The sequence below is a fragment of the Cornus florida genome, unplaced genomic scaffold (genome assembly GCF_030987335.1).
Source record: "Cornus florida cultivar Cherokee Brave unplaced genomic scaffold, ASM3098733v1 CherokeeBrave_3.0.0_Hap2_Chr11, whole genome shotgun sequence".
Taxonomy (NCBI): Eukaryota; Viridiplantae; Streptophyta; class Magnoliopsida; order Cornales; family Cornaceae; genus Cornus; species Cornus florida.
In genome coordinates, this window is record NW_026775581.1 from 31,161,924 (window position 1) to 31,234,012 (window position 72,089).

Here is a 72,089-nt window from a genome sequence, read left to right on the forward strand (position 1 = left end):
GGCTTAAGTGCTCATTTTTCTTCGTCATGCCGTTTCTCCTTTGTTCGGACTCTTTATCATGCGATTCTTGAGTCCATCTTGATTAGGTTTTTGTTACATTTCCAGCGGTATACTCGGTGGCACTTGAATCCGTAGTTTTGGAAATTATTATTCTGCCCTTGGGGTTATTTTTGTCCAGTTTTTCTTGCTTTCTGCTTCCGCTACTTTCTTTTGAGTTTGGTGACTTCATGGGAAGTCACGGATGTGTTTCGGGAATGATATACATTCTAGGGACGTCATTTCCATGTAAAATGACTATTTTACCCCTGGGGGCTTAATTGTTATTTTTCTAGATCTTTTACTTCTGCGTCAGTTCTCATTGAGTTCCACGACCTCAAGGAAGGTCATTAAAGTGTCTTAGAGATGTGGAATTCCTTGGGAGACCATTGACTTATTTCTTGCTTCAGCATCTGGATTCGCTATCGGGTCAATCTTCGGTTCATCACAAGACGCGCTGGCCTAAAAACCTGGGTCGTCACAGGTGGTATCAGAGCGTCCAGGTTCGAATACCTTGGATGAGGGGTTTTGGGTGCATATCATGCTCACGTTATTTTGCTTTGATATGTTATTTATATCTTAATAACATGTCTTGTTTGATAACATGTCTTGTATGATAACATATTCACATGTTCAGGTGTTTTAAGGCATCTAATAACTGTTAAACATACTTTATGTGTATATATATGCTTCTTGATAACATAGTCTGGGTTGCTATTATGTCCTGGTGTGATATCATGTTTGCGTGCTTATGTTAGCATAACTGTATGCGACGTATGTCGGCATACCTTACATTTTTCATTCACATATGTTGTCATACCATGTACTTACGTGTTTCTTGATAACATGTTTTGATTTGATAACATATATGTTTGCTTATGTGGCAACTTGGTCAAAAGCTTACTTTGACTGTCTTAGCGTACGATAGATGCTTGTTTACCTTAGTACATTGTACCTGCTTGTTATGTTAGCATGTGGTATATGCTTATCTGCCTGAGTACATTGTATATGCCTGTTCATCTTGACATGATTATATGCAGCATATCGTCATGCTTTACATCCTTCTCCTATTTACACTAACATGTCTTACATGATTTTTACTACTTGTGTGAGTAGGTAGTCCATTGCTCTATTGCATGTTAGCTGTTTACTTTCATGACTGGTTTTGACATTGTCTCTTAGGATCTATCGTATCCCTTGGATGCATTCTTATTTTACGAAGTTCTTCCTTGGATAGGAGAAATTCATTCTGTAAGAACCCACGTCGAGAACCTTCTTGTTTGTTCTATTGGTTGGGTGTTTCAAGACCTTAGTCTGATGGTTGATGCTAATAGAGCTCATGTGAGCGTAGAATCACAGTCCTTATCTAGTGGAGTGAGACATGGGCCAGGGAGGCACCGTTTCATTTCCTTTTCCTTCATGGCTTCATGGGTGTTTTGCAATGTAAAAGCTGCTAGCTCTACTTGCACTGAGAATTTAAGGCCTTAAGTGTAGCGGTGCCTATGACATTGTCGTCAGAGTTTTGGGATTAGCTACCCCAACTCTCGCAGATGCCTGGCTCCCGTAGTGCTTTTGGTAATGATCATTTTCGATATTGATATCATTCGTATCGATAGGTTTTTCGAGTTGACCTGGTTGGGGCATGTTATGAACTAGTGCCTTATACTGTCATCCTACCTTGCTGACGAGTAAGTGTGGGCGAGTTATGGTCGCTATTCGTACTGCCTTGTCACTCTCTTCTTTTGTCGTGTTTCAATGTTTCATTGTCTTGGGATTCTCTCGGTGGTTGACATTGAGTTAATGTGCCGATTCGTATGAGGTGTTGTCTCAGTTCGTGGTGTCGCATTCCTTCAGTTGATCTTGAGACTTTTGGAGTTGTCCTTCAATGCTTTGTCAGTTGTCTTTTGGTTTAACCTTGTGTTTGGTCCTTGTTCTGTTCTTTTTCTGGTATGTTCTTAATTTCGGGGATGAAATTCCTTTAAAGAGGGTAGGTTGTAATGACCCGGTCATTTTCTTCCCTTTCTTTTTTCTCAAATTTTACGGATAAATTTTTTTCCGTTTAATTTTCTTTTTCGAGTTCTGTTTCTCGTCACTGGGTGTCATCTCGAGTGCTTGGAAATGGTTTTCTGAGACTCTTTCCTTTGGATTGACAACTTCCCTTATGGACTGAGTCATTTTCACTTTTTCACTTTTTGAACACTATTCACTTTTTGTCCTTTTCTTGTTTTTCATTTTTACTTGGATAACCTCACTTTTTGTGATCGGATTTGATTCTGGCTTTGCTTGCATCCATGATATTAAATTTTCATAATATCTACATTTTTACTTTTGTAGAAAAACATGCTAAGTGTTTACTTTTCTTGTAAAGGGTATGGATACATAACTTTTTGGTAATATTCATGACTTTTGAAGTTTTTGTATGATTATGCAAAGTAATTATTTTTCGTCTTAGGGACAATTTTGTAATTCAATTTGGAAGATATTTTCAAAAAGGACCTTTTTACAATTTTCAAAAAATGTGACAAGTGTCACAATTTCATGGTGCCACTTGTTGACATTGTGGTGGAACCACTTAGAGGCTTAATCTCTTAACACATGGAGGGTGGAGATTCACCCATTTGTTGGCCTAAGATTGGACCACTTATTGGCTTGGATGGTTGACAAGTGTGGGCTTAGGATTAAGCCTACAATGGATGCTTAGATGAGTGACAAATGTAGGCTCCATATGTAGTCTTGCATATATGTGTGTGTTGACCATGGTGTTAGTTCACCTAGTGAGTGGAGGACTTCTAAATCCTCCACTCATATTTCATCTCCCTCACAATTTACATTATCCTTCATTTTAGAACCCTAGCCTCCATGGAAGAAGCTTAAAGCTTTTAGCTTTGACTTTGATTTTTGAGAACCTTCCATTGATTTTCAAGCTTAACCTTGGGAATACTTTTTGTTCCCCATATCCTCCTCTTCATAACCCTCGAAGGGTTTGCCATTTTGAGCTTGCTTACCTTGGATTCAAGAGGAATAATTCTCTTATGAGGTAGGGGGTGTTATAGTTTATTTTTCAAGTGGTTTTAATTGCTTTTGTAGTGAAATACAAGTTGTATGCATGTTTTATATCAATTTGAGAAATTAATGATTAATTATGGCTTGCTTGTAAGTCACTTTAGACTTGGTACATGGCATGGCCTTGAGTTGGTCTTTGTTATATATTTATTTGGAACCATTTAAATGAGTTTTCAAATCTAGAGATTTAATGAATTTAATTTGGTTTAAATTCTACTTAATTGTACCTTGCTTGTATTCCATTTTTAACTTGATATATGGCATGACATAACTTAGTCCTTGTTATATATTAATTTTGGATCATTTGAACAACTTTTGAAATCTAGAGATTTAATGAATTTAAATTAATCAAATTCCACATGATGTTATCTTGCTCACTTTGTGAAATTGATGTGATATTTGCAATCACCATGGAATAAACATTCACTTAGTATTCTAATGATTTGGACAACTTTGATTTCTAGAGAAATTAAGTAATTAGGTTAATTAATTTCTACTAAGTGTTCTAATGATTTGGACATCTATTTCATAGGGATTTTGCTTTTTATCATGTATCATGACTTGTTGCAACTTAGCTCCATTAATATAGTTAATGAACTTGCACCCTTACATTGGAATGATTTGATTGTTCAAGAGTTATTAAACAAATAATTGAATCTTGGATCTTATACTAGTAGTATATTTACAAAAATGAATTTTATATGTGATTAATTTTAGTTTATAGTCTATGTAGATGCATACCATGAATTCTTGACTTTTCACATGCCATTATAGTCGAGGACTTAAGGCATGACTTGTGTGTTCCAAAATCTTGGTTGTGCATTGAATGTGGTTTAATTCATCACTTGTATCTTGATACACTCTTGACTTGCACAACTTGTTGATTTTGGAACTTGGGATATCAATCAAGAATTGACATGGTTAGGACTTGGTTCTATTATGGGAGATAGAGAGCTCCCTACACTATAGTGTGCACTAGGGGAAGGTACCCATGGGTTAGTAGCCCTAAAGTGATCCCAAGAGTACGATTTTAATCCAGGCGATATCCGAGTATCCACATTGGTTGATTTCACTCTTTAAATTTCAAGTTGTTATTCCTTGAGGATTTAAAACTTGTCGTGTTATGTGGAATGCTCCAATCTTGTTAATTGCATAGATTTTATGCTTCATTTTTTGATTTCTCTCCTTAAAATTCAAGTGTTGCATTCTTGAAGATTTAAGACCTTTTCGTATTGTATGAAATATTCCAACCTTATTTAATCATATAGATATTATGCATTATCCTTGATTCCATGCCTCATGTTAGTTGAATTGCTTCAATCTTTTTAATTTTCTTAGTTATCTCGTTTCATGTTACGTTATGCTATCGTGACTTAGGAATGATCCTATACATGTAACTTGACTTGGATTCTAGGTGGCATGGACCACATGTAATGATTTATATCAACATGCAAAATCTTTAAACCCTTAGATTTCAAGTGTTATCTTTTGAAGATCTAAGAACCTTATCGTGTTATATGGAGTGTCTCCTACTTTGTTTAATTACATAGACATTATGCTCATTTCGTGGATTTTGACTTCATTCAGCATACTTGAAAGTGCGCACTTGCTTCTTGTATCTAGATTCCATTTAGCATACTCGTGTCTCGTATACTTGTTTTGTGTGTTTCTGATCTCGTTTAGTATACCCCTATTTTGTATACTTGCCTTGCATGTTTTCATCTTCGTTTAGTGCACTCGTAACCGGTATGCTTATATGTCGTGTATCTCATTTCAATTACATAAGTAGCTTAGGATGATCCCTAAGTCTCACTTTGACATAGACGTTAGGTGGTATGTCCCTTTTGAATTGTTTCATATTAATGTAAAAATCTATAAAAGGTTGAGTCCATGCATGCTCATTCCCTACAAGTAAACTTGTTTACTCACCCCAAAGTTACCGGGTGATTTGTCAGGTACGAAGGCTTAGTTCATGATACTCATCATTCCTGGGATGACTTGTAGCTTTTAAGTTTACATTTCTTGCAAATGTTAGCATGAAATGTCATTTTGTAGCTTTATATGTCAAAACTTGTATCCTTGATCCCATGTATGTAATGTGTATATAAGTGCATATTTTGCAATGTTTTTGACATGTATGAGATGAGGTCGGTAGCCAATGATCATCATTTTGTATCCTATATAACTTTTAACTTCATGAAATATTATGATAATATTGAAAAATGCCAAGTCATTGTCTCACCATGGTTGCACCGGGTGTGGGAGTTCCTTATTTATTCTTTCATAAAGTCTCATTAATTATGTATGAAGTGTGGACAAGGGCCAAACAGTCATTTTTGGATTTCATATTTTCCATTTCAAGTTCATTTTCGCCTTTTCGGCTGTTGGGGGGTCAGATTTTGCATCGGCGGTATTTTTTTAAGCCATGGACCATTGTAGCACGTCCTAATAAGTAAGTTACGTTTGTGTGCATTATCGTTTCAAGCAAACCTCTTCCTTGGTGATTTGAGCCTCCCATAGACCCATTTTGATTTTTTTTTTTGTTTGCATAAACTGAGTATAAGGGCATTATGGGTATTTCACTTGAAAAATAAATATTTCTCTTGAGATGGTCATGTAGAAAATGTGATTTTTGGGGGGGTTTCTTTTTCGTGTTTTTCCAAAAAACGTCGTCTCAGACACGAAAACCCCATTTCAAATTCAATTTTCTGGTTAAAATTTTTTTGCTTGCTATCAACCTCATCTAATCAATTAGATTAGCCATCTAATCGATTAGATGGTCTTCCATGGGATTTCCAGCATTCTGTCTTGGCATCTAATCGATTAGATGGATCATTTAATTGATTAGATGGTCTTGAGTTGCATCTTTTGACCCTTTTTCTTCATTTAATCATAACTTTGTCATCTGGACTCCGAATTAAGTGATTCTTGAGTCTAAATTTATTAATTTTTTGCTGCCTTTTCAACGGCGTTCTCGGTTGCACCCGAATCTTCCTAGATAATTACCAATTTATCCTTTTAGCCTTAAGTGTTCATTTTTCTTCGTCATGCCGTTTCTCCTTCGTTCGGACTCCGAATTATGCGATTCTTGAGTCCATCTTGATTAGTTTTTCGTTGTCTTTCCAGCGGTGTACTCATTGGCACCCGAATCTATAGTTTTAAAAATAACTATTTTGCCTTAGGGGCTATTTTTGTCTAGTTTTTCTTACTTTCTGCTTCCGCTACTTTTTTTTGAGTTTCATGACTTCATGGGAAATCATGGATGTGTTTTGAGAATGATATACATTCTTGGGACGTCATTTCCATGTAAAATGACTATTTTGCCCCTGGAGGCTTAATTGTTATTTTTCTAATCTTTTACTTCCGCATCAGTTCTCATTGAGTTCTACGACCTCATGGAAGGTCATAAAAGGGTCTTAAAGGTGTGTTATGCCTTGGGGGACCATTGACTTGTTTCTTGCTTCCGCATCTGGATTCGCTATAGGGTCAACCTACGGTTCATCACAGGACGCGCTGGCCTAAAAACCAAGGTTGTCACACATATGACTTCGGACGTATGGCTTCGGACATATAACTGCGAACGTATGACTTTGTACGGATGGCTTCAGCCCACGGATGGCCTCAGACCATGGATAGCTTCAGACCACGGATGGCTTTAGACCACGGATAGCTTTAGACCATGGATGGCTTCATACCACGGATGGCTTCAGCCCACGGATGGCTTCAGACCATGGATGTCTTCAAACAATGGAGGGCTTCGTACAATGGATGTTATGGGGTCCAGAACTATTTTGGGTTAATAAAAGGGATTCTGAATAATATTTCCTGATATACTAAAACACCATATTATATAATTTATATCTATATGCTAATGGATTGAACAGTATGAAAGTTTAAACAATTTTGCATACTCTTAACGGATAGAAATGATTTAATTGCTTAGTCTTATTTTAGCAATTTAAATGACTAGAACATGATTTTTAAATCTTGTATTGGATGCATAATATGGTCATATACATATTAGACTTTACTCATGCTTATTTTGGAGTATGGTTGATGAATTGTTTATTTTTGTCTCTATCAATTGTATGAATTTTTGTGGATATATGCACCGGTATGGGACAATGGCATATTAGGTACGAATTAGATCAAAACGCTAATTCCTACCTATTCTAGATTTTAATTGATGAACTGTTTATTCTATTTTGTTAGTTATCGAATTTCTTTTGTGGACTATATGCATCGGTATAGGACGGTGGCATATTAGGTTTGGATATGATCAAAACGCTAACTCCTACCTATTCTGAAGTAAGGTTAAATCCTACTTATATTGCGTGTCTTGGTAACGAATAGTTGACCGGCACCACTTTGGTTTGGATGGATTTTAAATATATTATTATGGTACCTCGATATGAGCTTGAGTCTAAGGATCGATGGTTTGGGAGCATATATGCAGTGGGATGCATAGCTGGCTATGATGGTAGAGGTGTACCCTGTTAAGTCTAGGTACTTATGCCCACTTCAGGTGCATTTTGCATGTTGCCTTCTATTCAGGTTGAGACCCCCTTTGTAGTCCAGTGAGAGTCCTTTAGTGTGGATATATATATATATATATATATATATATATATATATATATATATATAGTTATGGACTATATAGCTATTGTTGAGGTTATGTGACGACCCAAGTTTTTCAACCTGGTGTGTCAGTCATGAACTGAAAGTTGATCCGATAACGGATCCGAAATGCGGAAGCAAAAGATAAATCCAAAGTCTATAGAGATGCAAACCATCCCTAAGACACCAATGTGACCTTCCATGAAGTCATGGAGCTCAAGAAAATAACCGGAAGCGAAAACTAACATGAAAAGGGTCAAATGGTACCTTATCGCACCAATGACAACTAAAGGGACAAAATCTAGTTCAAACTAAACCAAGAACACCACTAAATGACTTACACAAGATTAACAAAATCTAGTAGGAAGGAATGAAGCGATAAAGGCCTGAAGAAACAATCAACCAAACAAAACCTACAAGGCAGCTCCATTTCGGTCGACCGAAATGGAGCATCGGTCTGCCAAAATAAGCTTGGAAAAAAGAAGAGAAAACAGCTCTCAGTTCGGTCGACTGAAGTGACAAACCGGTCGGCTGGTACAAGGCTCGAGATGAAAAAAAGAGTTTCGGTCGACCGATGGAGAGAATCGATCGACCGAAATAAGCCTCGATGGTGAAAATGGCTACTGGAGTTGGGATTTTTGCTGATCAATGAAATCAAAAAGGGGTTCGGTCAACCAAAACAGGCCAACAGTCGACTAAAACTGGTCAAAAATGTGAAAATGAACCTGCTATGCACCAAAAATGAAGAAAAAAAAAAAAACCTAAGTCTTATTTGAATCCCCGATGGCATGATCAATTTATATTATATGCAATTATGTGATGATGTGAACATACACGCAAGTGTAAAATGGTATTCTAAGCATGCTACAATGGCCTATGGCCTTATTACAATTTATTTACAACATTTGACTTGTCAAACCTCCAAGTTAGAAAAATTACATTTCATAGGTAAAACTTAAGCATGCTAACACTTGCATGTGAACAAGAATGCTTCTAAAGAAACTTTCATTTTGTAATTCACCCAAAGCAAGAGCAAATCTCCAATCTTGTATCCTGTACCTAAAATATGCCCCAGTAACTTTGGGGTGAGCAACATAAAGTTACTTGTAGGAAATGAGCATGCATCGACCTACATTTTACAATTTTATCACCTTAAGGTGAAACATGTTAAAAGGCTCATGCCACCTAATGTCTATGTCAAATAAGACTCAGGGAGCATCCTAAGCTGCCTAAGATCATTTCTAGCATAAAACACATCATTCATGCAATCCAAACAACATAGGAGCATGCTATACAAAGTAACAAGATACGGACTCTCAAAGTCATCAACTTGAAATCTACTATACAAAAACGACAAAAGTTGGTCATGCCACCTAACGTCTATGTTTAAAATGAATCCATAGGATCATTCCTAAGCTATATTTGAACAACAAGATGAAAATCACAATATCTATGCAATTTAACCAACATAGATGCATGCTATACAAAACAACTAGATATAGATTCTCAAAGTTATCAACTTGAAATCTAAAATACGAAATTAACTAAATATAGTAATTTAGTATAATTAGAATTTCTAATACCACACATCAAGACATAAATTCTCTAGGTTATCAACTAGAAATCTAAAAGTGCAAAATCAATTAGTGGAATACTTAGACATCTAAGCTCAGAATTCTGCCGAGACCTCAACGGCTATTACGGGCACTAACCCGCTGGTAATACCACCCCTAGTGCGCACTATCTTGACGGGGACAACTCATATCTCCCACACTAGAGCCAAACTCTAACCATATCATAGTAATCATGTCCCAAGTGACTCCAAAATAAATAAGTTAACAACTTATATATGTATTGAATAGTACACTAAACTACCTTCATGCACAAGTAGGTTGAAACAGCACAATACATGCTCTAAATCCATGACTACTATAGGATGACAATGTCGAATCTTCAGAGTGCGATTCGTTATGCGCTATAATAACATCACATGTCGAATCTTCAGTGTACGATTTGTTACACACTATAACAATATAATCCAATATTAAAAACATAAACTCATAAATCCATTATAAGTCCAAAAATCATGCTTTAAACATACTATCCATGTTAACACATGATTAAATCATTAACGCCATAGAAACAGAAATTAATTACATAACCTAATTAATTTCTCTCGGTTTCAAATCTCAATCAAATGACCCCTAATCAACACATGTTAAACAACATATCATGGCCATTGCATAAATCAATTCAAAAGCTTAATTAGGCCATTTGAGCAACAAAATAGAATTTAATTAAATCATGATAATCAAATCCCTAAATTCTAAAACAACATAAAATGGTCCCAAATTAACATATGCTAGTATATAAGTCCTAGTCATCTCAAATATCAAGTCAAAACTTAATTTAAGCCAATGGACCCATTAAATAGATTTTGATTAATCATTTTAATTAAAATCTCTAGATTTTCATACTTATCCAAATGCTCTCAAATTAAAGTGTGTTAAAGAACATGCCAAGACTTAATTGAAAAGCATAATACAAGTTAATTTCATGCAAGGTACAGCCATGAGAATTAAACTTTCACCAAAGATAATTATTAAATAAAAATTCAAAGTCTTATTCAATTAATTTCAATTTAATATATGTTAACAAACATATCAAATCCAAACTTTCTGGCATGCCACAATTTATTTCTAACTTATACATCATCATGAGAATTAAATCCTAACCATAGAAATTAATTAAATTAAATTCTAGGACTTAATCAAAAGCATGCATACAAGTTGTATAATCATGAAAAACACTCCATAGAACACATATAAAATCCTAAACCATCCCCCACCTCAATTTGAGATGAAAATCTCAAAAGCCACCAAAATGAAACAGCTCCGAATCCGACGATACTTCAGGGTTTTGTCGGGGACAACGCCATGAACAAGAATCCCCAAGAAGCCCCATGAAAATCACAACTTGACTTCAAACCCAAACTCAAAAAATGGTAAGAAATGAGTTCTAATAAGGGTGAAAGATAGAGCACGACAAGGGGAACAATAAATGTTAAGGCCGAAGACTTTTCAGTTAGGAAAAGTGGATCAAAGGAGGAGAGAGAAAGTGGCAGCTTGATGGGTATCCATGGCTGCCGGCCAAGAGAGGAAGAAGAAGAGAAAAATCTGATTTTTCTTCTTTAAGTCCCCTATTTATAAAAAATCTCAAAAAGTGCCTCGAAAGGGCCCCGCTAGGTCTGGAAAAGTAGAATTTGAGTAGATGTACTCAAACGGCAAAACTCTATGAACAAAAAGATTAAAAATGAGAAGAGATGAACAACAGAAGAAACGGCGTCAAAAACCGAATCTCGAGCAGAAAGTTATGCCCTGAATAAGTTAAACGGCAACCGGGGCCAAAAACCCTGAAACTGGAAAACAACGACCAGGAGGAAATTCTAAGAGTGCACGACTCGACGAAATGTGAAAATGAATCCCATACGAGGATCCAAGCTCCAAACGAGGTATTTTTGCAATAACTTTCATTAATTGCACAATGGCCTCTCTAAAAAGTGAAAACTGCATAACTGCCCTAGAATGAAAATATCTTCCAAAAATATTTTCTTAAAAACCCCTGAAATAAAATATCTCCAAAAGATATTTACGAAAAACACCCTAAGAAAAGGAAATGTTTCTGAAAAACTATGCATCCATGCCCCTACGGACACCGGGAGCAACCAGAGTACTTTTTTACAAAAGTAAAGATACGTATTTCGTGGAAACCACTTAGAATGAAGATATGTGAGGTCAAAAATCAACTCCGAACACAAAGAGTGAGGTTACTCCAATAAAGTGACAAACGGGGAAAAGACAAAATAGGGAAAATGACGAAATAGGGAAAAGGACGAAAAGTGAATAGTGTCGAAAAACGAAAGATGTGGAATTGACTCGATTCTCAAAGGAAGTTGTCAATCCAAAGAAAAGAGTCTTGGAAATCACTCCCAAACACTCGAGATAACACTAAGCAACGAGGAACTGAACTCAGAAAGGAAAAGATCAACGGAAAAATATATATATATATCCGTGAAAATCTGAGAAAAAAGAAAGGAAGGAAAAAGACCGGGTCATTACAACCTTCCCACCTTAAAGGGATTTCCTCCCCGAAATCCTGCCCCAACAAAACAAAAGGTGAAACCAGGATAACCACGGAGTACATCTCCGAGTATCCCACACGACACGCTACAAAAGCAATCCCCAAACTTAAAAACAACGTACAAGCCAATGTCATTCACACCCACGTGCTCATGACAGGACAATCTCTCAAAAGAAAAGTGACCACACGGCCACACAACAAGTCGAAACTCACGCACAGAACCCAAGGTCAGATAAAGGGACGGAAGACAACAACCGTAAGTTTTCCTCCTGACGAACCATCATACCGATCCAAAAACAACCACCAAAGGAACTCCAAAATACCCACGTATCAAATCAAGGTACAGAACAAAGACAACGTGACAGTACGAACAGTGACTAGAACCCGCCCACGACGTACTCAAATGTGTGGTAGCAATGACAGTACCTATTACCCGCCCACACTTACTCGTCAATAAGGTAGCATTGATGACAACTAGCACCCACCCACAACACATAACTTTGTACGGTAACATGACAGTATAAGGCACTAGTTCATAACCTACCCCCCACTAGGTCTACCCATGAAACATCTCGATACTAATGACATCAATATCGCAAAATAATCATGGCCAAAAGCAATGTGGGAACCAAGCATCCGTGAGAGTTGGAATATGGTCCAAAGATGTTCCAGACCATCCTGGCCAATCCCAAACTCTGACAATAATGTCATAGGCACCATTATGCTTAAGGCCTTAAATCCTCAATACAACAAAACTGACAACTCCAATGTTTCAAAACACTACTATTAATAACATCAATCATGAATCCAAAGCCTGAAAAGCATAATGAAACTTCCTGAAATCAAAATGAATCTCACCACAAGACATTTCATCGAAAGTCCTACACATCTCTTTGAAACATATCAACTACAAGACTACACTGTAATCTGACATCGGATCCACATCTCTATCATGGATAACTAAATCCTCGAAATAAAAGTCCACTAAGTGGCATACATATCATAATCTTGATGAATGAGGTTACAAAACGAGTATCTCAAAATCGTACTTGGCAACACCAAGTTAAATCAAAATTCCTCAATTTCAATCCATGAACAATTACTGGAACTACGATTCCTCAAAACAATACCTAGTCATAACTAAGACGAGAAAACCCCACAAACAAGCCATATCCAACAACGATCCCCCAAAACTCTTCCTAAGAGTCAGCCACATCTAGATCTCCAAAACCAAAGCAAGTCTCCAAACGACATCCTCAAAAGAGCATCGAGCTCACCTCATGAATCAAACAGATCCTCAATGATATGGACACAAGTCCCTAAAAATGATCTCACACCAATCCACTCACTCTGAGCACCACAACCAGTCAACAACCACGGTAAAACTCCCCAAGGGAAGACACGAAGAAAAAGAAAAGAACCGCCAGTCCTAAGAAAGACAACACCACAACTTCATCTCTGAAGTGAAAGACAACAAGGTCAAAGACTTCACCCCCTACATGGAAGTAAGTCGACCAAAATCCCGCAAATCCTCACCAAGGTATCAAGACAACATTGGTAATCCTCACGGACTAACCAACCCCAAAACCGTGCACAACGCAATGAAGAAAAGAGCCTCACTCCTTTTGAAGTCTCTAACACGAATCAAGAAAAAGAGGAAAAACCCTATTCCCCCACAAGTGTCAACTCGACAAACAAGGAAAGGGAGCATTCTTCCCACTGTAGGGAAGTGGATAGCTCATGACAAAACAAATGTGACAACTTCTCTATAAGGAATTTCACAACGAAACCATCATGGAAACCCGCATGCACACTACGTGCGACCGAGGGGAAACAAAAGGGAAAAACTGAACATGGAAGTCATGCAAATGACGAGGAATGCAACTACCAAGAAGGTAAATCTACTCACATAGACAAAATCAAGGGTACATGCAGCACGTCTCCACGTAAGCACAAAATCATGTCACTAAAGTACAGTAACAACATGGCATCTCTAAGCATATAAAGAAGGCATGTTAATGCCACACAACAAGAAGGCAAATGTGGACATACCTCCACCTACTCATGCATCGCAATATCATAAATCAAACTACTAACATGGCAGTAAACAAAACTACAGAAGATAAAAACGATGCAACAGTGAACCCTATGGACATCGTGTCCTAGAGTGTCTAGGTTAAAGGAATGACCAGTCCTAGCCATAAATTGACTCCAAAAACCAATGTGACAACAACTTGTCTCAAAACAATTGTAAGCCCTTACCACAATGGTAAGGCTCTAACAATCCATTTCTGAATCTAGAGGTGATACTACGAATGACACTAACAGTGCAATACTCTCTCATCCCGAAGCATTAATCAATCGACTTGAGCCTAAAAGCGTCATCACATAGGGAGAACTCAAAGAAAATGGCAACTATAGCCATACCAACAACAACCAAATCAATCACTACGACTGATCCCCAAAATAACCATCATTATCATCGGTCAAAAGGGTAATGCCTATCAAAACCAAACCAACATTGATTCCATCTGAACTGCACTTGTAGCTCGCCAATACAGTAGCATGACAGTGCCATGCACCCGCCCATAACGTACCCGCCCATGAAAATTACAATCCCAGAGGAATCATCCCGATCAACCAAGGATCCTAAGAGATCCATAACCTCATCATGGCTCAAAACCAACAAATCCAGCACTACAGCAACGCCAAATGACTCACCTCACGAGAGCTTAAACAAAAGGTGTCTCTCCACCTACCTCAAAACCAAAGCTAGGTTGACAACAACTGGGTGGTGGTTTGTGTCGCTGCTACACCACAAGCTTAAGAGTGTGCATTAAGGCGAGGGCCAAGTTTTACATTTATAAAAGCCACTACTACTTTCACTAAAAATATAGTTAGGGTGAGTAAGGATCGTCCCAAGGGATTGGAGTCGAATTTGGTTGTGGAATTGCTATTAGGGTTAGTAGGTCGAGTGATCAAACCAATAGTTGGTTGGTTGATTAAACTAGAGAGCAAATTAAACTAAATAATTAAATGCAATAAAGAGTAAGTAAGAGAGAGATCTTGGGGTTTAGAGGTCACCACCAAACAATACTTTTCTACACCCTTAACAAGTGACTAATGAGGGAAATGTGTGTTGAAATATTGATGTGTGTGTGTGTGTTTGGTTGATTCAATTAGCAAGGGTGACCAATTAAGTATAAATTGTTTAAGCAACATGTGAAAAGCACAATATATCTAATAATTAAGTATATATTGTCTAAATAGCATTTGAAAAGTACAATATATCTAACAAGTCATTAATCCTTTCATTAAGCTCACAAGCCAAATACACCACAAGGTTAGAGACATATGCTACTTGCATTCAAAAGTATGGAACATCAAACAACAAGCATGGATTATCCTCCCATCTAACAACTATGCTACCACTACACTACAATTAAGCTAATGACATGATATTAAACTAATTAAGCTAAAGGTGAGGCACAATCCATCAAGAAATGAGCATGATCCATCTAGAAAATTATAAGAGCATTCCATTAAGCACTATGTTTTGACAATCTCTAGATCTATGGCATTAATACACATAGACATGCATCAATAACACAAGAAATAGAGACAAACACATGAACATCTATTCTAGCATACATAGACATATGGATAGAATGAAATGATCAATTGGAAACATTAAACCACATAAATCATTGAATAAACAAGATCTATATATATAAAAGTGCCAAAACATATATTACAACACTAATCCCTCAATAATACACAAAATCAAGATGTAGAAAGCATGCTTGGGGCTAACTTTAGCCCCAAGAGGATGTCTAGCCACTCATAGTAGTACTTCTCCAACCCTCAAAGGCTAACTCCATGGTAGGGATTTGCCCCTTGGTTGATGAAGAGTCTCCAATGGTGTCTCTAGCCTCCTCCTCCTCTAAGCTTCCTCTCCAAGTGTTCTACAATGTATGATATGATATGATGTGATATCATGTAAAAAGTAATCATTATCCTTATATAGGTAGGTCAAATGACACCCAAAATAAGCTGGGGTCATACAGCAAATATTCCTCAATGATTGGATAAAGGATAACTTTTTATGAGCTGAAAATTTAACTTTTTCGCACTGGAGGAAGTTCGATCGATCGAACCTTGGACTTGGATCGATCGAACATAGATGAGATCTATCGAACTTAGGCTGGATCGATCCTCAATGGCGGCGCTTTTTGGATAAAAACAAATCTGAGATATTTTGAAGATATTTTTGGGAAAAGGACAAAAGTGGTTTGTAGGTGGTACAACTAGATAAGATCAATCATTTGGATAAGGACAAGGTAGTTCGATCGATCGAAGAATGATGTTGGATCGATCGAACTTTTGAGATCTCTGAAAATGTCATCATAGCTCTGATCCATCTTGAAATGCTGAGATCGATCATGTTGGATCGATCGAACCTTGATCTGAGATCGATCGAAGATGTTGAATTCCACCTTTTTCTTCCTTTTGTTTCCACTTAGCTTATTTCTTTGATTCATCCCAGAAGTGCTTCATTTCAGCTCTTATTTGGCTGAGTTAGTTTATTTTCGGGATAAGTGCCTGAAAATGAAAATAATACGAAATCAATCTAAAACGGTAAAGTAAGATAGATAAAGGTACTAGAATGCTTAAGCTTAAGGAGTTTAAATACGCACTTTTCAGCGCTCATCACACCCCCAAACTTAAATATTGTTAGTCCCTAGCAATGAACTAGAAAGTAAAGGAATGAAATGAATAACTAAACAACTATGAACTAGAAAACAATAAATGGATAACGCCACTTTTGTAGGGAACACGATTGCACTTAGCATATGCAACAAGCCTTTTAAACCCCTAGGTTACCCCTAGTGGACGAGTGAAGTCTCGTGAGGGTTTCCAGAAATGATACCCACAAACATTAAGCTCATTCTTTCTAAAGAGATACTAATATTGCAAACAAGCATTGGGAGAAAACTACCTCAAGTATGCAATTTTTCAAACATTTCTAAGCAATCTCCCAAAATCTCAACATCAAGCAAGCAAGTATGGTCCTCCCCACATCAAGAAAATGATCATGCAAATCAAAACAACTCTAGAATCCTTTTGAGTGGACCGACATCAAATATGTTGCTATCTAAGCCAACTAAAGAATTAATCACATCTTTACCCTTAAACTAGCACGCAAATCTAGTACCGATCATCAAGATAAAAAGTGGACCTTTTATTAAAGCTTTATTGTTCTAGTTGCGCTTATTCTTTTCACTCGATTTTTTTTTTTTAGGATCAAAGATGGAAGCATGGTGCAATGTGTTGATCTCTTAAGCTTTCTAGCGATCCATAAGGTCGAGCGTTAGGTCAATGACTCCCAAACCAGACGGCTTTAGGGCATTAGGCGTTCAAACACCCCTACGGACTTACAAGCTCAAATCAACTAGGCTACAAATCAAGACGACCTCCATCTAATCATTTCCCACTTCTCACCGTTTGGGAGAAGTCCTCACTTTTTTATTACTTTTGCAACTTTATTTATTTATTTTTGAATAAACAAGTTCAATTATTAACCTAGAGTTTGGGCCCTCCACCTTTCGGCGAGAGAAGTTCAGTGCTTGATGAGGTTAGAATCCTGGCTACTTAGTGAAAAGGGGTTGTTATCCACCTTTATCAAGAATGAAAGCTTTCAATGCACTACTAACCCAATTGGGATATAACCAATTCAATAATTAACAAAGCATGTAGCCCACAAATGAATGCTAGTGTGCGCCTATGCTAGTGTAGAATCCTAAAGTGAATCTCAAAACAATCACAAAATGAAGATGATGTGGACCACAAGTGCAAACAAGATATCAATCTTCCGAAAAATTTACTCCTAAATGGCATCCATAAGGTATTCAAGGAGTATTGGACTCTCAAGTCAAGCAATTTTTAAATTTTAAGCAATATAGTCCTCAAAAGATCAAAATTATAGCTAGATATGGACCAATCATAGAAAATCTCTCAAATACACAAGTCATGCTCAAAATTTTAAAGTTTAAAGCTAACACTGTAAAGTACAACATTACATATTTACTTGAAGTTTCTCGTGCCATCATGTTTTCAATGAATGTTCCTAAGTATTTGTGCGGTGAAGCCGTTTTAACAGCAACATATTTGATTAACAGGATGCCTACTCGTGTTCTTAACTATTTTACATCCCTTGAAAGCCTTAAAAGATCTTTTCCTGAAACTCAGATTTATTCCAACCTGCCTTTGAAAGTATTTGGGTGCACTGTCTTTGTCCATTTACCTAGTAGACTTTGGTCTAAATTGGATCCTCGGGCTGAAAAATGTGTATTTATTGGGTATACCCCGAATAAAAAGGGGTACAAATGCTTCAATCCGAAAACAAAAAAAATGTTCATTAGTATGGATGTCTTTTTTCTAGAAAATCATCCTTATTTTCAAAAAACTTTTCTTCAGGGGGAGAAAGAGAGTGAAGAAAATTTTTGGGAGATTTTTACTAATATTCCCTTACCTAAAACTATTGTCTCACACTCTATTACTCCAAACACTGATCTTTTTAAACAGGGAAATGATGTTCTAGAATCAGGAAACCCGGGGCCTCCTAGTCCTAATCTGCCGAGCCCTACTGTATCTCCAACAGGGGGAGAAATCCTACCAACGGTTCCAAAAAAACCGAATCCTTAGCTTCTGGTTTATAACAGGAAAAGGACTCATAAAAAGAGTAGAGAGCCTACTATTGTACCTGAGCAAGGCCAATCAGAGGTCTCGAGCAATGACTCCCTGAACACTCAAGGTACTCTAAATCCTAACTTGTCTACAGTTGTCCCTACTATTTCTGATCGTACAGAGTCACCTAGCTAAGTTCCTATAGACCTTGATATCCCTATAGCTGTTAAAAAAGGAATCCGAACCTGTACCCAGCATCCCATTGCCAAATACTTGTCTTATGATAAACTTTCCCATAAATATAGGGCTTTTACTTTAAATATTTCTCACTTATTTGTTCCAAGAAACATTCAGGAAGCACTAGATGATCCGAATTGGAAATCAGCAGTGTTAGAGGAGATGAATGCTCTTAAAAGGAGTGAAATGTGGGAGATAGTTGACTTGCCCAAAGGAAAGAAAACTGTTGGGTGTAAATGGGTTTTCACTATTAAGTGTAAAGCTGATGGCAGTATGGAAAGGTACAAGGCAAGACTTGCGGCGAAAGATTTTACTTAAACGTACGGCATTGATTACCAAGAGACGTTTGCTCCTGTAGCAAAATAAATTCTATCTGAGTCTTATTGTCGTTGGCAGTCAATTCTAACTAGCCATTACATCAATTAGACATAAAAAATGCCTTTTTAAATGGAGACTTGGAAGAAGAAGTATTTATGAGCTTGCCACCTGGGTTCGAAGGAAAACACAGTCAGAGCAAAGTTTGTAAACTCAAAAAATCCCTGTACGGTTCGAAACAGTCTCCAAGAGCGTGGTTTGAACGCTTTGGAAAGGCTGTGAAGAGTCATGGGTATCATCAGAGTCAGGCAAACCATACTATATTCTACAAACATGTTGAGGAAGGGAAAATTACCGTTTTAATTGTGTATGTGGATGATGTAATTTTGATAGGTGATGACATTGAAAAAGTTGACCATACTGAAGAAGAAACTTGCTAAAGATTTTGAAGTCAAAGATCTGGGAGCATTAAAATACTTCCTTGGAATGGAATTTACTAGGTCAAGAGAAGGAATTTTCGTGAATCAACGAAAATATGTACTTGATTTGGTTAATGAGACAGGACTACTCGGGTGTAAAGCTGCTGACACTCCAATTGAAGTCAACTTGAAGTTAGAAGCTGCCGAACCCGAGAATATGGTTGATCGTGAAAGATATCAGAGATTGGTGGGAAGACTAATTTACTTATCTCATACACGCCCAGATATAGCATTTGCAGTCAGTATGGTGAGTCAGTTTATGCACTCTCCTGGATAGGAACACTTTGAAGCAGTGTACAGCATTCTGAGGTACTTAAAGGGCTCACCAGGTAAATGACTTATGTTCAAGAAACAAGGTCATTTGCAAGTGGAGGTGTACACAGATGCTGATTGGGCAGGTAGTATAGTTGATAGACGATTTACCTCAGGATATTGCACCTTCGTTGGAGGAAACTTAGTCACGTGGCGAAGTAAGAAACAAAATGTAGTAGCGAGGAGTAGTGCAGAAGCCAAGTTCAGAGCACTCGCCCATGGGATTTAATGAGAGTTTACTGTGACAACAAGCTGCCATTTCAATTGCTCATAATCTAGTCCTCCACAACAGAACCAAACATGTGGAAGTTGACAAACACTTTATCAAGGAAAAGCTTGACTGTGGTATGATTTGCATTCCTTATGTCTCTACTATTGAACAAGCTGCAGACATCCTTACCAAAGGACTACACAAGAGACAGTTTGAAGTTTTAAGAAGCAAGCTAGCTATGGAAGACATCTACAAGCCAGCTTGAGGGGGAGTGCTGAAAAGAGATATTTGGTTTTAATAAGACCAGATTTTAGGGGATATGATAGGCGCGTAAATATAGATAGTGAATGACCAGATTTTAGGGGATATTTTAGTGTACAACCTGTAGCTTCTATTAGTGTACAGCTTGTAGCTTCTGTTAGTATACAGCCTGCAGCTTGCTATTATAGCCTGTAGTCAGCTTGTAGTTTCCTTTTTTTAGCCCTTTGTATTTCCTATTTAACTAAAGCATTGTAAACCATTCAAAGTAAGGCAATATACAGATTCCTTTCAATCTTGAAATCGCCCGTTATTTGTACCCTTTTTTGTTGGGGTTAGGGGAGAGACTACTCTTCTCTTGAGGATATTGTTGATTTCATGGGCTCTTTGAGTTCATAGGTTCCGTTTTGTCTTTGTATAGGTCGGGACGCGTTTCCCTTTTGAACGCTTTTTAATACATTTTATTTATCAAAAAAAAAAAAAAAAAAAAAGACGGCTTGGGGTTTTTTTTCCATAAGAATCGGTAAGAAGCTCTGATACCAAATAGGCGATTTCAAGATTGAAAAGAATCTGTATATTGCCGTACAAAGAATGGTTTACAATGCTTTAGTTAAATGGTAAATATAAGGAGCTAAAAAAGGAAACTGCAGGCTATGACTACAGGTTGTACACTAACAGAATTTCCTAATTCTTAGTCATTGACTATCTATATTTACACGCCTATCATATCCCTTAAAATCTGGTCTTATTAAAACCTGTTAGAATGTTATATATATATAAGTGTTGGGTCATTATGTAATTACAGAAAGTTGATAGGGCCCTTGTGTTATTAAGTAAGACTTGTAATCATTATATAAGCCTGTATAGGCTTATTAGGTCTGTTATGTTGAATATATAAGATACAATCTCTCTATCACTCATATGATTATGAACATGGTATCAGAGTGCTGTGATCATGGGTGTGAGAGTCTGTAATTAGGTTGTTATTGTATGAGATCGGCATCGCGATTGTGGTGTTGGTGGTCTTGGAAGTTCCTTGTTCGTCGTTAGATCTGAAGATCGTTCACTGTCGTCGTCAAATCTATAGTCTCGGTTGTCGTCTTCAGCTTGTTCACCGTCGTCGTCAGCTTGGTCGTCGTCGTATTTGCCTTATTCGTCGTCACCAGCAGCTCCTCTTTGTTCTTCAACGATCTCGCCGACATCGATAGTCTTGATTTGTAAAGGTAAGGTTCATCCTTTTGATTCGCCGACATCTACAATCTCGGTTTGCGATCGCTGCTTATTGATTCGGCCATTGATTGTGAGTGGGTTGCTGTCATCTCTGCTGCGTTGTTCACCGGCGTCTGTGAAGGTGTGAAGAAGAAAACCCATGTTTGGCTACACGGATATAGCTATTCCAACCCTGGTTTACTAAACCTGGGATAGCTTAGATCCGGCCCAGTTGACCAGATATGGCCTAGTTGACCAGATCCGGCCCAGTTGACCAGATCTGGCCTAGTTGACCAGATCCGGCTTGTTTGACCAGATTCGGCCCAATTGACCAGATCCGGCCTGGTTGACCAGATCCCGCCCGTTTTCAGGTTCGGCCCGTTTTCCAGGTTCGGCCAAAATACAGATTCTGCTATTTTTTTTTTCTTTCTTTCTTCTCTGTTTTGCTGGATTCAACATGGAATCTAATTCAGATTTGCTTTCTCCCATGAACAGTCTTCATTCTCCCATGACTTCAGTTAAACTCAATGGGAAGAATTACATATTGTGGGCTAAATCTTTTGCCATTTTTCTCAAAGGCAGAGGTTTTGGTACTCATTTGACTAAGTGAAACTCAAGGCAACTGATGTTTCTTTTGATGCATGGGAAAAGGAAGATGCACAGATCTTCTCTATGATGATAAACAGCATTGAACCCCAAATCAGTTCAATGTTACTTTATTTGGATACTGCCAAGGAGATATGGGACAGATTATAACAATTGTATTCTGGGATAGGTAATATCACTCGTGTCTATGAACTCTGTAAGTAGTACTTCACTCTTGAACAAGGTACTCAAAGTATAGAAGAGTATTATTCTAAAGTTATGGGAGTCTATGAAGAGCTGAATATGTATCAGCCCATTACTGCTGATGTTCGCAGTATGCAACAACAGCGTACGGACTTTAATGTTGTCCGTTTTCTTACTGGTTTATCATCAGCATATGAGCCTTTTCATGCATAGAATATGGGCAATCCAACACTTTTCTCCCTTGCTGAGGTGTTTTCTCGCCTTCAGCGTGCTACACTAGCAAGTAATACATCAAATTTGAATGCTGGATAGAGTAGTGAGCGTTCAGCATTGGTAGTTTCAAAGGGTGAACATAATGTTTACCGTGGAGGTCATGTGGGACGCTCCACACGTGGTGGTCGTGATTCACGAGGAGGACGTGGCCGTGGCAGGGAATTAAGAAAATGTACTCATTGTGGTCTTTCTAATCATACTGTGAACTTTTGTTGGGACCTTCATGGGAAACCATCTAGTTATGCAAATCAAGTTTCCTCTTCTCCGAATGATGTTGCTTCTGGATCTTACAACGTGGCTAAATCAGATACGGTCCCTATTCCACGGGATGTGTATACTTAGTTTTTATCTTATAAGCAAGCATCTAATTCATCTTCCACAACTACCTTTGCCCAGTCAGGTACTGCACACACATGTCTATTATCTTCCATTCGCAGTCTTTAGATCATAGACACTGGAGCATCTGATCATATGACCGGATGTTCTTCTCTTCTATCTGATTTTCATTTTGTACCTCCTTCTTAAGGAGTTACTCTTCCTAATGGTTCATCCACTCAGGTTTCAGGTTTGGGGACAACTCAACTTAGTGATTCATTGTCTCTCTCGTCCGTTTTACATGTTCTGCAGTTTCCCTTTAATTTAATGTCTATCAGTAAGTTTACTAAATCTCTCCAGTGCTCTATTACATTTGATCCTATTTCTTGTGTGTTTCAGGATCTTAAGACGAAGAAGACGATTGGTACGGGACATGAAGCTGGTGGCATATATTATTTTGATTTCGAACCTTATCCTGTGGCTCTTTAGTCTTCTCTGTGGCTCTTCAGTCTTCTCTGTCTCCATTCTAGTGGCACTGTCAACTTGGTCACCCGTCGCTTCAAGTTTTGAAGCGTCAAGTTCCTAGTCTTAGTCATTTGAAATTCTTGTCATGTGAAGTCTAGGGTTAATAATCAACTTAGTAAGCACCATTGCGTGTCTTTCAAGTCTAGGGTTAATAATCATGTCTCTAGTCCTTTTCATGTGGTTCATTCAGATGTATGGGGTCCAATAAAACATTCTTCAATCAATAAATTTCATTATTTTTGTGACGACCCTAGATTTTTCAACCCAGTGTGTCCTGTGATGAACCAAAAGAATGACCCGATAACGGATCCGAAATGCGGAAGCGAAGGAAACTAAGTGGCCACTAGAGATGTACGTCATCCCTAAGGTATCAAAATAACTCCCCATGGCATGATCAAATTGCATTATATGCTATTGTGTGATGATGTGAACATACACGCAAGTGTAAAATTGTATTTTAAACATACTACAATGGCCCATGGCCTTATTACAACTCATTTACAACATTTGACATGTCAAACCTCCAAGTTAGAAAAATCACATTTCAATGGCAAACTCAAACATGCAAAGACTTGCATGTGTACAAGAATACATTTAAATGGACTTTAAATCTACAAATCACCAAAGGAAAATGCAATCCTCCAGATCTTGAATCTTGTACCTGAAATATACCCCAGTAACTTTGGCGTGAGCAACATAAAGCTACTTGTAGGAAATGAGCATGCATCGACCTAGCATTTTACAAAATTTTCACCTTATGGTAAAACATGTCAAAGGGGCTCATGCCACCTAACGTCTACGTCAAAGTGAGACTCAGGGATCATCCTAAGCTACTCATGCAGTTGATATGAACTACGGCATACAAGTACACATGCTCAAGTATACTAAACCGTATTAAAACATGATACACAACATACAAGCATACATGTTCAAGTACCTTAAATCATGTTAAACAAGATAAGAAATATCTAACATACATACGTAAGTATTCGACATGTGTAGAGTACTCATAGATCAAGTATACAAGCACAAGTATACTAAACTAAACTAAATACATATAAGACAAGTATACACGGTAAAAGCATACTAAATAGAATTTAAACTCACGGAGTAAGTATACAAGTTCAAGTATACTAAACAATGCTAAAACATGTTATACGACATATAAGCATACATTTCCAAGTACACTAAACCATATTAAGACAAGTCATGCAATGTCTAAGCATACCTACACAAGTATACATTTTAATATAGAAAACACATGAATCAAGTGTACAGGCATAAGTATACTAAGCTAAATGAATTACGCACAAGAAAAGCATATACGACACAAGAATACAAAATGAAATTTGATTATCAATCAAACATACAGTGCGTAAGTATACTAAATAGGGTTTAGATACACAACCAAGGATACAAGTTCAAGTATGCTAAATGAGATCTAAATACACAAAACAAGTATACAGTTTCAAGTATACTAAATAAGATCTAAATACCCAAAGCAAGCATTAATTCTCAAGCTACAAGTAATCCATGATTAACAACTTGAAATTAAATATGAAATCAAATAGTGGAAAGACTAGGACATGCGGTCGCTAGACCAAGCAAGTATTTTTCGGGTAATTACGACTCACAAGGTACCACCTAGTGCGCACATGTATATGTTATTCCAGGCAATTATGACCCACAAGGTACTACTTAGTGCGCACTTATGACTTAGAAGACTCTGTCTCCGTACTAGAGCCAAACCTTAGCCATCACGTGAAATATATCCTTATAAGCTTCCCAAAATCAATAAGTTCAAAACTTATACCAAAATCAATAAGTTAGACCAAACTTATATCAAAATCAATAATTCATAAAACCATCTTCCATACACAAATAAGGTTGAATCCACACAAACCATGTCTTAGGATTCAAGTCTAAATAGCATATGACATGTCAAGTCTCCAATATGCAATTATACACAAGGCAAGAATATTTTACAACAATTGAATCACATTACCATCCTAAGCCACAAGTACTAAATAAGCTTCAATTTAATAATAAGTTTTCAAGGTAAACAATTGTAATATTTTAACAAGTTATATACCTACACAAGATATATTTAAACAAGCTTTACAAGTCAATGATATTCTATATCATGCTAAGTCCAATTACCATTTTAAGAGGCCCCAAGTACTAATTCTACTTCCAATTAGTAATATGCTCACAAGGTAATTAATTTCACTACATTAAAAGGGATTTTCAAACTAACATGAAAAGTCTCTAGATTTCGTATTAATCCCAAATAAACTGAAATTAATATATGTTAAAGGACATAGCATAGTCTTCACATATATTATACCCAAAATCAATTTAAGTGACTACAACACCTAAAAATAAAATTAATTAAGCTAATTAATTAATTTCCTCTAGATTTTCAAACATGTCTAAATGTCCTCAATTTAATATACGTTAAAGAACTCACCAAGACCTACTTTAATATCACATTACAAGTTGATTCCATGCTTGATACAACTAGGTGAATTAAACTTTAACAAAAGATAAACATTAAATAAAATTTGTAATTTTTATTCAAATAATCCCAATTTAATATATATCAACCACCATACCAAGGCCTAAATTTCTAGCATGCCACAATTTAATTCTAAGTTGCTTAGCATCATGAGAATTAAATCTTAAACAAAGAAAATAATTAAATTAAATTCTATAACTTGAACAAGGCATGCTCACAAGTTGTATATGCTCATATAACAATCAATACAACATTAATATAACCTAAAACATCCCCTACCTCAAAATGCATTCCCGGCCGGAAAGTCAACGCCGGTCAACACCGGTCAACAGTGGCGGAATGGAAAACTATTAAGTGGGAACGTGCCTGATGCTGAGGAGATCATTCTACCCCAAAGGACCCACCCCGAAATCCGGCTACAAATGGTTCAAAACCCCCATTGAAATTCCTAGATTCAAACTTTCAAAAATTTGTAAAATATTCTACATACCTCAAACAATTAAGCCCTTTGAGTATGATGTAGAGAGTGATGAGGGGAACGTTTTTCGTCAAGGAACCAAGCCCGGAAGACCAGCCAATCGGCCGAAAAATGGAAGGGAAGCTTGAAGGCAAGAAAAAAAGAAAAAAAAAATGTTTTTGGGAGAGAGAGAGAACCCACGGCTGGGAGAGGACCAAGTCTGGAAAAAAATAGAAACTTTTCTATTTTTGGTCCTATTTATAATTCCCAACTTTCAGTAATCGCGAACTTGCCCCAAACTTTACAAAAAGGCCCCAAAGCGCCTTGAATAGTGAAAATTTTAGAAACATGCTCAAACAGAAAAACACCATGAACAAAAAGATTCAAAATGAGAAAATATGAATAACGGAAGAAACGACGTCGAAAACCGAGTCCCGAGCAGAAAGTTATGCCCTGAACAAGTTCGCGGCAACCGGGGTCAGAAACTCTGAAACTGGAGTAAACAACCAGAAGGGAATTCTAAGAGTACATGACTCAATGAAAAGTGAAAATGAATCTCGTACGAGGATCCAGGATCAAAATAAGGCATTTTTGCAATAACTTTCATTAATTGCACAATGGCTCCTCCAAAAAGTGAAAACTACACTAATGGCCCAGAATGAAAATATATTCCAAAAATATTTTCTTAAGAACCCCTGAAATAAAATATCTTCAAAAGATATTTACGAAAAATACCCCAAGAAAAGAAAATAATTCCAAAGAACTTTGCATCCATGCCCCTATGGACACCGGGAGCAACCAGAATACTTTATTGCAAAAGTAAAGATACGTATTTCGTGGAAACCACTTAGAATGAAGACACGTGAAGTCAAAAATCAACTCCGAACACAAGGAGTGAGGTTACGCTAATAAAGTGATAAACAAGGCAAAGACAAAATAGGGAAAAGGACGAAATAGGAAAAATGACGAAAAGTGAATAGTGTAAAAAAATGAAAAATGTGGAAATGACTTGGTCCTCAAAGAAAGTTGTCAATCCAAAGGAAAGTGTCTCAGAAACCATTTTCGAGCACTCGAGACGACACTAAGCAACGAGAAACTGAACTCAGACAAGAAATTTCAATGAAAAAAATTCATCCGTGAAATTCTGAGGAAAAAGAAAAGGAAGGAAATGACCGGGTCATTACAAATTTGTGACATTTGTGGATGATTATTCTCGCCTGGCTTGGTTGTTTCTAATGAAAGATCATTCTAAGTTGTTTTTAATTCTTCAAAAATTTCGCAAAGAAATCAAAACTCAGTTTGGATGTCCAATTCGTATTCTATGTTTTGATAATGCTAAGGAATATTCTTCAACTCCATTTGATACATATCTTAGTGATAAAGGAATTATTCATCAAAATTCATGTGTTTATACTCCTCAACAAAATGGAGTTGCAGAACGTAAGAATCGACGTGTCTTAGAAGTAACTCGTGCTCTTTTGTTTCATATGCGTATGCCTAAACGGTTTTGGGGTGATGCTGTTCTTACTGCCTATCATCTTATTAACCGTATGCCGTCATCTGTATTAGATGGCAAATCTCCACATTCTATTTTATTTCCTAATTCTCCCTTGTTTTCTCTTCCTCCTAAGGTTTTTGGATGTGTATGTTATGTCCACAATCTTGGTCCTGGTTTTGACAAACTAGGCCCACATGCCACAAAGTGTATATTTCTTGGCTCTCTCGTTCTCATAAAGGTTATCGCTGCTATAGTCCTGTTTCTCAATGGTACTTTATTAGCGCGGATGTCACATTTTGTGAATCCATCCCATATTTTTCAGATATTGATTCACTTCTTGATATCACTCTTGAGTCATCTCTTTCTGCAGTTCCTCTTCCCACACTTTCTCTTCCACCTCGATCTCTGGTTCCTTCGCCTGCCCCGTTACAGGTGTACACTCGAAGACCAAAGCCATTTACTATCGTGCCTCCTCCATCATTTTTGGATCATACACCTTCCACTGTGTCTAACTCTTGCCTATTGCACTTCGTAAAGCTCCTCGCTCGTGTGTTACTAAACATCCCATTGCTCAGTATGTCTCTTATAATTCCTTATCGCCATCTTTCTTATGTTTTTCCTTTAAGTTGTCTACTACATTTGTTCCTAAGACTGTGCATGATGCTTTGTCTGATTCAGGTTAGAGGAAAGCAATGCAAGATGAAATGGATGCTTTGTATAAGAATGGCATGTGGAATCTTGTTCCATTACCTTCGAGTGCTAAACCTGTTGGTTGTCGTTGGGTATATACTATGAAGTATCCTCCAGATGGGTCTGTTGAGCGTTTAAAAGCACGTCTTGTTGCCAAAGGTTATACCTAGACTTATGGTATTGACTATGATGAGACATTTGCTCCCGTTGCTAAGATTTCTTCTATTCGTGTTTTGATTTCTCTTGTTGCTAATCAACATTGGCCCCTGTTTCAGTTAGACATTAAAAATGCTTTTTTGCATGGTGACTTAGCAGAAGAGGTTTATATGGAGCAACCACCTGGGTTTGTTGCTCAGGGGGAGTATCTTCACACTATTTGTCACCTTAAAAAGGCCCTGTATGGATTGAAACAATCTCCACGGGCATGGTTTGGGAAATTCTCCGAGGTGGCATTAAAATTTGGTCTTAACAGATGTCAGACCGACCATTCGGTGTTTCACCAGTGCACTAAAGCTGGCTTCATATTTCTTGTGGTGTATGTAGATGATATTGCGATCACAGGTGATGATTCTGAAGGCATTGCTAAGTTGAAGTTGTTTCTGCAATATCGATTCCACACTAAAGAGTTGGGTAAACTTAGGTATTTCTTAGGTATTGACGTTGCTAGATCCAAGAAGGGTATAAGTTTATCCCAACGGAAATATGTGTTGGACTTATTAGAAGAAACAGGTATGTTAGGTGGTCGTCCGGTTGATGCTCCTATGGATTCAAATACAAAACTTGTGTCTAATGAGGGTGATTTATTTAATGACCCGGGCAGATTTCGTCGCCTTGTTGGGAAATTAATTTATCTCACTATCACTCGACCTGACATTTCATATGCAGTTAGTGTTGTAAGTCAGTTCATGGGAGTCCCTAGAATGCCACATTGGATTGCTGTTCTTCGGATTATCCGATATCTCAAGCAAGCTCTAAGTTTAGGGTTACTATATAAATCAAATGGTCATCTCAGGGTGGAAGGTTTTACAGATGCTGATTGGGCTGGTTCTCCTTCAGATAGGAGATCTACTACAGGATACAGCACATTTGTAGGAGGAAATCTCGTTACATGGCGAAGTAAAAGGCAAACGGTGGTAGCTCGATCTAGTGCTGAAGCTGAGTATAGGGCAATGGCCCATACCACTAGTGAGTTGACATGGATACAACATTTTCTAAAAGAACTTTGGCTGATAGTTGAAGCTCCTACTCCATTGCTCTGTGATAATCAAGCAGCAGTTCACATTGCATCAAATCATGTGTTTTATGAGAGGACCAAACATATTGAAGTTGATTGTCACTTCATTCGAGAAAAACTATTAAGTGGGAGCATCTCTACTCCATTTATGAAGTCTGAAGATCAATTAGCTGATATGTTTACCAAAGCATTGGGTCATAATCGGTTAAGAACTATCTGTTCCAAGTTGGGATTATTTGATATACATTCTCCAGCTTGAGGGAGAGTGTCAGAATGTTATATATATATATAAGTGTTGGGTCATTATGTAATTAAGTAAGACTTGTAATCATTATATAAGCCTGTATAGGCTTATTAGGTCTGTTATGTTGAATATACAAGATACAATCTTTCTGTCTCTCACATGATTATGAACAAAACCGAATATCTCTTTTTCAATAGAACTGCCATAGCAGAACGATCAGCAGAAGCAACACCTAATAGATGAGTTTGATTGCTCTCATCTGACAATACACAGGAGCATGCATCCTTTAGTGTACAGAATGAAGATGACCCCAATAAATGAACACGAGCATATCAAACTCGTCGTTCAACCAAGCAAGAAACTGAAACACTCGATTCTTCTCCACAAACCCTGCATATAAAACTGCATCATCTAGATCTTTCCAAGTGTGGAAGGAATCATAATATGATATCTCCTCCCAAATAGCTCAAAGCTTGGTGATGTAACCTGAAACTGTTAAGTCACCCCGAGCAGGTGATATCTCGCCCCAACTAGAAAATTCGTGCATTTTTCTGCCTCTGAGAATAAGTGCGTTGAACTGAATCCCAAATTTGCTTAGCAATCTTCATAAACATATAGCCAACGGCTATGTTTGACTACATCATATTGACTAGCGCTATGGTTATTTGCAAACCACTGTGGATATGCCTTCTCTAACTCTACTAGCTCTTTCTTAGAACCAGTGTTATAGCCAATCTTGCCCTTTCCACCAATGAACATCTTGGCAAACTATGTCTAAATCAAATACTTGGAGCCATCCAACTTTACTGTGGTGATTTGAAGTCCTGGATTTTCTGATGAGTTATTAGGAAAAATGGCACCACCACCTAAAGAACTTGAGCCAAGAGAATTAGTTAGCATGTACAGCTGAATGTACAGCTGTTATCTATTAATAGTTACAGCTGTTATCTATTAGGAGTTAGCGTGTATTAGCTGTTATCTACTAGGAGTTAGCGTGTTTTAGCTATAAAATTAATTGTATAGTTGACTTACCTTGAATAGGTTTGTGTATTCTGTATAAATAACCTTGAGATATATGAAAGAATATTACTTTTTCTGCCATTTATCAATTTGGTATCAGAGCTTAAAAATAAAAAAATAAAAAAAAAGGAAAGGAATTTCCGCTGCTTTCTTTTCTTTTGCTGCTACTTATTTTCAATACCTCATAGCCACGATCTATGGCAGCCAAAACAACCACTGATTCTTCCTCTCTAACCGAAAATTCATCTGACAGCAAGAAGTTCTCCACGATGACTATTCATGAAACTTCTTCTCGCATTCCTATTAAATTGGATGGTGCTAATTATCGTGTTTGGTCTCAGATTTTGGAGATGCATATTGCTAGTAGACAGAAAAAGGGGTATATCACAGGGAGAAAGGTTGCACCTACAGAAGATGATCCAAGCTATGATAAATGGGAGGCTGAAGATGCCCTAGTCAAGTCTTGGCTTATCAATTCCATGACGGTAAATCTGATGTCCCACTTTGTGCAGTGTGGAACAGCCAAGGAGGTTTGGGATGCGGTAAAGAGAAGCTATCTTGATGTCTCTGATTCTTCTCAGGTTTATGAACTGATGAAGAAGTCCTTTCAATTGCGTCAGGATGGTCGGCTAAGCTGAACTCAATCTTCAAGGAACTTGATTATCAAAGGCCAAATGATATGACATGTGCAATTGATATTGAGAAACAGAGGAAGCGTATTTCTGAGGATCGGGTCTTTATGTTTCTTGCAAGTTTGGATCAAGTTAGTAATCGTGTTCTAGCTACCTCTCCTTTACTAAGCCTGGAAGAATCATATTCTCTAGTTCATCATGAAGCACAGAGACAGGTCACCATGGCAATAAAGGATCACTCAAAGGCCTCGGCTCTTGCTGTCTAGAGGAGTTCCCGACCAGCTCCTCCTTCTACCGACTCTACTTCTCGTCTCTACACTCACTGCAATAGTACGAGACATACGGTTGATGTTTGCTGGAAGAAACATGGTTATCCAGAGTGGTTCAAGCTTAAACAAGCTAAGAAGAAGAACAAGAAATTTCCTCAGGTTGCTATCACCGACACTTCTCCATCTTTTGCTTCTCATGTATCTCGAGTGTCTTCTCAAGGAGGTAATTCTGGTTTGGCCTTTATTTCTACTGCTTCTAACACTTGGGTTATTGATTCAGGGGCCACTAATCATATGACTAGTAACTCTTTCATACTTGACTCTCTAATATCTTCACCTGTTAAGTCTGTTCAGGTTGCTAACGGGACTCCTATGCCAATTACAGGGGCTGGGAATGTCTCACTTTCTCCTACATTCTCCATGTCTTCTGTTTTACTTGTACCTAATCTCTCTAACAGCCTTCTTTCCATTAGCAAAATTACCAAAAAACTTAATTGTTCTGTAACTTTTCATTCTACCTATTGTGTGTTTCAGGACAATCTTACGAAGATGACGATTGGCATTGGTAAGGAGAGAGGAAGTCCTTACTACTTGGAGAAGGGGGTAAGGGAGTTAAAATCTGAACCTAGCCGTGGTTTTCAAGTAAAGAGAGAGTCTGACAGAGAGAAGATATTTTTATGGCATTGTCGTTTGGGACATCCATCTTTCTTTTATTTAGAACGTTTATTTCCTAAGTTATTTTACAATATTTCTGCTTCTAGTTTAGGGTGTGAATAATGCATTTATGCTAAAAACCATTGTGTTCCTTTTAAAGTGAGTTTCAATAAAAGTCCTTTTCCTTTTTCATGTGTTTACACAGATGTGTGGGGTCCTTTTTCTACTCCTTCTACTTCAGGCCATAAATACTTTGTATCTTTTATTGATGACTGTACTAGAGTGAGTTGGGTTTTTTGCTAAAATCTAAGAGTGATGTTATACATGTTATTCCTTAGTTTTACAAAATGATTGTCACCCAATTTCATACTCAGGTTCAGGTTTTCCATTCTGACAACGGTGATGAGTATGTGAATCAGTCTCTTACTAATTTTTTCAAACAACATAGCATCCTCCCCAAGACAACGTGTGCCTACACGCCACAACAAAATGGCATAGCAGAGCGTAAGAATCGTCATCTCTTAGAGGTGGCTCGTACCTTATGCTTTACTATGAATGTTCCTAAGCGTTTCTGGGCTGAGGCTGTCATGACTGCTATTTTTCTTATCAACTGAATGCCTTCTCGTATAATTAAATATCAAACTCCATTAAGAACGCTATCCTGATTTCACTCTATTCCTTCTATACTTAATCTTTGTCTTAAGGTTTTTGGTTGTGTGTGTTATGTTCATATACATTCTCTTCATAGGGATAAGCTTGACCCTCGTGCTCATAAGTGTGTCTTCCTTGGTTATTCTAGTTCACAAAAGGGCTATAAATGTTTTCATCCTCCTACAAGTAAATACTGTGTGTCCATGGATGTTCTGTTTTGTGAAATCGAGTCTTATTTTTCTGGGGATGTATCTCTGATTCCTCTTCAGGGGGAGATTAGTAGTAAGGAAGAGGAACGGTTATGGCTAGAAGAAAAGAGGTTGTGGATTTCAGGTAAGGAGGAGGATTCAGCTGTTATAAAAAAAGGAGAACCTTTATATACTCTTGATCATTTGGAGACTGAGTTCGATGAAAAAATAGGTGAAAGACCAGCCCACTTGTTTAAAGAAGTATATGTGAGAAGGAACAAGGATGCCACTGTCATGCCACTAGTACCCCTCTTGATGATACTACCATGCCATCGGATGAATCTTCTAGGATTAACTCTGAGGTACATGTTTCTTCTCCTTTAACTTCAACTTCAGGTATTAATTCTAACCCTGTAACTTCTGTGGAGACTACTGCATTGAATCCACAAGTTGGTGATTAGGGTAGGAGGTATCCTTTTCGTGATCATAAAGAACCTGATAGGTTGGGTTTCTCCAAATTTTCTTTTAATTTTGTCAATCCTATCTCTGATTTTGTTTCCTATCACCGTCTGTCTAAGACTCACCTAGCTTTTGCCCTTTAGTTGTCTTATGTGTCTGTTCCTAGTCATTTTTAGGATGCCCTTGGAGATCCTAAGGGGAAGGCTGCTATGGTAGAGGAAATGAAGGCTCTCCAGAAGAACTCTACTTAGGAGTTGGTCGAGTTACCTCAGGAAAAGAAGATAATGGGATGTAAGTGGGTATTTACAGTGAAGTATAAGTCAGATAGGATAGTTGAGAGGTATAAGGCTAGACTAGTTGCCAAGGGATACACTCAAACTTATGGGATTGATTATCAAGAGACCTTCACTCTTGTGGCCAAGATGAACACTGTTCAAGTTATACTCTCTCTCGCAGTTAATTTGGACTGGCCATTACAACAGTTTAATGTGAAGAATGCCTTCCTTTATGGTGATTTGATAGAGGAGGTGTATATGGATCCTCCCCCTGGGTTTACACCTGAAGGAGGTAAGGTATGCAAGCTAAAAAAGGCTTTATATGGGTTGAAGCAATCACCAAGAGCATGGTTTTGCAGGTTGAGCTACTCAATGAAGAAGTATGGTTTTAAGCAAGCTTTGGCAGATCACACTCTCTTCTATAAAAGGAATGGTGATGATATTACTTTGCTTATCGTTATGTGGATGACATGATTGTTATAGGTAGCAACACCAATAAGATAGAGAAGCTTCGGAGCTATTTGGCCAAGGAATTTGAAATGAAGGACTTGGGGGTTCTGAAATACTTTCTGGGCATTAAAGTGTCTCGGTCCAAGCAAGGACTTTTTCTCTCTCAATGAAAGTATACATTAGATCTCTTGGCTGAAACTGGTAACTCTGCGTGTGTTCCTATAGACACTCCTATTGAAGTAAATCATGGCTTAGCTATCTATCCTGATCAGATTCTGACAAACAAGGAGAGATATCAGAGACTAGTAGGGAAGTTGATCTATCTGACTCACACTAGGCCTGACTTGTCGTATGCAGTTAGTGTTGTGAGTCAATTCATGCGTAATCCGAGTGACCGACATATGAATGTAGTGAATCGTATTTTGGCTTATCTAAAGTCCTCTCCAGGTAAATGTATTATTTTCTCCAAGCATGGACACCTAGACATTGTGGGTTATACAAATTCTGATTTTGCGGGAGCCAAGTTGGATAAGAAGTCTACTTCAAGTTATGTGTCATTCATTGGAGGCAATTTGGTGACCTGGAGGAGTAAGAAACAGAATGTGGTATCGTTGTCTAGTGCAGAAGCTAAATACCGTGCTTTTCATCATGTAATTACGGAGCTTACATGGTTGAAGATTCTCTTAAGTGTGCTTAGGTTTTGCCTAAAGAAACCTATATTGATTTTTTGTGATAATACGACAGCTATTGATATTGCTAATAATCCAGTGCAATATGATCGAACTAAGCATATTGAACTTGACCGAAACTACATCAAGGATAACCTGGATTTTGGTGTGATAGAGGTTCTTTACATTAAGAGTGTGAACCAGCTGGCTGATATGATGACTCATGGTGTTACTAGTGGCTCGTTTCATACATCACTATCCAAGTTGGGCATGTGCGATATCTATGCACCAACTTTAGGGGGAGAGTTAGCGTGTACAGCTGAATGTACAGCTGTTATCTATCAAGAGTTACAGCTGTTATCCATTAGGAGTTAGTGTACATTAGCTGTTATCTATTAGGAGTTAGCGTGTATTAGCTGTAAAATTAATTGTATAGTTGACTTACCTTGAATAGGTCTGTGTATTCTGTATAAATACCCTTGAGATATATGAAAGAATATAACTTTTTTTGCCATTTATCAATTGAATTAACATTCGAGGGCCCTAAATCTGCCATAATCTGTCACACGACAATAACCAATTCCAAAAACACCACAAATTTTGTTAATAAATCAAATGGTCTCCTTCGACCATAAACAATAACAGTGTCTCCTCAGACCATTACCAAAACGTCCAACTATAGACTTTTTCAAGGAGCACTGTCCTCTTACATATAGTTGGACAACCTCCTTCTCAATATCCGGAACCTCTCTGTAGATTGATTTTTTTTTACCCAAATCCTAACTATCCCAATTTACCGAACCTTAGAAGAGTAAAAAAGAAATTGTAAAAACTTAAAATACCTGTTTTCGATTACAAAACAACAACATAGAAAATCATGTGTAGGCACATCACTCAATGTTGTAAACAACCTAAGGTGGTTGTCGCACAAGTAGCAAGGCTGCTCGAAGGTGTGGAAAGGTGCTGGCTCTAATACCAAAAAGAAATACAGGAGATATATAAAAAGAATAAAAAAGAGAGAATTATGTAAAGGCTTGAATGAGATGAATCACTCATTCATAGCTCTAGTATTTATAAATAAAAATAACACATGCTGATATTACAAGAAAGGAAATTAAATCAAATCACAACATATTCTATGGCTGGACATATAGGTAAATAAATTGATAATCTATAAATTGAAAATTACTAGAGTCAATACTTGGGTAACATCATGGTTTAGGAAACTTAACATTAATTTATATATTCAACTCTAAAAATTTTATTACATCTAAAATTGCGAGGTTTTAGGACTTTAGGTTGGAAAATTTGTGATAAAAAATTTAGGTTAGTACTTTTAAATATTTTTATGTTTGTTAGAGTGTCTAGTTAATTGTGGTACATTGTCCAAGGTAGATTTGGAATTCCACATATATTCAAAGGAAAAAGGTAAATGTAACTCACTAATTAGGGTTCATGCATTCATCAATTAGGGTTTCATGTTTTTCATGTTTGATTCATATAAATCCTTTTTGGCATGCATTAAAGAATTTTTGGGAACTTCTTAAAATCAGAATCCCATTTATAAAAGGACAGAAGACTTTGATTGATCCCTCGAAGCCTACTGGCCTGGTGTCAATTGATTAACCTCGATCAATCGAGAAGTTCAAATGTCAGTTTTCTTTTAAATTGAAACACTCAAAACCTTAGTGTTTTTCTGACTTAAAGGCACTAAAAGTTCAGAAAACAAAAACACAATATAATAGAGCATCCAAGCATATACTTCATAGCTTTCTTTGGTTATTTTAGTGATCTCTGACTACTGGAGTTTTTGTTTTTCCATGTTCACCATACATCACTAGAGCGTCCAAGCATGGTCATTACATTTTTAACCTTTTTGCTTTTATACTTCCCTGTTTCTTGTTCTAAATTTCTAATATAACTAAGAATGAACATACAGCGCCTTGTTGGATCAGAGGATGTTTCACCTCTCCTGGACATCAATCAATTATTTGGTTCGAGGGTCTTTACTGAAGGTTGGATTTTTATTATTATATTATTATTATTATTATTATTATTATTATTTTATTGGGGGGGGGGGGGGGGGGGGGGTTAATTTCTGAGGGTTGGATTTAGTTTAAAACTATGTTGAGAATTTTTTTTTGTCTTTATTTAACTTTGATAATGTTTCATTTTTGTAGTCTAATTTGTGTATGTTTTGTCTTAAATGCCTTTTTCAAGATTCTGTATAATCTTGAGCATATTTCAAAATTGCTACTGCTACCTGATGATAAATTAAAGCGAGCGATTTGGATAAGATTTCTTGGTTTCCATATGAATGTCACATATTATAGAGAAAAGTTGATTGTTCAAAATGATGATGTGTAGGGAAATCTATATATTATACTAGATCCTAAAAGTACATCATTGTAACTTTATTAATATAGTGGTACGACATGTTAGAATATATTGTAGAATATATTATTATTATATTGTAGAATATATTCTAATCATGTATAGGTTTACCACCTATAGGTTTATCATATAGGGTTTAGGTTTCTTGCTCTCCACACATCTCGCCACCTATATAAACCCCTATGTATTTTCATATCTCACACATCAATACAATATAGAGTTCTATATTCTCTCTTTATATTTAACATGGTATCAGAGCCTCTAGAATACTGGTAACAATCTTATCAATTTATCGTAGTCACCGCCGGAGAAGGAACCATCAGCCCCATCCTTGGCGGTCAACCTTCGGCGATCAACCTTCAAACTTATACTTCCGCATCCCAACCTTCAATCTCAAGTCCTTTATAATCAGCAAAAGCCTTATTTGGCCACCCAATTAGCCTCCACGACACATCAATAGTGGTGCCAATAGTAGTGTGTCACCTGTCACAACAGTTGCCATGTCAGACACAACTAGCAGCGGTACCAGCAGTAGTGCCATGTCAGACACAGTCAGCAGCAGTGCCAGCAATAGTGCCACGTCAGCTGTTAATCGTGTCTCCATCTTCATCATGGGTGAAAACCCATCTTCACCAAATCACTTCCGCCATGCCGCTTGCAAGATCTCATTTCCAAACTCAAAATGATTTCATTCCATCTATCTTGATTTTGAGGGGGGCTGTTAGAATATATTGTAGAATATATTATTACTATATTGTAGAATATATTTTAATCATGTATAGGTTTACCACCTATAGGTTTACCATATAGGGTTTAGGTTTATTGCTCTCCACACATCTCGTCATGTATATAAACCCATATGTATCTTCATATCTCACACATCAATACAATATAGAGTTCTATACTCTCTCTTTATATTTAACACGTCAAACGCAACGAACCAAGAAAAAAACACAAATCACGACAAAAACAAACACACCATACCCAAAGAACACAGATTTACGTGATTCACCCAAAATATAAGATACGTCCATGGTGAAGATTCGGTGAAAGATTTCATTATGCGAAAAACAGGAGATTACAACTTTCAGCCCCCAAAACCCTAACTCTTGCTCTCACTCGTTTTCCTGCGATTTTCAGTGTTCTCTCATTATCTCACCCCAAAACCTTAAATGCCCTTATATATTGGCTAGGTAGCATGGACACTGACACAAGACACATGTATGATACGACGGATACTGCGATACGTCAAATCTCAAAAAAATAGGATACGGATACAGCAAGGATACGACAATAAAATAATAATTTAATTTTATTATATATAAAAAATTATTCATAACCCATTTAAAATTGACCCACTTAATATTTCATATTTAATAATATATATATGTAATGGCCCATCATATAGCCTATGTGCCCAAATTTCTTTCAAGTACAAATCTTATATCCAAAAGGGATAGGGTTAGTCTTGTGACCAAACAAGTGGTCACAGAAGATAAGAATGCAACGCAGATTGCAGTACAAATCTTATCACTGCCCCTTATTTTCATCTCTCATTCTGGGGTGTTTCTCTGTCTTCTGTCTTCTTTCATCTTTTCAACTTGTTTTATCTTTTTTTGTTTATATTCTCCTCTGCCCAAACTTTTAGATCGAACAAAGCTAATATGGTCAGAGTGTGGATAAAAAAAAAAAAAGGAAAGCCACTACTGCCGTTGCTAATCCTCAAGCGAAGAAGAAGAGCATGACAGAGAGATAGAGATAGAAAAGAAGGACACGATTTTGGCAAATAGATATGTAAATTTAGTTGTATTGTATCAATTTATACTTTATTTCATTTATTAACTTTTTTGTCTATTAGATAGAGATGAATATATAGACATCTATATAGATATAATGATATATCATCTTCTCCTCCTCTTTCTTTTTTTTTTCAAAAAAAAATCTAAAAGATCCAATTAGCGTGTCCTATCCCGTGTCGCTGGCATGTTGTCGGCGTATCCTTTGCTAGTTTTAAAAAATAAAAAAACAGGACACAGTTACAATGTGTCGGACACGTGTCCAGCCCTCCAACACACGTGTCTGTGTCGGACACGTGTCCGACACCAATACGTTACAGGCATAGTGTGTGTCCGTGCTGTCCAAGACCCACAAGCGAAAAACTAGGTCAAAATTGTTTTCTTGAGGCCACTGCCCCCGAACGACCATGCCTTTGGTGGGCTTGGGCGACAAAGCCCATTTTTGTGTCGAAATTAGGTTGTAACGGTACCCGGGCCAAGATAAAATTCAGGCCACAACATCACAAATCTCCACCTTTGCTCGATTTTCACCAAGCTCCACACTCCCAGCTACTTCTCTCACCTCCTCCACATGCCCCTAAGGGCCTCAACTATTTAAAAACACTAATAGTTGATAGTGGGAATGACCTAGTCATCATATCTGCCAGATTCTCTGCTATCCCAATCTTCATCATTGCAATAGCACCCTGTGCAATCACATCTCTGATCCTCTCATGGAACATCTGATTTTTAGTCAGATGTATGGCATTTGGTTGTCGTAAAACACAGTCAAATCATCCTGCTGCAAACCCAAATCACCAACCAAGCCTTTCAGGCATATAACTTCCTTCACTCCCTCTTGTGGTTGCCATGGACTTAGCCTCAATGGTAGACAATGCAACTGTGGACTGCAAAGTCAACTAGATTCAACCTGCCTACACCTTGAAATAACCAGGTTTGGCTGTATTCTTTTTGCTAATTGAAAAAACAGGTTCAAGTTTCCCAACCTACTCATAATGAATAGGACTCTTTTGAGCAACTCTGTCTGATCCTCATTTGTTGCCAACTCCAGCATTTCCCATACCATTGCAACTGTGCTTACCTGCCTCCACCTTAGAGAAATTTCATAAATTCGACCAATTCTGAAATCTCTCTCTCTCTCTCTCTACAATCATTGCAACGGCCTACCTCCTCCACCGTAGAGATTTTTCATGTGGACCAGTTCTAAACTGGGAGTGGAGGTGAACCAGCATGTAAGCAAATCTAAAATGATCTCCAGTCTCAATTTTGACATGAATGAGAAAAACCAGATGGTAAGTTTTCACACACTAATGACATAGATTAAGATTTAAAAACAGTTAAATTGTGAGAAACAAGAAATCATCACAAAGCTTTCATTCTATTTTAATTATGTAGAAACAGTGCGTCAAATAAGTACACAAAACAATTTTATTATGAATATTCAAATGAATCATTTCAGCATAAGTTCATGTGAAATGCCTTAATATCAACATAATATACGTATTATCCAAACAAGGCCATTGATTTAGGACATTAAGAGCAGTCTCAAATAGCTGAAAATTAAAGAGTCCAGTGGCTGAAAATTCAACTAATGGATTTGAGGTTTGACAGTAGAGATGGAGAGTTTAAAATCAAGGAGAAAAGAAATCGATTTAGGGCAGCCTATTCGAGTCATATCCACAGATCTAGGCATCACACCCTCATAATTTATTAATTACTCACAAGAAAATTTCACAAGATATATATATTTTTATTCATTCACTGATCCAATCAAGATTACACCTCATCCCTTTATAGGATTCTGCTCATCCCTCTTAGACTGACATGGAAGTTAACTCATGACTTTTGAACTTACCCCATAATTAAGGTAATCAATAAGACTCGCAACTCTTCAAATTCAAAACTCATGACTTATTAGCATAAATAAAATCAAATAAAACCCAGTTGAATTGCATCATCATGCCCATCAAGCTCATAAATGATGCAACTCGATCAAAATCCCAATTATTCAAGACTCCAAGTGGACCCCACATCATCTAGCATATGCCAAATTAAGGCTTGAGCCTTAGAACCCTCATTTCCAAGCCTTTTATATACCTTTAAGGGCTGCTGCCACTGATCTCCATCAACCATTTCCAATTCCACTATCTTCTGCCTGCATCTAATTTCACTCATGATATGTCACAATTCTCTATCTGTAAAGTAATACTTGAAAGCCAAGAACATCAACTTTAGCTTTCCACAAGATAGAGAGATTGGGATGATAATGGTGGTGGGACTCTAGAGATTTGTGTGATCTGCTGGTTCTTCAAGCCTTATTTCTCTTCCATTGAGGTTAAAAGTTTTCTTTATGAAATTCAAATTTAGTGGAGGTCTCGTGAGAGAAATCTGAAGCTAGTTTTCTTAGCTCCTTTGTAGGTCCTGGTGGGCCACAGTAAAACACCCCTGCGTTTATAAAGGACAAACTCCATTAAGATTATACTAAGGTGTAACTGATGTATAACAACATAATACTAAGCATAAGTTGTTATCATCATTAACAAAAGTACAACACTGCTATACATATGTATCTTTCTTCTTTTTGTATGGAAATGACAGAAAGTGAAAAGAAGAAAAAAAAAAATTCAAATTAAGTGGGAAGCTATGAATATGAAAACTAAAACAATCTCGTTGAAAGAAATAATAAAATAAATAATTCATGCGAGATAACAGAAAAATCTAATCTATCAGCCAAAGTAGTGGCAATATATGTTTGTACAAAAATGACAGAGAGTAAGAAGAGATTTAAAGTAGGGGATGTGAACCCTAAAATGACCTAGAAGAAAGAAATTCGTGTTATAACAAAAGACTAAAAGATTTCAAGCTTACCTTTTACGCCTAAAAAAAAAAAAAAAAGAAAAGAAAGATATAATATGTAATTGATTTGTAACATAAACTTAATATAATTGCTATCATCATTAACATAAAGCACTACCACTATTTTGTTGTGTTGTGTCCTCCATCTGTTTTCTTTCTTACTTTCTATGTAATTGTCATTTTTTAAATAATGGAGGGTGTCCCCAATCTCTTTAGAGGTAGGACTAACTCCTTTGGTTACCTGCAGCTTCTCTGAACCAGGGTGTCTCCACTCTCTTCAGAGCAAGACTAATCCCTTTCAATACCGGCCCGCAGCGAATGCAAACCATGAGTATCAGGTAAGTGCAGGAAGCAGGTTTTTAATGCTCCCATAAATAGAAAACAAAACCTCTAGATTACATCAGGAGGTCTTATGCTAACTTGTCTATCTGTATGGGAAAGCCTTTCGCCTTTCCATATGAAATTGACAGGGTGAACAAAAATACTAAGTTAGATGGAGGCTATGAGTGGTGTGAACCCTAAAATAATCTCCATATAATAAATACAAAAGCATAATAAGTAAGTGCAATAATAAAAAACCAATGTTTTACATTTTCTTAGTCAAAACATGTGGCCAAATCTTTGTATGGAAAATGAAAAGGTAAAAACAAAAACAAGTTTCAAGTTAAATAGAAGCTATGAATGTGAACACTAAGAAATACGCGATATAAAGACTCTTAATATGTATTCTTTGTTTTGTGGGCCTTAGAAATTACCACATGCTTTCCTTACATTTTCTTAGACAAAATATGGAGCAACGTCTTTTTACATGGAAATGACAGAACGTGAAAAGAAAAAAATTACGTTAGACAGAAGCTTTGAATGTGAATCCTAAAACGATTTCGTTAAAATAAGTATAAAGTGAAAATAAGTCATCTTGCGTTTGGGAGCACCAAATCGGTGCATTGGAATTGGAATTGAAAAAAATTTAGTTCAAAGCGTTGTTGAAAGAAATTGAAATTTCCTCTTCAATTCTAAGGTGCAGATACGGTGCTCTCAAACATAACATCTATATATTTTATACATAGACGGCTTTAAGAAATAAGTTCATAGATTTATTACCTACTACATTTTAGTTAAAGTATATGGTAACATGTCCTTGTATGAAAGTGGTTAACATCTTTTAAATGAAATGACAAAAAGTAAAGAAGAAAAAAAAAATTTAAATAAATTTAGGCCAAAACTCTAAATGTCTCCTATCCTTTCAAAGTAAAGGTAGAGGGTTTGAGTTTCCCCAAGAAAATTGTGGGACTTCCTTGCCAGGACACACACACAGTCTCAATGAAGGAAATACATGTTATGATACATACTTCTGTTACCTACATAATCTTACTCAAAGTCCGTGGCAGCACCTTTTTGTATCAACAAATGTTATAAATATGAGCCCTAAAACAATCTAGCTGAAAGAAATATCAAGCAGAAATTAAAAATTATAGAATGTTTTTGCATTCAATAGTGATAACTATATTTTAACTACATAAGAAATTATTACCTCCGCCCCCCTAAAACAATATGAGTCACAGCTCCCAAAGCATGACATTTTTTTTGGAACGGAGGGAGTAATATATTAGGCATTATAATTAGTGAGACTCACCAACTGTAGCATCAGTGTGATTGAGAGCAATGTGTTCATAGACACTGCACCACTTTGGCTTGGCGAAATGGGATTTCACACGAGTACCAGAGACAACATCAACACCATTCTTGGCATGGTTTAGCGACTGAAGCATGGAAATGAGAGCCGAGCGAGCATCACCTTCTTCGTAGACACTAGTGCAGTAGTTGTGCATCTCTATCACTCCCTTATGATCTATTTCAGCGACCTCATTCATCACCTCTTTAAACCAGTCAAATGAGCCTTGTTCCCTTGTTATCCAGTAGAAGTATGCCCTTCTTGTATTGAAGTTACTACCACCACTCCCTGATCCATCCTTTTGCTTTTGTGCCATGGGACTAGAAGTTAGTGGTGTGTTGCCACCACCAGCCACTCCATTCTCTAAGGCATTCTCTTCTTCCTCCATGGCCTTCATGTTGTTCACAATGTCCTTGACAATGCTGATCATCGGTGTTGCCCCGATTCCTAGCCCTACTAGCATCAGCACTTCGTATTTCTTGTAGTCTTGCGCTGGTGCCCCGTATGGGCCATCAATCAACACTCTTGGAAAACTGCGTATCATTTTATCAACCAATCAATAATCACCCCCATCATATTTTTTAAGAGAAATGTTATGGACAAACGTTAGGATGAGGTGGGTGGAGCCCACATGGGGTTCACGTCATATAACAGATGAGGTTGGAACGAATTTTGACTGTCTCCAAAGCATACCTCTTCCTCTAAATGCAAGTTGCTATAGTTTCAAAAGCATGGGTGATTTGTTTCCCAAAAAGATATGTAATGTCTTTAATTATCCACTCTCCAAAAACCATATATCAACATTCTTACAATCATCAATCCATCAATTGGTCAACAATCATAATCGTCGTCGTAAATTCAATTAAGAATTAAAGGAAGTACTGATTTTGTGAAGATGAGGTCATAGAAGCCCATGCAGAGCTCACCTCATTCAATGAATGAGGCTGAACAGTCACGCAATAATGGTAGTCCAGAGCATTCCTCATCCATTAAACACACCATTTTCTACATCCAAAAGCATGTTTGATTTTTTTCTTTAAAAAGATAAATAAAGATGGATAAATGTCTATGCCATACAATCTCTAACGTTAGATAAAAATGACTACATGCACTTCAATTATTGGCCCATTCATATTCAGTCCCTATCAATGAGAGGATGGGTGCACATGTTTGTTACATGTTCCTATCTATGGTTTACTCATATCTGATGACATTATTTATATAGGCAATAGTGAAAGTATAGTATGAATGAAATACTCGGAAATTACATACTCTGGGTTGCTCTCTCCTTGCAAACAGTCTGCTCTGAGGAGTCCACTTCTCCCACTAGGTGTTGCCTGGCACACCTAATAAAAAACATGTAGAGTTTACTTTAGTTTAGTTATGGAGATAGTACTAGAAACAATAATCTCGAATCTATTCCATATAAATTAATGATTTCCTAGATTTTTTTACTGTGAATTTAATGATTTCTAAGTTTCTTCAAAGTATCACAAATAATTTACCAAACAATTTTTAGAGTTGTGAATTCTTACCATGCTTACTAACGTTAGAAATAGGATATCCTGTTTTTATTATTGTGATATTAGATGTGATATAAATTTATACATGATGATATGCAGTTGATCTGATTGTACAATTTGTTGGGTTGATGGGTTTTCACACCATGTCAGCAGAAGATATATATACTGTGATCCATGATTTCGTAATTCATTTAAACATTGTGGAAGTAAATACTAAAGGGCTTTTCACCATCAAGATTGCTCGATCAGTTTGAACATGACTGAATGCTAATCTCCAGTTTTCCCCCCTCAACTAGTATTAAGGCACTGACATTATTAAATTTCTCCACTGGCTGCTATAAAATTTAACCTGATCTTCCCAGAGGAAGCAAAATTGCTATACCGTAGGACACACATGCACGCACCCAAAAAAAATAAAACATTACCCGTGAGAACACAGTTTTGAGTTGTCGTGTCCAATCGCCAACAGCTCGGATATGAACACTCAGGTTGTCATCTCCAGGCGCTGAAGTAATGGAGAATGGGTGCCTGTTAACAAGTAAGCCACCAGAAATTACAAAACTAAGCAATAAAACGTTGATGACTTGAAGAAGATAAACAGAAGATTAAAAAAAAAAAAAAAAAAAAGTCCTTTTATATTTTAAGGTATTATATTGGATAAAGAGTTCAATATATCCACAAAAAAATACTATAGATTTAGTATAAAAATAAAGTAAAAACAGAAAATTAAAAGTATCAACAACTAATATAGTAAGACCACCGACCACTCAAATGGAGAAACAGCAGCACAGTTGACAAACATGTATTGCCCACTTCTGTATTCAAATCCCTGAGGCTTTGACATGTGAAGCGCCAAAACATTTCCAGGATAAACAGGCGCCTTCATATTTCAATGTGAACAAAAATACCTGCGTATATTAGAATAGAACTTTTTTCCTGTCTGCCTTGTACATACGTAAATAAATACATACACGCACACAAAATTGTAAAAACGGCTAAATCGTATACCTTTAGGATCTTGACAGGCTTGATACTAGATCTAAATGCTCTAATGAATCTTTCACAAGCATATAGCACAATTGGAACTGCCAAGTACATCCAGGTCTGCCAATGGCAAAGGGTTGTGTAAATTTGAAGATTCAAGATTTATATCATTATAAGAACAAATATGTGTTGAAATGGAATATGACATGGCACTAACCGTTTTCTTGTACCATTCATGGGTCAAGTAAATCTTGATGCCATGCACAATGAGAAGAGTGTACACGATAATGAATAGGTGGTGTGAATACCAAAAGGCATTGAAGCCGGTGAGCCTCTTGAGAGTTTTGGGCAGATTTGGGTTGCCTCGCCTCAACCATGGCGATGCAAGTGCAAAGGCTATTGCCATCAATACTACCATCAAAATCCCTGTCACTCCCTCCACTCCCTTGACAAAATGCCAGTAACTTGAAGGCTGGTCCCCAAAATATTTCTTCATCAGTTCATTATATTTCTCATGATCTTCGTCAAGAAGGCGAGGAAAATCACATGCTAAATGATAGATCCCATGTATCCCAACCCCAGTTGCAATTGCCACTGCTATTACCTAAAAGAAAAACCACCATTTTCAGCAGCAACCCTTTACATCTTGATTGAATACAAATACATACATGCATATATATATATATATATATATATATATATATATATATCAAGAATAAAGAGATTAGTATTACTTGGTGGAAATTTATGTTGTCATCAAATGGAACTGCGACACCTAGTTTGGTCTTGTTTCTGAGCCAGGTGATGGTGTTTCGGCAGACTGGTAGTAAAATAAGAGCCATGTTCAACTTGAGGGTCTCGGCTGCGCCTTTTGCCATACAAACACAATGACCCATTACCTCATATGCAGCTCTATTTCGATACTGCACAAACTTGTATGTAAATAGCCCCAACATAACCCCAATCCAGAGTGCTATAACCCAAGCCCTCTGCCAGTTATCCTGCAATATGTACTTTAAGTCCTGAAACCATCTCGTTAACGGTTTCTTCTCCTGAGTAGGCTTAAGCTTCCGAGTCAGCAGTTTGTTTAAGTTCTGGCTTTTGCCTCCTCTTGTAGCATTGTTTGGAGCTTGCAACATTAGCATCTCCAAGTTTTCTATCTGTGCCAACATGGTAAGATATTGTCATTCGTGAAAACAGATTGATTCCTGCTCGAATGAGTGAAATTGGTACTATATATAATTCACGTCGCTTAATGTTGCGTACCATGATGTATTTATGATTATTTGGATCTAATGCTTCCATGATCAAGGCTGCATATTCATCAGCCTGTTTCTGGATATTTGTGAGCTTGTTGGCAGAAGCACTAAGGCTGATAATCTGTATAGATAAATTTGACAGAAAAAACACAAATTCTTAATGAACTGCAAACTATTTATTTTCTATTTTGATGCAGAATCAGTGGAACTCCAAAACACATCATCTTTGGGCTCAATAAGCTGACCACGTATTTATATATAGTCATACCTCTCTGACTTCTTCTTTAGTTATTCTTCCATCTGCATCTTTATCAACCCTGCAACAATTTACTAACTAGCTAGTAAAACGTGTATATATATGTGTGTGTGTGTGTGATGATGATACAGGAAATGATTCATGTATAGACATTATTCAATAATTTTCTTGTTTTTTACATGTCGAAGAAAGTTTGTAGCCTAGAGTCAAAGCTCTGATCTGAGATTTGATTCCAAAACTCTTTTAGCTGTGCCTTGTTGATCGAATCACCAGCTATATTCCGCCTCCTGGCAAGTGCATCGAAGAGCTCACCTGCAAATTCTTTGGACTCCGTATACATCCCTGCCATTAAGTAGATATTGAAATCTATTCAGAACACTTCTAAATTAAACTATGCTAATGATAATAAGAATTTGTGGTTTACCTATGCATTTGCAGAAGTCCGCACGAGGAAGCAAGCCACCGGTGGAAGTGGTGAGCTTATTGAACTGCTTCTCCACTTCGGCCCATCCAGCGCCACCATCAGTATTGCTGATGAACTTGAGCCCCATTAAAGCCTGAGCTGCAGCCGACTTAGTCTTCTCAAAGCGACTCGCCTTGGCTCGTTTGGACAATGAGGCCAAACGCTTGAGCTCTTGAGACACCTTCCTTATCCGTGAAGAAGCATTTCTGACAGCTGAGGAGCTGAAAGAAGACCTCTTCCCGAGGCCTTTGGCCTGCAAAGTGAGCTCAGAACCTTCGACATTGATTCCAGCGGTGGTCTTCACGCTGGGAACAGCGATAGGGCCTTCACCACGGACATCGAGGGTGATCTCGACGTGGGTTTTGTCATCAGACTTTGTGCTGCTACTGATGCTGCCACCAGCTGTACTATTGGTGGTGGTGGGTTCGGGATTGTTTAATCGGGCGCTCTTTTCTTCGGCTTTTTTTGTCAAAGGTCCACTTAGAGGACCATTCGGAGCTGTCGTGTCAATCCCAACTGTATCTGTGTCAGTGTGGCTGTGCCGATTATGTTCACTGGTAGTCCCTCTGACATCGTCTATATTCATTTTCTGCATTGGACTGACAAAAAAATCTTCACAAAAAGCTTTTGACAAAAATGTTCAAGTTTATATGCAACTATGGTTGAAATTCTGAGGCTTTAAAAGCTATGTGTATGAGCAGTCTTTATATACAATTGTAACCTTTCAACCAATCAACCTTCAAGAGAATGATATAAAAAAATTAAAAATTAAAAAGAAAAATCCAGCCAACTATTAGTGTTTTTTATATGTCTCCAGAGAAATAGACGAGGAAGATTCAGTATAATCACTTTCTTTTTAAAATACGAGTGTTATCTTCAACTAACTTTAACGAATATATATATATATATATATATATATAGACATACACATTCACACGGAATCTTCCACGTTTATGCACGATTAAGGTAAAACATCTCGTATATTATTTATATTATTAATTAAAAATTCAGGTAATTATTGTGTCGTTATTGTTGGAAATACACATGATACACGTTTCTACCTTTTTTGTGGGAACCCAGCATTCATAGCAAGGTCGTGCTTACAAAATAATACATGTTATTTATGTAAACGACACGAATTGATACAGATACATCGGTACATTAACTTTTAAAAAATTAAGGCACAAGTACAGCGTGCATACAACTACGTAATAATATAAATTTTTATTATTATACACCATCTATTCAGTAATAGTATTATAAAATTTTAATTCATTTATGATTTCTATACTAGGAATTGCTCTGAAATGAATTCGAAAATAAAATAATATCATTGTTGTAATAATTTTTATATTATATATACTATTATTTCACTACTTTATCATGATAGTATTCGTATTATTTTCAAGAATACTGGATAGATTTGTGTTAGAAATGTCCGAGAAGTGTCGGCGAAATATTCGAAAAGTGTCCGGGAAGTGTCGACGAAATGCCGGAAATAATAAAATTAATTTTTATTGGAGTGTCGATGTCCAACACCGGTATAACCCGGGTACGATTCTTTCATAGAAGTGTCTATGCTTCCTAACATGTTATGAATCTAAGGGCTATAATTTTTTTTATTATTATTATTGTTTTTCTGCGAAGTAAGAGTGTACTAAGAATCGTTATAGTGTTTGGTGTGTTTAAGTAGGTTTTTTTTTTAATGTTGTTTCCACTTTTTGCTTGTTATAGTTTTCGGTATATAGAGTGTATGAAAAATCCTTAACATTTAATTTTAGAGTAAATAAGGATCCGAATGTGCAAAAGACTAAAATATCCCTCTATAATTGAATAAAAAAAGGTAAAAAAATAATTAAATGTGAAATTACTATATTGTCTTTTTTTTTTTTCTTATTATATAATAAGGACATTATTGAAAGAGAAAATAGTATTTTCAAAATTTTATATCTTAAAAAGGTCATGCGCAATGCATATAGCTAAATTTATAACCAAACAGTGAACTCAAACTCTTCTTTGATCATTTTTTCAAACTTAACGCACTCATATACCTAAAAAAATAATAATAATAAAAATAAAATAAAAAAAACTTTAAAAGGTAATATTTGCCTAAAATTTAGGCATTAGAGATGTTTTTCTCACTTGCCCTTTAAAAGAGAGAGAGATATTTATATAGATATATATATATATATATAGTATTAAAAGAGAGAAATTATTATACAAGCAGTTTTCCCTATCAGTAATGCTATCAAAAAATAAGGATTACAACTCCAATAATGTTATCATTCTTGACACATAATGAATCACTAATATATCTCAGTACCTTGGAGCAGTTCAGTATTACTTGCATAAAGGTTTTTTTTTTTTTTTTTTTTTTTTTTTTGTGAGTATATAAGTATGTTAAGTTTTAAAGAAAACTAAAAGATTTTTTCAATTTGATTCTTGTATATTGTATCTATTGATTTAGAACTTTCATTCTCGAATATCAAGTTAGTACGTCTAGCTAGCCAGCCAGCCAGGCAGGTATCCTAAGGTTTAAATTCATAGTCAACTTATTGAAATCAAGAATAATGTAGTAATTAAAGTCCAAATAGGCGCAAAATGTCTTCCTATGTTTCAGGAACAGAATTCACCTTAGATGTCAATACCATAGGTAGAATACTTGCATTGCCAGAGGGATCTATCAAGTATTTCACCACGTTTACCTTGATTTAAGTATTTTAATCTAAATATTTAATTTTTACACATTAAAATACTCTTTTTGACTTCTAGAGTGATATTGTATGCAATACAATTGCACTTCTTAAACACTAAATTTAGATAAGAATGTTATTACAGCGAGTCCCATGTGAATGGAAGTTTTGAACATGATGTCAGGAGTCGTATATTTTTTCCTTCCCTCAGTGTTGGTTCTAGCAACTTTCACACCTGCTTTTGTTTTTATTTAATCAATTCATTTTTTTTTTTGGGTTGAATGGGTAAGCTTTTATAAATAAGAAAAAAACTATATAACATATAAGTCACAATTATAAATCAAGCTGTTACAAGATCACAGAGGATCCAAACAAAGTAGTACCAAAATACCAAACCGCCAGACTTAAGCTAGTTGAAGTCCATACCAGAATATCAATCTTGACAAGTTGTCTGCAACAAAAGACTAGGTTGATAGCTAATGAAGTATATAACAAACAGCCACTATCAGCAGCTGAAGATGCTGCTGCGATGTTCCCCAATATTGTAGACCCCTGTAACCTCAAAGAAGGAGACCAGGCTGCCTAAGGGCAAAAGCACAGCCCTGTTGGAACAGTGTTTGGAGGTCCCTCATAGTGCCAATCCTCCTTAAATCTTCACTTCTTCTTAACCTTATTGAGGCAAGTCTTGCCCTAACACAGCTCTTGATTGTTTTGATAAGAATCTGTGGTGGGGAGGACTTGTTCCTAAAAGCCCTTGAGTTTCTTTACTGCCAAATGAAATAAATTGCAACTAAAAGCAGCAACTTGTATGTAGTGAAATCCCCATGTTTCCAAAACTTAGAGCACCAATCAATAAGGTCAGACCAGCAACTTGGCATTATATAGAATCCTGCTACGTTTTGAATGAAGTTCCAAATGGCACAGTTATATCTACATTTGAAAAATAAATTATCCAATGACTCCCAATTAGCTAAACAAAGAAAGTAGGCATTTGTTTTATGCTTGTGTCTCATGGGTTTTGAGTCCACTGTGTAGAGCCTATTCCTGATAGCCATCCAAACTATATGTCCATGCTTGGGGATATGATGCTTAAATCAGATAATGTGATGCCATGCAAATAAAATTGATGATGGGGTGAAGTAATCCATGGTGAGTTTGTGAGAGTAGTCCAGTGGAGCACTTGATAACCATTGGATCAGGTCTGGTAATGGTGATGGGTTGTCTAAACTATGGAGCTGTGAAATGAACGATTGAAATGGGAAGAATGGATTTTGTTGAAGGGATGGTGGGATTGTCTACTAACAGTTGGAAATTAGACTATCAACTTTGACTTGATAGTCCAGCTGAAGAATTTTCATTTCAGTGAGATCAAGTTGAGATGAGATAGGTCCATTTGGGAGCCAGTAATCAATCCATATGCTTGTATCCAAACCTAAACCAACCTTGTGCGTTATTAAACCCCTTGCGTGCCATACCCCTCAGTTTGAGCAGTATTCTCCAGAAACCAAAACTTAATGCTGAAGTTTTGATAGTCTAAATGCTTCTATTCTTTATAAGGTATCTGTGAACCCAAGCAACCCATAAAGAATCCTTCATAACACACAGCTTCCATAAGTGTTTGAGACTTGAAATTCTATTTGTCATCTCCAAGCAAGGAAATCCCAGTCCACCATTGGCTTTAGGTCTACAAATGGTTGTCGAAGCTACCTTTGCTCCCCCTTTCTTAATTCTACTCTAGATCAGTAGAAACATCTAATGACTTGGTTGATTTGGTCAATGACTTTTTGTGGCAAAATGAATGCTTATGTCTAATAGGCTTGAATGGAGTAGAGAATGGACTTAATCAACACTGCTCTTCCAGCATATGATAAAAATCTTGAAGTCCACATTGTGATTCTCTTTGTGATTCTGTGCACCAGAGTTTGACAATTGGTTGCATTAATGGCTGAAGAGGATAGAGGTAATCCCAGGTAGGTAATTGGTAGGTTCCCAACATCAAACTACAGGAGGAAGTTAATATTTGCCCTAGTGTGTGCATCCACCCCAGTAAAGAACACTTGGCTTTTGGCACAATTAATTAACAAACCATATATGCTCAAAAATTTGTTTAAGGCGGAAAATAACACCTCAACTGAAGCAAAATTCCCATAAGAGAAGAGAAGGATATCATCTACAAATGCAAGATGAGTAATAGTTAGTTTACTACATCTCCAATGGTATTTAAATGTGGGATTCAGATAGATGTTCTTGGTAATGGCTTAAGAAAGGACCTCCATTGCCAAGACAAACAACAATGGTGATAGTGGATCTCTTTGTCTGATGTCTCTTCTACCCTTAAAAAATCCAAAGAGTTCCCCATTCAATGAAATTGAATAAGAGGGGGTTGATATACATTGCTCAATCTAACGTATGAATTGGTTGGGAAAACCAAAGAGATACAGTGAGTCAATAATGAACTGACAATGTAGTGAATCAAAGGCCTTTTTCAAATCAATTTTGAGTGTATAACATGGTGTGTGTGATGATTTTTGATAACCATTTAGAAGCTCATGTGCAATCAAAATGTATTTTGAAATTTACCCATCCTTTATAAATGCATTATGTGAGGGGGAGATAAGGAAATGAATGACAGTACCTAACTTGGTGGCAATAAGCTTGGATATGCATTTATATAACAAATTATAACAGGATATTGGTCTGAAATCATTCACTGTGCAGGGTTTCGTTTTTTGGGTACAAGAGCTATGTAGGTACAGTTGATATCAGATAGCATTCTACCAAAGGTGAAGAAGTCTTTAATAGCAGCAGTGATATCTTGGCTAATGATAGCCCAAGCATGGTTAAAAAAACATGAATTAAAACCATCTGGTCTAGGGTTTTTGTAAGGATGAAAGGTGATATGCAAGTCTTGATTTCCAAGTCTGTGGGAATGGTAATGAGCTGTAGTAGGAGGTGGGAGGGGACAAACTTGGAAAAGAGATCAGAGAAATAATTCATACCTGGATATTGGCTGTAGCTCTATTCAAGTAAACCTTAGAAGTGTCTCAGAAAGTCATCTTACAGTTCTTGTCCCTGAACTGAATTACCATTGTAGTCCTCAATTGTAATAATCTTCCTTTTATTGGTTTTGGATGAGAAAGACTTCATGAAATAGGCTGTGTTTTGATCCCCCACTTTCAACCAATGTATTTGAGCCTTTTGTTTGTAAAACATTTCCTCAGCCAAACACAGTTCTGAGTATTTACTTGCCAAGTCCTTTTTACTTAATCTCAATAAATCATCCAAAGGGTTAAGGTCTAAGCTTCTTTGGCACTGGTCCAACTCCTCTTTGTAGGTATCCACTCTAGTAGAAATAGCCCCAAATTCTTTTCTATTGAGTTTTTTCAGTGGTCCCTTCAGTGCTCTCAGCCTTTGCACCACAGAGAACATTTTAGTGCCTTGAATATGCATGTTCCATCCTTGGTGAACAATGTCAAGAAATTTCTCATTGAGTGTCCAAAAATTAAAGAACCTAATGGGGAGATCTTACTTGGGTGTTAGTGTTCCAAACTTGACCTCCATTGGTGAGTGGTCCAAGATGCCGTGGGGAAAAAATTCACAAGCAGCCCTAAGGAAGGCATTCATCCAAGCCTGTTGATTAAAGCCCTATCTAATTTCCTTGAAATGTTGGCATAACCCAAGTTGCTATTAGTCCAAGTAAAGAAAATTTCAGAGTATCTCATGTCTTCTAATCCATTCATATGTAGGCAGTTTTTAAAGTCCTCCATACCTTGTGTCTATCTAGGAGTTCCCTTAAATGTTTCATTAATGTTTAGAAGGACATTAAAGTCACCGAGAAGTATCTAAGGGGTTTCAAGGTCACTATGTAGATTAATACTTCTCCATAGGTGGATCCTGTGATACCCCTTGTATTCTAGAGCCACGGGTGATCAAGTTCGAGCACAGATCCGAGGGATACCAACTGTCAATATGTAAATAAGTAGGAATAAAAACTGAATTATGAATAAAATGATAATACGCTAAAAGAAATCTAAAATAAAAATCCTCAAACTTTAAATAATAAATTTATATCAAATCCTTCCAATCCTTACAACTCGGGAATCCATCTAGTGGACCCCTAATAATCCCAAACGATAATTAAAATTACAGAATTCAAATCCAAAACTAAAAAAAAAAAAAATCCTATGTAGTCGAAAGAGTGAGTGTCTGTATCTGTATCAATACGATCAAGCTCTAAACCTGGTACTGGCGAATACCTGAAAAATAGGAGTGGGTCAGGCCCACATGCAAGTTCCAATCTACTATAATCCGTACATAAACCCGATACGCAGATACATCCTAGATAGCTCGGCAATATCTAAAATAGTCCACATAGATATAGATACACACTATAGGATATTCACTAACCTATAGTCATCACACCTGAGTAGAAGGTAACACGCAAAACGCCGTAGCGTCGTCATGCACACCCAGACCTACCAGGGAACGTCATTAGGTCCAGTTATCCATCCATATGATATACACACCTTAACCATGATCAAGAGACTCAAGCTCGTACCACAGTATCATAAAGATATATATATAAATTCCTTCCTAATACTGAAAAGTAAAACAACCATCCGTTATGTCGTTTAACTATTTTAGTTGACTGGACATGCATCCATGTAGGATTTAACTGTTTTAGTTAATCCATTCCTTGTGTATGAATGGGTAGGGATTAGCGTTTTGATCTAATCCATCCCTCCGTATGCCACCGTCCCATACCGGTGCATATCATGCAAATGATCCATAAACGATGCAACATTTTATACAGTACATCAAATAAAGTCCACATTGTCCATATAGTTGATAAACACAAATTTAAACAAGTCATCAACTAAAAATCTAGAATCCATCCATGTAATTAAACGAGACAAAGTTTACTAATTCGTTAAGTTAAATTCCAGCATCCATTCAGGTAATTAACAGAAAATTTACATTTAATTCTGCAACTAATTCCAGGCCAACGTCCAATTAGACTGACAGAACCTAAGTAGAGCAACTTAAGTCCAAACCCTAACCCAAATAATTGCAGTGAAATGCTTAATGTTATAGCAATTAAGATTCCAACCTTAAATCCATCCATTGCAGAAAAGTAATTAGTATTTCAACAATTAACATCCAGGATATGCATAGATCAAACTTGTTAATTAAATGATCCTAGCATGCAACCCCAACAAGATTTATAAATATGAACATATTCCGTAAAATTGCTAAAACTAAATTAGATAATTAAACCTCTTCCAACCGTTAACTGTCTGCACCGTTGTACACATTCCTACGGTTAAACCCATGAGTTCAGAGATATTAATTTATCAAGTGTGGCTCTAGTGTAGCATGGTACAATGATTAAAATCCATGTTCTAACCCTTTTAAATTTCTAGACACCATTTACACAATTAAATCCTTCCAGTCCGTCACGTCCGTAAACAACCTGCGACTTGCTTCGGATTTTCCCACGGTTTAAACCATTAGCATATAAATAAATTAATGCATCCTAGGGCTTTAATGTTCCATGAATTAATATTTAAAACCATCACAATAACCCAACCATAGTGGAAAAATAACCCAATTAAGGCGTAATTAACCTTCTGTCTTGTACAAAATCACGGAGCCTTCTCTAAAAAAAACTAGAGAAGGCTCTAAGCTACCTAGAGACGTCTCTAAGTAAGGGAGAGCCTTCTCCAAGTTTTCAATAGCCTTCTCTAAATGGATTGAGCCTTCTCTAAGTTTTCAAGAGCCTTCTCTAAGTTTAAGCTTCTGTGACACATGCTGTAACACCCAACCACAGAGCCTACTCCGTTGTTTACTTTCCTACCATTGCATCTATTACGTCTGCAGATATAATTTATGCCATATAAGAATTTAAATTTTCATGAAAACCATATTTAGAAACCCTTGTAAACTTCCAAACCCTTCTGAAAAATAAAACTTCTCCAAACAATGCACAAAGAATGTTAAAAACGCACACACACAAGTAAGCTTGCTCTAAAAAAACTGGAGCAAGCTCTTTGCCACCTAGAGCCGGCTCCCTAACCCCTTGGAGCCGGTTCTTTGAAGGGGGAGACGGCTCCCACAATCTGGAGCCCTCTCTCTCTCACTTTGAGCCTTCTCCTCTGCTCCAAATTCATCTCTGCTTCGTCCGGTTGCCTTCTGTGCTTCCGGCGAAGCCCACTGTCCTATCCCAAACCTTTGTAGCATTCCTAGGACTCTATATAAGTTCCTAAATTCCTAGAAACCCTACATATACCTGTGTGATTTAATTGACCCAAAACTTAAAGCATAACAGACAGTTAATTGCAAGAACCATCGTTTCAATTAACAAAACAGAAGAACAATTTAAAGTCTGATAACATGCATCAACATTCCATTTAAAAGTTCAATTAACATCCTGGAGACTACATAGAATGCACAGAACATAAGTTTACAAGAAAGAAATAGACTGAAACTTGCCTTAAGATTCCAGTTTGAAACTTTTCAACGCCGTTGCTAAATTCCAGAATTCACCAAGACCGTTTCTCCTCTGATCATAGTTTCATTCCACTGTTGCTTCTTAATTCCATCCCGAAGCAACCCCTTTAATTAATCTCTCAAGACACTCTGTGATTCTCTTTCTGTGTTTTCCTCTCCAGACCACTCTCTGGTTTTTCATCTCAAGACCCTATCACGTGAATATTTCCCACAACCCTAGCAGCCGTTTAAGAATATATATCTATATATATGCATCCCACATCCTAAGACGACTTAAACTTATATCTACAAGTTGTTAATTAAAACCTAATAGAAGTCGGCGTCCCAAAACTATATGAAACTAAAACCCTAGCATACATGTTTAAAACAAATAACCCACCTAAGCTTCCAGATAAAAACACGTCAATTAAAACCAATAAATCAAAGAAGTAAATTTAATTACAATTAAACAATTAAATAAAACCAACCAACAAATAATTACAATTAACCAATTAAATAAAACAAATACATAATAACAATTAACCAATTAATTTAAAATAAATTCACACTAAATCAACTAAGCAAATAAACCACATAAGTCACATAATTAAATCAAAATGCTATAAAAACAAAATTAAATTCCGTTTTTATCCTTTTAAAAACTATGGGTATTACAGATCCTTTCTTTAATAGTATTTGCAGTATATACAAATGAGGCCAAACATTTAATCTCCAACTCATTGATCCAAATTGAGCAGTTAATCACTTGACTATTCTGAGAAGTATCAAGGAGTTGGATTTTATTTGGGTTCCAAAGAATCCGTACTCTACCCAAAATAAAATAGGAGTAGTTGCATTTGATGTGTTATGAAGGGCTATAGCCCTGTGTATGTGATAAGTGCTTAAATGTTACACATTTTAGAACCTAAGTTAGGGTATTTTAGTCCTTTCATCTATCTCACTTTCCCTTTTTAGTTCTAATATGTGTTTTTGTCTATTTCAGATCAATAAGGTTTAAACGGGCTAAAAATAGTCCATTAAGCCCTTTTTGGAATCAAGCAAAAAATCTGAAAAAAAGTTTAAAAAATTGCACTGGAGCATCCTCGATCGATCGCAGATTCTTCATGATCGATCGTAGGCCACGTCATTGTTCGCAGCCACATCAGCATTGGATAAGGCTGCCACATCATCGTTTGCTCAAAGTCATAATCGATCGCAGCCTACTGCGATCGTTCGTAGTGCCACATTAGCGCCAACTCAATGGATAGGATTGCCAGTTGTCAAGATAGGACTGCCACGTCAGATATGATCAATCGCAGAAGTTGACGATCGATCACTGAATTCCACGATAGATTGTAACTCTGCTGGCAATGAGCTGCTTTATTCTCGGTTTCGCCTAAACTTCACCTACCAAGTGGCTGCGAGATTGAACCAATTAGAAGGCCATTTTCTAACTTGTTTAGCATTCTAGGAGCTTGTATAGAAGGTAAAATGAACCATTTTGTAGGGGTTCCATGAATTTGTTCACCAATTGTTTTACTAGTTAGTTAATTTTAGACATAGAAATTCTCTTTCTAGATTAGGGGTTTCTTGAGAAGAAAAGAGGCAAGATCATCATCATCCTTAGGGTTTCTACCAAAAAGACCAATAGGAAGAAGATGGAGCCATATTTGGGGATTGCCCTTAAGGGTTCCATTTCCACATTCACTTCCTCCATGAGTGGCTAAACACCATCTTAGGGTTTGGATGAACCCTAGGCTTGCTCTCTAGACCCTAGCTCTTTGTCTTTTTGGGGAATCTATTATTGTAATGAATGTTATAACCTTGTGAATAAATGACTCTTGGGTTTTCAATGATTGCTGAATGATTCCTTATAATTCTCTAGATTAGTTGCATGTCTATGTGTAATTAATTGAGGATTTCATCTCTACACTAGTTTTCTATGTTAATTGAATGTCTATGTATGATTAAATTGGGAATCTAGTGATGGCTATGCATAGATTTTATTTGATACACTTGTTGATTAATATGATGGGTTATACCTATGCTTGATTAATTGTACTACATCTTTAGTTTAGTTGCTTTAATTTCCTTATCTTAGTTTAGTTGTTTTGTAATTGCATTTCAATTCCTGGATAGGTAGACAATCCATACTTGTATTTGATAATCGATGCTTATTGTTACAAGTTGTATGATTCTCTAGATTAATATGTGTTACAATTGTGGATTAATTGGATGGTTTATTCTTTGACTTGATGAGCTATGCGACATTCTAGTTTACGTGTTGTTAAGTGGACAATTCATTCTTGTATTTGATAATCCATGCTTATTGTTGCAATTGATAACACACATTTTGATTACAATATTATTCATTCCCCAATTATATGAATGTTAGTGGTTTAAGGATGAGCTTAGCGGTGATTCCTATGCCCTAAGGCATCTCTCCTATTCTCTAGACCCTACTCTATTTAACTTGTTTCTTCTTGCATTGTTTAATTTAGTTAATCATAGTTTAATCAAACCAAACCAAAACCTCTTTCAATCAATTGATTCACTAATCTAAGATTAATTCCAAGTATATCCCTTTCAATCTCTTGGGAGGATTCCTTCTCACTTTATACTACATAGTATAAGTGTCTAGTGGTCTTATAGATTTTAAATGTGATGCTCACTTGACCTTCTTTAAAGCAAAGTTTTATACAAATTTTTGTGCACACATACCGAGATAGACATCAGTATGTCCTCTATATTGTCACTTCCTACTTTAGTCTCCAAGAGTGCCAAGAGACTAAGATCATACTCGACAATAAACTTTTTAACTTCCACTTGTTTGAGGGGAGAGTTTAGCCCTCTTGTATTCCAAGCTCCTCAATTCATTAAGATGAACTGATAAGCTTACACAACCCCTTAAGGGTAGGTACATTGGCCAAACAAGGCCTAGCAATCTTTATCTTCCTATTGTTTTTTGAATGCTTACCATGTGAGGGTTTCCTAGTCTTGAGGGCTTTGTTAAGGATAGGAGAAAAGGAAGGGCTATGAGGTTCATAGTTAGAATTGGAATCAGAAACCTCCTTATTGTCACTTATCACATTGGTTCCATTATCATCCATACAATCCATACAATCCTCCACACTTTGGGCTTGTGTAATGCCAGGAAAAAGTTGGTAGTGTGTATGGGTTGGGGAGGCAAGGTACATTCCTTTGTGATCACCGTGTTATGGCATGACAGATCCACAATCAAATTCAATTCTTGTGTAACCTCAGGCTGGACTGGTGGGGTAGTTGAATTCTCTAAAGTAACTTGCTCTATAGCAACATTGGAAGTGGGAATTGAGTGCAGGTTCGGAACCTCCTCATTTGGTGGTAAAGCAATCCTACATGATTCTATTGTGTTGGGAAGGTTAATTATATCTTTGGCAAGCTGCTGAAGGGTATTAGAGGTGGAAGCCTCATGTTGAGGCCCACAACTATTGAGGGAGAATGGGTTTGGTATGGGCATGCATTGTGATTTTTGTTTTCTTCTCTTCCTTGTAACCATCTGCCACTGCTGTGACTGAGAGGGAAAAACATTGTCCTGAGAGTCATCCTTACAAAATGCACTCACTCTTGGGGGCTGTCTACTGCAGTTATCAGTGCTGTGCCCCAAAGAGACATATTCAGTACAAATGAAGGGCATCCAAGGGTACTATACCTTGATAGTTTCCATTATGTTCCCTCTATTTCTAACTTGGAATGAGGAAGGGAATTGGGATAGGGGGCTAGCTTCCACACATACCATTGCATAGTCAATTCTATCTCTAAACTGTGTGTTGGAATCTACGAAAAAAGGCTTGCCTATTGCACTAGCAATGTAACTGAGCCCTTTTGAGGACCAAAGGTTGAAAGGGACATTGAAAAGTTTTACCCAAATTGAGATTTTATCACACAAATCAGAGCTATGAGGTTCAGAATCACATTGCCAAAGCTTAAGATTGATTGACATACCTGCAAAAATCCACTGCCTGCCCATAAGAATAGACCTACAGTCCTTTGTCGTATTAAATTTGAAGAAGAAGGTGCCTTCCTTGTTAACTACAACCTTAAGGAGCCCCCTGTTGCTCCAAAGTTTGTGAGCAATTCTAGCCACTGTCTTAAAGGGCATCATTTTTTTAAAGGTCCCCATTAAGCTACTTTTCCAATAACTGTCTCATTCTTCCTAAATCTCCTCTGGAGGCTCCACCAAAATGCAGTCTTTATTAGCAATTGGTTCATGGTACTTGAAGTTCCAGCCATCTGAAGGGGATCTTGCCGCAGAAGCCCAATTCTAGTTCCCGTGACCACCAACTGAATTGTTCTTGTCCTCTGAGTTAACATCTTCGGTGAGCTTGTTTTCTGTTCGTGGTATAGCCAGGGTAGGGTCAGTTGTGTTGGTGAGAAGTTGGGTAGTGGTATGTTGGTTAAGGTTGGATTAGGTGGGGACAGTTTGGTTAGGAAGTGACGAGATAGGGATTGGGGTTGTTAGCTTGTGGTGGGGGTCCAGTTGGTTTATGGGTGGTTGTGCTTGACTTAGTAGTTGTAGAGTTTGACTTGGTTGGTTAAAGGCTGCAGGATCAACAGGTGTTCAGCCATCTATCACGATTATATCGAAATTTGAATTTGAAATGGGCTGAAAACTTAGAAAATCATCATGACCCTCAGGTGGTGGCAGAACTTCCATCATCCCTTTTACTGGTAAGACTTTAGCTAGCTGTATGTCAGCGGTATGCAAACTTGGTTCTTCAATGTATGTGGGGTTGTCTATGAGCTCCACTACAGTGCCAGAGGGAAGAAGAAGCATACTTAGTCTTATCTTGACTAAGGTAAGCTTCGTCTCCTAGCAAGTCCTTGAGGTGAGCTACCTCTTTGATGAGATCAAACTTTGACGCATCCAAGATTGCAACATCAAAACCATCCGGCAAATAGTTTACTTCCTTGATGACTCTATGGTCAAGATTGTGAGTTTTATCATTCTGGAGGAAGGATTTGATTTTAGACAGATCCTTCACTGGTTGTTGGCTCAGATTGTTTGGGTGGTTGTAGGGGTAAAGAGGTGGTTTCCTTCTTCTAAGTGGTGTTGGTCTGTCAGTAGCATTTGTATGAAGCTTGTTGGGGAGGGTTGAGAATGGTGGTCTAAATGGTGGTTTGAGGAGGGTTGTAATCATAGCAGTCTTTCTTTTTATGTTCATTTTTTTTGCAGAACGAATACTCATCACTCACGTAATCAACATCTTTTCTTTTGCTTTTGTGATATTATGGCATGAATTTGGTGCCTAGTCGACCCGTTTTACGACTCGACGATTTATTGGATGAGCTTTGTGGGGTTCAAGTTCATCAAAACCTTAGGTATTCAGGGTTTGCCCGAGAAAAAAATTTGACCCATTTTTACTTGTGTGGTGTGGACCCTAATTAGTACTCTCTTGTAACTAAATATAGAAGGCGCGTTTTGGGTTTGAAGTGCGATATCACCGTAATTCTATTGAGTAATGTTACTATGAGGTCTCTCTCACGAGCTCTCCCTTTTTTTGTCATGATTATGTACAAATATTGAGGTCTCCCTCGTGAGTCTTTTTTTTTTTTTTTTTTTTTTTTTTTTTTCATGATTATGTACAATAATTGAGGCACGAACTCAATCACTTTAAAGAGGACTAAACAACTAAACGAGGATTATATAGTTAAAATTTCGTTCAAAAATTCATTAATAATAGATAACATGAGTTGGTCAAAATTTTACACTTTTTTTCTTATCTAAATTACATTATTAACCTGTGATCTATTGTTAATGAAATTTTAACTATATAATTATTGTTTAGTCTACTTTTTAATAATTGACTTCGTGCCTCAATATTTGTACATAATCATGACAAAAATAAATAAATAAATAAATAAATAAAATAGGAGAGTTCATGAGAAATCTCGTGAGAGAGACCTCGTAGTAACATTACTCACTTTTATTTTATTTTAAATAGTGCATATAAACATGCAAGACATTATATAAGGTGTGAACAGAGTTGTTCTTTGAAAAAAAAAAAAAAAAAAAAAAAAAAAAAAAAAAAAAAAAAAAAAACAACCAGAGTTGTTCTTAAGTATAATTGGAATATGATTTATTTGAAGACAAAATTAGTAGAATAAATGTATACTGTTCATCAAGTGTAACTTTTATATGTGCGTATATATATTTATATATATTGACAAAAATGTTTCAAAGAAGCATGCATACCTGATGCTTTGCAAATCAAGATTTGAAATCTCAATATAATCTTATATTTTAACGAACAATTCAAAACAAAAGATATTTCAAAGCCAATGATATAGATACAACAAATACCAACTTTTTAATTGTCATCTTAGTTTCTCTAACACTTGTGCACGTATAAATCAATGATATATACATATATAGATATATGTATATATAGCTCTAAATCATTGTTGGCGGCCGCAATTGCCGTGTGATATAACGAAATTAGGCGGTATCAGCGTAATATAACATACTGGATTATTTATAAATTGCAAGTCGCTATCTTTATTAAAAATCTTAGTAATTATTTTTATTATTAAATTAATGAATAATGATAGATTTAAAAATGAAATAATTAAAAATGTATACAATACCTAACACGTGTGAAGAGAAAATAAAAAAATTATAGAAAGTAATACAAGTCAAATGTGCTATTTTGGTTCTTAATTTGAATACAATGTTAGGTGTTATTTATAATTAGTAATAATTTTTGTTTGTTGTGTTTAATATATAAATATTAAATATTCTGTTTAGATTAAATAAAAAACTATCAACAAATATATAAAGATTAAGTGTGAAAAGTGGTAGATCTATTTATTATTCATTCAAAGATCAACATTTCAGTTCCTATGCTTTACATGTTTTGACATATTAAAACAATAATCATAGAATTTAAAATAAATATAATAAATATTTGGAGTCTAAAAGGAAACAATAAATAAAACTGTAGGAGTATGGATTAAAAAAATATCTTGTATCCTAACTTTTCATTGTATAAACGTACACGGTGAAAAAGAAAAGAAAAGATAAGATAGTCAATTTAGTATGAAAAAAAAAAAAAAAAACTATTTTAATTAATTTAGTATAATATTTTAATACTAAGATGGGACATAAATACCTTTTAAAATTTCTTTTTTAAAATGTTAAAGTTATTTATGAAATTATAAAACTTTAATTTAATTTGTTATCATTTCTCTTCGAATCTTCTTCACACTTCTAAAATGATGGCATAAGAGAGAATTCCCTCCATTTTGAGAGTTAAGTTAACTGTGCAAATCTGTCTTTATTATTTCTTTTCTCCCAAATACACACACATATGAGAAGAAAAAACAAGAAATGAAAAGAAAAAAGAAACCATTTTAATTAATTTAGTATAATATTTTAATACTAAGATGGGACATAAATACCTTTTAAAATTTCTTTTTCAAAATATTAAAATTATTTTCAAAATTATTAAACTTTCATTTAATTTGTTATCATTTTTCTTCAAATTTTCTTCACACTTCTAAAACGATGGCATAAAAGAGAATTCCCTCCATTTTGAGGGTTAAGTTAATAGTCTAAATCTGTCTTTATTTTTTCTTTTCTCTCTCTCTCTCTCACACACACACACACACACACACAATAGGCCATCTTCTAATGTCTTTATATGTGCGTATATATATTAATATATATTGACAAAAATGTTTCAAAGAAGCATGCATACCTGATGCTTTGCAAATCAAGATTTGAAATCTCAATATAATCTTATATTTTAACAAACAATTCAAAACAATTCAAAACAAAAGATATTTCAAAGCCAATGATATAGATACAACAAATACCAACTTTTTAATTGTCATCTTAGTTTCTCTAACACTTGTGCACATATAAATCAATGATATATACATATATAGATATATGTATATATAGCTCTAAATCATTGTTGGCAGCCGCAATTGCCGTGTGATATAACGAAATTAGGCGGTATCAGCGTAATATAACATACTGGATTATTTATAAATTGCAAGTCGCTATCTTTATTAAAAATCTTAGTAATTATTTTTATTATTAAATTAATGAATAATGATAGATTTAAAAATGAAATAATTAAAAATGTATACAATACCTAACACGTGTGAAGGGACCATAAAAAAATTATAAAAAGTAATACAAGTCAAATGTGCTATTTTGGTTCTTAATTTGAATACAATGTTAGGTGTTATTTATAATTAGTAATAATTTTTGTTTGTTGTGTTTAATATATAAATATTAAATATTCTGTTTAGATTAAATTTAAAACTATCAACAAATATATAAAGATTAAGTTTGAAAAGTGGTAGATCTATTTATTATTCATTCAAAGATCAACATTTCAGTTCCTATGCTTTACATGTTTTGACATATTAAAACAATAATCATAGAATTTAAAATAAATATAATAAATATTTGGAGTCTAAAAGGAAACAATAAATAAAACTGTAGGAGTATGGATTAAAAAAATATCTTGTATCCTAACTTTTCATTGTATAAACGTACACGGTGAAAAAGAAAAGAAAAGATAAGATAGTCAATTTAGTATGAAAAAAAAAAAAAAAAAACTATTTTAATTAATTTAGTATAATATTTTAATACTAAGATGGGACATAAATACCTTTTAAAATTTCTTTTTTAAAATGTTAAAGTTATTTATGAAATTATAAAACTTTAATTTAATTTGTTTTCATTTCTCTTCGAATCTTCTTCACACTTCTAAAATGATGGCATAAGAGAGAATTCCCTCCATTTTGAGGGTTAAGTTAACTGTGCAAATCTGTCTTTATTATTTCTTTTCTCCCAAATACACACACATATGAGAAGAAAAAACAAGAAATGAAAAGAAAAAAGAAAGCATTTTAATTAATTTAGTATAATATTTTAATGCTAAGATGGGACATAAATACCTTTTAAAATTTCTTTTTCAAAATATTAAAATTATTTTCAAAATTATTAAACTTTCATTTAATTTGTTATCATTTTTCTTCAAATTTTCTTCACACTTCTAAAACGATGGCATAAAAGAGAATTCCCTCCATTTTGAGGGTTAAGTTAATAGTCTAAATCTATCTTTATTTTTTCTTTTCTCTCTCTCTCTCTCTCTCACACACACACACACACACACAATAGGCCATCTTCTAATGTCTTTATATGTGCGTATATATATTTATATATATTGACAAAAATGTTTCAAAGAAGCATGCATACCTGATGCTTTGCAAATCAAGATTTGAAATCTCAATATAATCTTATATTTTAACAAACAATTCAAAACAAAAGATATTTCAAAGCCAATGATATAGATACAACAAATACCAACTTTTTAATTGTCATCTTAGTTTCTCTAACACTTGTGCACGTATAAATCAATGATATATACATATATAGATATATGTATATATAGCTCTAAATCATTGTTGGCGGCCGCAATTGCCGTGTGATATAACGAAATTAGGCGGTATCAGCGTAATATAACATACTGGATTATTTATAAATTGCAAGTCGCTATCTTTATTAAAAATCTTAGTAATTATTTTTATTATTAAATTAATGAATAATGATAGATTTAAAAATGAAATAATTAAAAATGTATACAATACCTAACACGTGTGAAGAGAAAATAAAAAAATTATAAAAAGTAATACAAGTCAAATGTGCTATTTTGGTTCTTAATTTGAATACAATGTTAGGTGTTATTTATAATTAGTAATAATTTTTGTTTGTTGTGTTTAATATATAAATATTAAATATTCTGTTTAGATTAAATAAAAAACTATCAACAAATATATAAAGATTAAGTGTGAAAAGTGGTAGATCTATTTATTATTCATTCAAAGATCAACATTTCAGTTCCTATGCTTTACATGTTTTGACATATTAAAACAATAATCATACAATTTAAAATAAATATAATAAATATTTGGAGTCTAAAAGGAAACAATAAATAAAACTGTAGGAGTATGGATTAAAAAAATATCTTGTATCCTAACTTTTCATTGTATAAACGTACACGGTGAAAAAGAAAAGAAAAGATAAGATAGTCAATTTAGTATGAAAAAAAAAAAAAAAAAACTATTTTAATTAATTTAGTATAATATTTTAATACTAAGATGGGACATAAATACCTTTTAAAATTTCTTTTTTAAAATGTTAAAGTTATTTATGAAATTATAAAACTTTAATTTAATTTGTTATCATTTCTCTTCGAATCTTCTTCACACTTCTAAAATGATGGCATAAGAGAGAATTCCCTCCATTTTGAGGGTTAAGTTAACTGTGCAAATCTGTCTTTATTATTTCTTTTCTCCCAAATACACACACATATGAGAAGAAAAAACAAGAAATGAAAAGAAAAAAGAAACTATTTTAATTAATTTAGTATAATATTTTAATACTAAGATGGGACATAAATACCTTTTAAAATTTCTTTTTCAAAATATTAAAATTATTTTCAAAATTATTAAACTTTCATTTAATTTGTTATCATTTTTCTTCAAATTTTCTTCATACTTCTAAAACGATGGCATAAAAGAGATTTCCCTCCATTTTGAGGGTTAAGTTAATAGTCTAAATCTGTCTTTATTTTTTCTTTTCTCTCTCTCTCTCTCTCTCACACACACACACACACACAATAGGCCATCTTCTAATGTCTTTATATGTGCGTATATATATTTATATATATTGACAAAAATGTTTCAAAGAAGCATGCATACCTGATGCTTTGCAAATCAAGATTTGAAATCTCAATATAATCTTATATTTTAACAAACAATTCAAAACAAAAGATATTTCAAAGCCAATGATATAGATACAACAAATACCAACTTTTTAATTGTCATCTTAGTTTCTCTAACACTTGTGCACGTATAAATCAATGATATATACATATATAGATATATGTATATATAGCTCTAAATCATTGTTGGCAGCCGCAATTGCCGTGTGATATAACGAAATTAGGCGGTATCAGCGTAATATAACATACTGGATTATTTATAAATTGCAAGTCGCTATCTTTATTAAAAATCTTAGTAATTATTTTTATTATTAAATTAATGAATAATGATAGATTTAAAAATGAAATAATTAAAAATGTATACAATACCTAACACGTGTGAAGGGAAAATAAAAAAATTATAAAAAGTAATACAAGTCAAATGTGCTATTTTGGTTCTTAATTTGAATACAATGTTAGGTGTTATTTATAATTAGTAATAATTTTTGTTTGTTGTGTTTAATATATAAATATTAAATATTCTGTTTAGATTAAATAAAAAACTATCAACAAATATATAAAGATTAAGTGTGAAAAGTGGTAGATCTATTTATTATTCATTCAAAGATCAACATTTCAGTTCCTATGCTTTACATGTTTTGACATATTAAAACAATAATCATAGAATTTAAAATAAATATAATAAATATTTGGAGTCTAAAAGGAAACAATAAATAAAACTGTAGGAGTATGGATTAAAAAAATATCTTGTATCCTAACTTTTCATTGTATAAACGTACACGGTGAAAAAGAAAAGAAAAGATAAGATAGTCAATTTAGTATGAAAAAAAAAAAAAAAAAAAAACTATTTTAATTAATTTAGTATAATATTTTAATACTAAGATGGGACATAAATACCTTTTAAAATTTCTTTTTTAAAATGTTAAAGTTATTTATGAAATTATAAAACTTTAATTTAATTTGTTATCATTTCTCTTCGAATCTTCTTCACACTTCTAAAATGATGGCATAAGAGAGAATTCCCTCCATTTTGAGGGTTAAGTTAACTGTGCAAATCTGTCTTTATTATTTCTTTTCTCCCAAATACACACACATATGAGAAGAAAAAACAAGAAATGAAAAGAAAAAAGAAACCATTTTAATTAATTTAGTATAATATTTTAATGCTAAGATGGGACATAAATACCTTTTAAAATTTCTTTTTCAAAATATTAAAATTATTTTCAAAATTATTAAACTTTCATTTAATTTGTTATCATTTTTCTTCAAATTTTCTTCACACTTCTAAAACGATGGCATAAAAGAGAATTCCCTCCATTTTGAGGGTTAAGTTAATAGTCTAAATCTGTCTTTATTTTTTCTTTTCTCTCTCTCTCTCTCTCTCTCACACACACACACACACACACAATAGGCCATCTTCTAATGTCTTTATATGTGCGTATATATATTTATATATATTGACAAAAATGTTTCAAAGAAGCATGCATACCTGATGCTTTGCAAATCAAGATTTGAAATCTCAATATAATCTTATATTTTAACAAACAATTCAAAACAAAAGATATTTCAAAGCCAATGATATAGATACAACAAATACCAACTTTTTAATTGTCATCTTAGTTTCTCTAACACTTGTGCACGTATAAATCAATGATATATACATATATAGATATATGTATATATAGCTCTAAATCATTGTTGGCGGCCGCAATTGCCGTGTGATATAACGAAATTAGGCGGTATCAGCGTAATATAACATACTGGATTATTTATAAATTGCAAGTCGCTATCTTTATTAAAAATCTTAGTAATTATTTTTATTATTAAATTAATGAATAATGATAGATTTAAAAATGAAATAATTAAAAATGTATACAATACCTAACACGTGTGAAGAGAAAATAAAAAAATTATAAAAAGTAATACAAGTCAAATGTGCTATTTTGGTTCTTAATTTGAATACAATGTTAGGTGTTATTTATAATTAGTAATAATTTTTGTTTGTTGTGTTTAATATATAAATATTAAATATTCTGTTTAGATTAAATAAAAAACTATCAACAAATATATAAAGATTAAGTGTGAAAAGTGGTAGATCTATTTATTATTCATTCAAAGATCAACATTTCAGTTCCTATGCTTTACATGTTTTGACATATTAAAACAATAATCATACAATTTAAAATAAATATAATAAATATTTGGAGTTTAAAAGGAAACAATAAATAAAACTGTAGGAGTATGGATTAAAAAAATATCTTGTATCCTAACTTTTCATTGTATAAACGTACACGGTGAAAAAGAAAAGAAAAGATAAGATAGTCAATTTAGTATGAAAAAAAAAAAAAAAAAAAAACTATTTTAATTAATTTAGTATAATATTTTAATACTAAGATGGGACATAAATACCTTTTAAAATTTCTTTTTTAAAATGTTAAAGTTATTTATGAAATTATAAAACTTTAATTTAATTTGTTATCATTTCTCTTCGAATCTTCTTCACACTTCTAAAATGATGGCATAAGAGAGAATTCCCTCCATTTTGAGGGTTAAGTTAACTGTGCAAATCTGTCTTTATTATTTCTTTTCTCCCAAATACACACACATATGAGAAGAAAAAACAAGAAATGAAAAGAAAAAAGAAACTATTTTAATTAATTTAGTATAATATTTTAATACTAAGATGGGACATAAATACCTTTTAAAATTTCTTTTTCAAAATATTAAAATTATTTTCAAAATTATTAAACTTTCATTTAATTTGTTATCATTTTTCTTCAAATTTTCTTCACACTTCTAAAACGATGGCATAAAAGAGAATTCCCTCCATTTTGAGGGTTAAGTTAATAGTCTAAATCTGTCTTTATTTTTTCTTTTCTCTCTCTCTCTCTCTCTCTCACACACACACACACACACACACAATAGGCCATCTTCTAATGTCTTTATATGTGCGTATATATATTTATATATATTGACAAAAATGTTTCAAAGAAGCATGCATACCTGATGCTTTGCAAATCAAGATTTGAAATCTCAATATAATCTTATATTTTAACAAACAATTCAAAACAAAAGATATTTCAAAGCCAATGATATAGATACAACAAATACCAACTTTTTAATTGTCATCTTAGTTTCTCTAACACTTGTGCACGTATAAATCAATGATATATACATATATAGATATATGTATATATAGCTCTAAATCATTGTTGGCAGCCGCAATTGCCGTGTGATATAACGAAATTAGGTGGTATCAGCGTAATATAACATACTGGATTATTTATAAATTGCAAGTCGCTATCTTTATTAAAAATCTTAGTAATTATTTTTATTATTAAATTAATGAATAATGATAGATTTAAAAATGAAATAATTAGAAATGTATACAATACCTAACACGTGTGAAGGGAAAATAAAAAAATTATAAAAAGTAATACAAGTCAAATGTGCTATTTTGGTTCTTAATTTGAATACAATGTTAGGTGTTATTTATAATTAGTAATAATTTTTGTTTGTTGTGTTTAATATATAAATATTAAATATT

At 35.3% G+C, this 72,089-nt stretch overlaps 1 protein-coding gene across 1 annotated transcript; it reads right to left on the bottom strand.

Annotated features, from left to right (window-relative positions):
• Positions 1 to 41,324: 41,324 nt before the first annotated feature.
• LOC132286192 (respiratory burst oxidase homolog protein C-like) lies at positions 41,325 to 49,354 on the bottom strand. The gene is made up of 12 exons (XM_059788471.1): positions 48,538 to 49,354; positions 48,293 to 48,455; positions 48,126 to 48,174; positions 47,865 to 47,978; positions 47,333 to 47,758; positions 46,816 to 47,202; positions 46,623 to 46,718; positions 46,379 to 46,494; positions 46,040 to 46,142; positions 45,364 to 45,437; positions 44,053 to 44,624; positions 41,325 to 42,008 (listed from the first exon to the last, which is right to left on the bottom strand). The coding sequence occupies exons 1-12, from the start codon at positions 49,169 to 49,171 to the stop codon at positions 41,899 to 41,901; spliced, it is 2,844 nt and encodes a 947-aa protein (XP_059644454.1). The 5' UTR covers positions 49,172 to 49,354; the 3' UTR covers positions 41,325 to 41,898.
• Positions 49,355 to 72,089: the final 22,735 nt, after the last annotated feature.

Excerpts from the sequence above, each read along its gene's own strand:
- LOC132286192 (XM_059788471.1), bottom strand. The coding sequence starts at position 49,171 with ATGCAGAAAATGAATATAGACGATGTCAGAGGGACTACCAGTGAACAT. Across the intron at positions 47,203-47,332 it reads ACAACATAAATTTCCACCAA|GTAATAGCAGTGGCAATTGC; the intron begins GTAATACTAATC and ends TTTTTCTTTTAG. Across the intron at positions 46,719-46,815 it reads ATGAATGGTACAAGAAAACG|ACCTGGATGTACTTGGCAGT; the intron begins GTTAGTGCCATG and ends TGCCATTGGCAG.